Below are 65,000 nucleotides of genomic sequence, written 5' to 3' on the forward strand. Positions count from 1 at the left end.
ATATATGGGCAGAGACCCTTATTTGAACCAGAGCTCACCAATTCAGCCAGCCAAGCTAGGCAGCTTGCTCTGGGGATCTCTTGTCTCTGCCTCCCACATACTGGAGTTACATTTTATGAGAGTTCTGCGGATTCGAACTCCAGTGCTTATGTGACTTTATCCACTCTCTATATGGGTGGATTTTTTTTAAATTATAAGTTTTAATCTCAAAGCAGTAGTCCCCCAGACACCGGAAGATAGTGATTTTAAGACCTGAAAGAATTGGGAATCGGAAAAGATTCCCACACATTTACCTGAAATGCATTTACATTTCAGGTCTCTTCAGCAATATTGTTCCCTGTGCTGAAGGTAACAAGATGAAGGAAGAGAACTCATCAGTAGCTGCAGAACCTGGAGGGGAAGGAACAAGAAGACAACTGGTGATGAAGACACAGGATGCTGCGCGAACGGCTAACCATTGGCTGTATGCTACCTCTGGAGCTCAGGCAAGTCCTTGTTGAGTAAGGATTACTTATCCGAAACATGAAAGTTAAATGGCAATCATACAAGTGAAAGAGTGCAGGGGAGGGAAGGAGGGTGTGAAGAGAACATTCTAGAGAGGGGGGATCATGAGTGAGAGCTTGGCGTGGAGAGAGACTAGAATGGCAGTTTTATGAGTGGCAAGCTGGAGGTGTTGGATCCTAGACGGCAGGGTGGGATGCGGTGGAGACGCAGTCAGAAAGGCAGCAAGCAAGCCTAGACCCAGAGAGCCCAGAGACTTAGATGGAGGATTTGGACCAGGGCCCAGGGACAACTGGAAGCCACTTAGAGGTTTAACACAGTGGAAGAAAATGATGAGTTTGAATGAAGAATAAATCTCTTGGCTGCATCTTGGAAGTGAACTGGAGGAAAAACTGTGGGTTCTGGGAGACAGGAGATGCCTGTCATGCAGATTAAATTCACAAATGTTTGCTTAGGGAAAATACGAGATGAACTAAAAATTAAATTAAAACGGGTAGTTAATCTTGTGCTCTTTTCCAGCCTTAGGTTTGTTTCTTTGAATGAAATAATTTTCTGACAGCTATGGAGACCTAGCCAAGGGCAGGAATCAATCAACAGGTAGTAACCGAACGCTGCTATGTGCCAATCACAATATAAAATGTGGTGCTGGGGCCGGCAAGCTCGCTCAGTAGGATGCCTTGCAGGTTAAGGCACTTGCTGCCAAGCCTAACAACCTGAGATTGATCCTTAGGACCCATGTAGTGGAAGGAAAAATCAGATCATACCAGCTGTCCTCTCAGCTCCACGTGCACCCCATGGTACACACAGACAGGCATACAGTAAATAATACAATAACACCTTGATCTGGATATCCTGGGGGATTCCTGGAAGGCTTGGTCCTTGCACACAAGATACTAATATCTGAGTAATAGAAATATACAAAGCTGCATAGATGTTCACTGAAGATTCAGGGCATCTGTGGTTAATTGTCAGAAAGTAAGAATAGAGTCATAAAGCCTCTACAAGGAGGACTTCCTTTTGGGCACCAGGCAGGCCTTGAGGAGAGTGTTGAGAGACCCTAGGAGCTGAGTAGAGCAGCTCACTTGGGAACACGCTACATTTCAGGAGTGCTGTGACCTGCAGACTTTGTGGTTGCAGCCACATTTGTAGTTTAGTTTCTCTTGGCTTTCAGAGAAAGGTGGCTGGGCCTCACAGATATACAAAAGCACATTTGTTTTTGTTCAAAAATGGGGTACTACACATTGGAGCACTGGACTGAAATCTCAAGGTCCAAATCAGGAGCAGGTGGAGAGAGAGCACGAGCAAGGAACTCAGGACCGCGAGGGGTGCACCCACACACTGAGACAATGGGGATGTTCTATCGGGAACTCACCAAGGCCAGCTGGCCTGGGTCTGAAAAAGCATGGGATAAAACCGGACTCTCTGAACATAGCGGACAATGAGGACTACTGAGACCCCAAGAACAATGGCAATGGGTTTTTGAGCCCACTGCACTTACTGGCTTTGTGGGAGCCTAGGCAGTTTGGATGCTCACCTTACTAGACCTGAATGGAGGTGGGTGGTCCTTGGACTTCCCACAGGGCAGGGAACCCTGATTGCTCTTTGGGCTGATGAGGGAGGGGGACTTGACTGGGGGAGGGGGAGGGAAATGGGAGGCGGTGGCGGGGAGGAGGCAGAAATCTTTAATAAATAAATAAATAAATATAGACAAAAAAAACCACCAAAAATGGGGTACTAGCGTGTGTCTCCTTCTTAGTGAGTGACCATGTTTCTGCTGCATCTGTTGGAATAGGGCGTGTGGACAGGTAGATTGGTTGTACAGGCATGATTGAGAAGAGGTCGGGGAAGGATGGAGATGGACGAGGTATTTCTCAGAAAGCGGAGTGTAGTGGGCTGCTCTCACTCCTCATGCTCTCTCCATAACCAGGTGCTGTACTTTACAGAATATTACCTAGTACTCAAGAAGCTTCAAAACAACATGTATCAGAAGTGGGTCATTCCAAAATCCCCATCCAAAGACTCTCTGTCCCTTAGTATGGAGTCAGCCCTCGAAGGGTATGTTTGACTCTGAATCAGCCTCAAAGTCCTAAGTTTATGCTGCTTCTTGACAGCCACTTGCTACCATCCTGGGCAGAAACTGGGGCGGAGGCTGAGAACGCAGCGCTGAAACTGCCCTACACCAGCATCATCTGATCTGGACCAGACTTGAGAGAAGGCAGGTGAGTGCCAGTGGGGTGGCTTGGGGGGTGACAGTGGATTAGGTTGAGGAGACTGTTTGAAGATGTCAGGTTGCTTACAGGGAAGCCTGTCTGTTTCTCTTCCTGAAGACACTGCAGGATGGTCCAAAGGGGTACTGTGAACGGTAGAATACTACCAACTTGAAGGTTCTTTGTAGATTATTGTGGGGTTAGGGCAGCCAAAGATATAGAGACACCAAAGACAGCTTAGGGAGCCCACCCACACCATATTCATGTGAGTTGGACCTCTTCTTTTTGAGGGAGGATCTCATGAAGCTCAAGCTGGTTTCAAATTCACTATGTAGCCCAGGATGGCCTTGACATCTTTGATCTTCCTCTCTCCATCTCTCAAGTGCTAGGATTAAAAGGAGTTGCCACTGTGCTTATTTTAGGCAGAGCTAGGGATCAAACCCAGTGACTCATGAATGCCGGGAAAAACACCCTACTAACCGAGCCACATACCTGCCCTTGGTCCTATTTTTCATTACATTTTGGGAATTTGCTCAGTAAAGCTCATTTAAATAATACCAAAATTCTGATGATAGACATGAACTGAGCATCTTTATCATTTTAATGGCCTTTTCACAGAATGTGCTTTTGGTCCTTGCTTCCGGTCTTAGAATTATGGCTCTGAGATAGTGGAGGTCCCAACTCTGTGGTACCCAAAGCATTGCAGCTTGGGTCCCAAGACCTGCACAGTGTGCACAGATCAGGCAAATCCCTGGTAGGGTTGCTGTGGGCAAGTGTAATGAGCACTAATCAGAGGGCTGCTGGCAGGAATAAGAACAATGAGCTACTGTGGATTCTGCCAGAGGGGCCTGCGGAGGTGACAGTCCACGGGGCTGTGGAGACATGCTTGTCTAGGCGGAAAGCCATGTGGGACCCCGAGTCAGCATATTCTGGCATACATCCTCACCACACCTGCAGCAGGTCCCCTGGACACATTTAGTGGGGCTGGAGTTGTGGGTGGGTAACCCAACCCCATCCTTCCAGCATTGTTGATTTCTTCTGTTCCCTGGTTGGGATTGAGAACATTTCGCAGCTCCAGGAAAATTCTCTACTGTGTGCAAGCCACTTGGACTTCACGAACTCACTATTTGGGATCCAGGTTCTCTGAGCTAGAGACACTGAATCATGATGAATTGGCAGGGTAGGGAGGAAGGGAGAGGGAGAAGAAAAAGGAAGTGAGGGAGAGGGAGGGAGAGAGGGCTGATAGAACGCCCTGAAGGTCCTTCATTGATATGAACCAGTCAAGGATTCCGAGTGTGCCAGGCTTTTCACTGTGATCATGCTCTTGGCATACCAGAGTCTGATGGTACCTCCACATTTAAGACTAGAGTAAAAAAGCATCCAAGTACTAGTGTTCTTCAGTATCTGTGGTGATTGGTTCCAGGATCTTGCTGGGTACTAAAATCTGTTAATCCCTGAGACCTTCAAAAGAAGGGTTATATATTTATATATAATCTATATACATTTTCCCATATACATCAAATCATCACTAGATACTTACACTGGTTGTCCTATGAATACTTGTTATGTCACAAGGACAAGGAAAGTCTTTAGACACTCATTATAGACTTAATGTTTGGAATGTTTGCATTCTGATTGGCTGAATCCATAGATACGGAGCCCTTGGATATGGAGGTCTGACTGTGATCCTGTCTCAGGTCAGGATAGCTGCATCTGAGGACCCATACTTAGAAGCCATTTGGTTTACTTTGTAGCCCATGGGTATCGATACTGGGCTCACACTCAACTATTGTTGCTGCCCAAGGCTGTTGGCGGTCTGGAGCGGAGCAGATGTTTAAATGTCTGTCATTTGCTCTGGTTTATCTAATCAGTTGGAGATGACATCATAGCCTCTGACAGATGGGAACATATGGCTGGCTGCCTTGGTTAGATTATGCACTTCACTGGAATTTGAAAACCATGAATTACTAACCTGCTGCTGTGACCCTGAGTAACCATGAGAGAGTTCCACGATAAGAGTGGATAGGCCCGGGTAGTAACAGCCCACAGCGCTATCTCCCCTGGTGATCTTTGTACTTGCTGTTGCTGTGTGCACTTGTGAATCTGGGTGTAGGTATGATATACTCTCTCATCATTTTGTTGTATACTCTCCTGCCTTTCAGTAGACCAGGTAGGACTGCCCTCAAGACCCAAGCCCAAACCCATTCATGGGATAATTAATAATAACAACAACAATAATAATAATCTGCTTACTCTTGGTCAGCACTGTTGTTCTGCTTCGTACATGTTAAGTCATCTGACTCTTTAATAAAATTTGGTAATGTAAGTATCCAAAGGAGATAAAATTGATGGGAGCATTTGGTTCACAAATCTATAGGAGTTCTGAGGCTGGAATGTCTCTTGTTCCCTAAGCTCAGAGCCCAGCAGTGAAGCAGAAGTCAGGCTAGGCTTTGCTGTCTGAAAAGGACAGAGAAGTGCTCTAGAGAAAGAGTAAGGTAAGACAGTCTTCTCGAACATGACCTCAGGACCAGGTGTGCTAGCCTTCCTTCCCTTAGAGTTTGTTAAAATACCAACGGTCTGTTCCTGTCGTCTCTGACCGAGTCAGAAATTCCGGGGGTGCATGAAAACATGAAGAAATCACGGTTCTGGGCCCATTTCTATTTGCCTGTAAGTGTTCACAAACGTCCTCTTTCTTCTTTTATTTCACAGAAATAAGTTGTCTAAGCTGCTTCTGGGGTTAACCCAGTGGATTCTGGAATCTTTGTAGAAAGAGGGAGAGCAGAGATAAGCAGAGGCCTATTAAGCGATTACCTTCATGGCCCCAAAACTTCACCCCACATCTTGAGGTATCTGAAAGAATGGAAAACCCACCATCCCTCATTCTCAGTCCTTGAGGACCTGGGTCTCTCTGGGCTCAGTTTCTGCTTTTTCACTGTGAGGAAATCCAAGTGATGTTTGATGGATCTGTTGAACATGGAGTACCTGGCTTAATGTAATGACAGTTCTTTTATCTGTATCTCAGATATAGGATTAAAAAAAGTACTGTTCTACATTTGTGCCTAAGGTGTTGTTTTGAGAGTATATTCTCCCTCCACTGCTTCCCTTGTTGAATTAATATAAGCTCTATAGCGTCGGTGCTGTCTCATTATGTACTACTGCATCCCCAGGGCCACATGCAGCTAGGTGATAATAGGAGGACGTTTAACACAATCCCTGCCGAGTGAGCGGATGGCTAAGTGGAGGGACAGGCCATTTACTGTCGAGGTCTATTTCTGTAGTAGAGCAGCAGTGTGATGTGGTGGTTGAGAGCCGTGACGTCGACTCACGTTAGATCCCAGGCTCTCCTCTTTATGAACAACGTCCACTAGCCAAGTTTATTAGCCCCATTACGTCTGTTTCTAGATGTGTGACATGAGGCTAATGCTTCAAAATTATTAAGAATACTGCATGTCCTAGTATGTGCAGAGCGCATAAGAGTTCCTTCTATGTAGCCAGAGCTTCAGAACTTCTCTGTATTGACTTTGAGAGCGAAAACATGGAATTCTTAGAGTGGTTTGACCTCCACTCTTCCCCTTCACTACTCCTGTCTATGGCATGCTTGTGTCTGTTTGTGGGACATGCACTAAGGGTGATTTAGTCCAGTTTTAGGGGAAAAGGCACTTATGTTAATTTACCGATAGTGTGTGCGTGTGTTTGTGTGTGCGTGCGCGTGTATGTTTTATTTATCACACTCATGGAATTTTCTCTCACTCATACTAAAAGACACATGGCTCAAGTCAAAAGCCTCCATATTTATTATGAGTAAAAATTGTGACAATAGTAATGTCATCTTTTAAGAAGACTTTTCTGTGTGCTCGGCATTGTATACTTCAGTGGCCAAGGAATTGCCTGAGGCAGGGGACATCACAGTCTAGGGAGTGGATGATCTTAGCATGTGGCCTACAGAAGCACGGCTTGGCTTACTTCATTCACTGGTGTCAGCATGGCCAATAAAGACCCATGTGGTCTTTCTGCTTAACTGAATCAACTGCTGTTTTACGAGGCACATTTCTTTTCCCTTTGGAATTTAAGGATGCCTACAATTTTGAGTTTTTTTTTTTTTTTAAAGATCTCTTTCTCATGCTTTTCTTCTTCCTCTCACCTTTCTATTTCTGTCCTTTTCATCTTATCTTATTCATCCATCCATCCATTGGTTCAAGTTCCCATCCTCTCAGACTAAAACAAAACATGCAGCTCCAGCTGCACCTGCGACTAAAAGCTTCTCGGGAGTGGGAGCGGGAGCGGAGTGGGAGGGGGGCTCCTATGCAAATCCACTTATTCTCACACGCTGGAGACTTTGCCTTTTGGTAGTAAGCTGTCCCTTTGTTCACAAGGAAATGGACTTTGACTTTATTGCAACTCCCATTTCCATAGTATTTGGGCACAAATTACAAAATATACCTGGTGACAGTCTTAGTTACTGGAGGGCTCGGCATTCCAGGAAGGAGATAAGGTGTGTTCTTTGTGCATCTTGGGACGGATGGGCGGTTGACAAGCGTTGCTGCAATTACTGGACAAGCTACCTTTGCCTCACTCCTTAAAGCCTTCAACGTTCAGGCAACAGGGCACCAGGCTGGTCAGGCCAACGGTCCGGGGAACTTCTCTTCATTCAAAACCACCTAGAGGTTTCTGAGTGTTGGAGTGGGTGCCAGGTGGAGTCACCAGGTCAGTACTGCTTAGGACAGCTCAAGGAATGAGATTGTTTCTGGGAAGCATTCATGAGCATTCATGGGGCCAAGCTCTCTCCTATACAGGGGAAACAACAGAAGTGAGTTTAGCTAAACAAAGGAATATTTCATGCTATGTTTAAGGCAGAAGATTTTGGTTTTCTCCCTTTTTATATTTTTGTTTATTTTTTTGAGAATTGCATGCAATATATAACCTCCCCAGTCTCCTAATACCTCTCAGGTCCTCCCCACCCACCCAACTTCGTGTACTTTCTCTCTCTTAGAAATCAAAAATCAAAACAAAAGCAACTATAAACCATAAAAAGCCCTTGAAGTCTGATTTTTGCTGGCTAACTATTTCTGAACACGGGGCCCTCCCTGGAGTTGTTGATGTACACAGTGCCACTCCATTGGGAATCAAACAGCAACAACTGATTTTCCCTCTTCCGTCAGCTATCAGTCGCAAATATCTCCCTGGCTAGGGGTGGGATTTTGATCTCACTTCTTCTCCTCTGTGCTGGGGTTTTGCCTGGTCTGAGCTCGTACAGATCTTGAGCTGCTATCATGGCCTCTGTAATGTCATATGTGCACCAATCCTATTGTGTCTGGAAAGCTATGTTTATTTGAAATTGTCCACCACCCCTGACTCTTATAATCTTTCTGCTTCCTTCTTTGCATAGATCCTTGTACCTTGAGGGGAGGGCTGTGATAGAGACATCCCATTTAGGAATGAGTAGTTCAAGGTCTCTCATTGTATTAGTCAGGATTTCTTAAGGAACAGAACTGATAGGATGAGCTAATACGTATAGTATGGTTATATAGTATGTCATACATAATAATATATAGTATATAATGGTATATACATACACACATACATACATACATACACACATATGGGATCTATTCGAGTGGTTTACAGACTGTGGTCTGAGAAGTTCAGCAATGACTGTCTCCTGATGGGAAGGCCAACGGTTCAGGAGTTGTTTAGTACACGAGACTGGATGTCTCAACAATTTTAATCTGGTACTGGCGTGGCATGTAGGTCCTAGAGGGCTGCCAGTTTTCAGTCCATGTTGCAATTCCAAAGGAGTAGATTCTAAAACGAGCAGACGACAGCTCAGGATAGATGAACTTGGCAGTGAGGTCAAGCAGGAAGAAAGCACAAGCCCAAACTTCCTTATTTCATGGCTTTTATATGGACTGCTATCCGACTACATGGGCCCAGGTTTCGGATGGGCCTTCTGACCTCCAGTGGTCTAGATTTAGGGTAGATAGCCCACCTCAAATGATCCAACCAAGAAACTCTCCCACAGTGCTGCAGCTGCTTGAATTTTAGTTACAATGTGTCAAGTTGAGAGCCCAGATTAGCCACTCACTCTCTGCATATTGTCTTTCTGTTCATTACTATTTACCGCAAGAAGAAGCTTCTCTGGTGAGCATTGAGCCATGCACTGATCTGTGGATGTAACAATATGCCATTAGCAATAGCCATTGTTTTATTGCTATGTTCATTTAGCAAGGAAATAGTAGTAGGTTTCCCCCTAAAGTCTATGACCTATCTATCAGGGCTTTTGTGGGTGGGTGGGTGGGTGGGGGGCATTCTAATAAAATGCAGAGGACTTGAAAGAAGATGTATAAAAAAAGATCTTGGAAAAAAAAGGAAGGACTAGTTTGGGGTTGTCTAGGTTAGTGATTCCAAAAGTCAGAGCAATGCCACCTGACATGTTTGTTTAAAAATCAAAGCACACAAACACACAAAGCCATGACCCTCCCAAACCTTTACAACAGAGTCACAGCCTGGTCCACTTCATATCTTACTAAGGTAGATTCTCTCAGTGGAGTGGAGCTCATGCATATCTCTTTATAAAAAATATCCCATGTAATTTGAGTGGGAACTATTGTTAGAAAGATTTCTGCATTTTCTTTTATGTATATGAATGTTTTATCTGCATGTATGGGTGTGTACCACATGTGAACCTGGGGTCCTCAGAGACTAGGAAGGGATAGCAAATCTCTTAGAACTCTACCTACAGATGGTTGTGAGCCACCATGTGGGTGCTGGGAACTGAACAAAGGTCTTCTGAAAGACCAGCAAGTTCTCTTGACCGCTGAGCCATTTCTGCAGCTCATAAAAAAAACAAAACAACACTTTTCACACCAACCTGAACATGGGAACTGTATTTTGCTTATCTCAGCAACCTCAATTTCAAGCTCAATTTCCAGCAAATTTGTACCCAATAAGTATTTGCAAAGCTATCCTGAAAGATGCTTCTTGAAGTTGGCCATTGATTGTACAGAGTTGGAAGAAGTTACTGTTGGTGACATGGCAAAAATATCAAATAAAGCCAACTATTCAGCAGTGTCTGGTAAAACAAAATGCTAAAAATGGGTCTTTCTGAATTAAAAGGACCACATGGTGGGCAGAATAACTTGGAACTTTTCTGTTTGGCGAAGGCATTCCAGTAATACAGCATCAAAGAGAAGAGCTACTAGGCTGTCTTGACTGACTCCAAGATCATTTACGGCATATCTGGGTCATAGCTAACAATCAAAGCCACATGGTCCTTGATTTTCTCATCTGCAAATTGGGACGGGGCATTTACCAGATGTCTGTGCCAATGGAAAATTGTCAGTGTGGCTAGAGGCCATCTGTCTAGTGCCAAAGGCCATTCAAGAAGAGCCATAAAGAAAGTTGGGCACTCTCCAGCTCATCACAGAAGCCAGACTGTTGTACACAATAAAGTCCTTGCTTCGGAACACTGGCGCCCGGCCAGATCACGTGGTCGATCCAATCGCCATTTGGTTAGGGGTATGCGATATCCTTTCCGTAGTACCTGTTGTAAGGTTCAATTATTTGAGGTGTGACCATACAGGAAATCACAACCACTAAATCGACTCGTAGATAAGGACCCGCCATGCAGCTGTCAGCCATATTTGCAGATGATGGCTGGAACCTGGGGAGATGAAATGTGGTCTGAATCTAGCTGCTGTTTTGATAAGGACAGCAGGACCTGTCTTCTTGGAAAAATAGAAATTGGCAAAGCTTGAAGGGCTCCCTGTTGTACTCTAACTTGGGAAACAAAAACGTAAAAGGAAGATCGATTGAAACAGTCTCTTGATTGGAATCCGATGGCCCCGTTAGTGCGGATGAAGACTCTATAGCAAGCTATTGCTCTTATTTGTTACGATGGTTTCTTTGATGACAAACTAAGCTATCTTACTCTACAGGAGCATTTTGCTGTACTGTGCAGCCTTCCCCAGAGGACAACTGTGCAGAAGGATGAAGTCACACTCACTCGCTGGAAACGTGGCCTTAGCCCTTTCGGTATAGAAAGGAATGCAGGTGATTTCTCAGAGACAGCAATGGAGTTTAATATTATTTGTGACCCATTTTGTCTTGGAGTCCATTATCCTAGCTGGATTTAAGTGATTTCATATATTTTAAAATGTAATATCATAGTACTTCTCTTAAATATGCAGTGGTTCTTAACCATAGATTCTCACAAACTCTATTGACTATCTCCGGAGAAACACACACACACACACACACACGTATATATATAATTTTTATATAAGAAATTAATGGACACTCTCTAAAATTATCCTGGCTTACCTACCACTGCTTCAAAGTCAACAAATCTCTCTATATAGATCTAATTTATGAAAATTTCCAGGCCACATGCAATTTTCACAGCCTAGGAATTATTAAACCTGTAGACTACCAGCTTTTGTAATTACTAGTTAGCTAATATTTTCATTGGTGACAAATCTTATATTAAAAGGTCATTAGAATTTTCTGTCTACCTTACATTAATTTTATGCTTATATGATATTGATTATATCTGTTCTTTTTTTAATTTTATCCCTAAATTATGACTATGTGGCGTAGTTTGTATATTTCCTGTATTCAATATTTGTTCCTGAAAATTATAGATAAAAATACTTGGAGATGAATCTCATACTGTAGAACAAATTGTTATTGAAAAGAATTTGTATTTCTCTACTATGTATAACACTATTCTAGATTCTGTTATATGGTTTATTAAGCTAAAAAACCTTTCCTCTAGTCTTAATTTTCTAAGAACTATCTTAAAATTATAAGAAGATATTAGATTTATACAATTTGCTTTATGCATTAGATAATTTTATGAGTTTTCTCTTAGGATTCATCAGTGTGGTGAGTTCCATTGATAAGCCTTCTAAGAGGAAAGCCATCCTAGCATCCCTTAACCATATGAGGTTAAGCCTACATATGGAGATATATGATCCTCATTCTATCATTATTTATCATTACTTCTTAACATACTATAGAATAATGCAAAAATAATATTCAGGAGTTTTGAATGTATGTTTATGAGTTTTCTTAAGTTGACATCACCTAGCTTCAGAATCTAGTTTATATTGGTTTTTATTTGACAACTTCCTGTCAGTCTTTCTTTGGTCACAACTATGATACTGTGTTGTTAGATCTTCTGAAACATTCACATTAATTTAGAAATCTCTTTTAATTAGTGAACCTACTGTTTTCGTATTCATTATAGTTCCTATACTATTAGCACTTACCATCTTCTGTTTTCTGTTTCCTACACTTTAAAAATATCCTTTTCTTATTTTCTATAGAGGAGTTGTCCAAATTTATCTGGCTTAAAGATAAAATATTCTACTTCTATTTTTATATTAAGAATGAAGGCGGTGGCTCCTTTTACTCAGCTCTCAGGTTGTCTTGAGGCTTGTTTTCTGCTATGGAGTTCTTAAGTCTGCCTACCATTCTTCAGGTTGGGAGTTCCTGATATGGAAATCCCCATCCACGATGTCACAAATCACAAACTTTTCCAAGGTTAATATGACACCACAGGTGGACAATTTCATACCTGAACCCCTGTGACAGACTGTAGTATAAATGTGGGTACACTAAAAACATTGCCAAAAATTACCTTCAGAGGGTGTGGAAGACGTATGCGTGCACAAATGAACTTGGGTTTCATATCAAGAAGGTTCATTATATATTTCGGTGTCCCAAAATCTGAAAATAATCTGGAATTTGAAATGCTTCTGGCCCCACACATATCAGATAAACCTTGTTTGGCCTTAGTGTTCCTTTTTGTATAAGAGAATCAGCAGTACAATTAGATGCCCCTGAGTTCCTCTAGGACCATTCATCATGGCATTACATACAAAATATAATTTTACATAATTTATATTTTTGGACTTGTGCAAGTGTGATGATATTTTGTTCTGGAGGAATCTCCTTTTCCTGACTTTAAGAAAATTCCTGTACTGAACTTGATCCAGGTATCTGACGGCCTGCTGTTCTAGCATTTCTTACACTGTCCTCCCAAGTACCACTTTTCAGTTGAACACTTCCTCCAAGAACAATTTTAATGTGGGCCCTAAGATATTTTTGTTATGCTACAATATTTGAATGGCAGTTTGGCTTGCTTTAAAGAGACAGGTTCCGTATTCACACCAATATTTTACAAATATTTCCTCATTGTCTGAATCTACAATTTTGCTGTGAGGAAGTTCTCTGCCATAGTAAGCAGCTATTTATATTGCTCTGAGGAGCTCGTTATACTAGACCCATAGAGTCAAATAGAAAAAAAAACTTTCTTTCATAGCCTCAGAATAAGACAGAGCACCATACTGTGAGCAACAACACAGGAGATGCCCAGCCAGCTCTATGTCCCCCAAGACATCTGGAGAGCCACTTCATTTTATAGACATAGAAACCGAGACAAGAACAGTTATGTGGCATATTTAAGGGGACTCAGACAGTGAGTGTCAGAGCCTTGATGGGACTCCTATCTCCTGGAGCTAAGCCAGGCCTGATGGGTGGAAACTTCTCAGTAAGGCTCAAGGCTCCATGACATTGCCACCTACTAGGTTGTGGTATGTAGTCCCTACAGCATGGTTTCTTCATCATACTGAGCTCAGAGGTCTTTGAGTGGGGACCGTTAATCCATCCAGCAGGGAGTCTTCTCTGTTGAGTTATTTTATTATGTGGCCAGTGTTTCTCCTCGAGAGCTGCCCTCAAGCCAACGACCCATTAGAGGCTGTAATTTATAACTCCATTAGGTGAAGTCCTACTGGGGGTTAGCCTACTCTGGGTGCTATGTAAAGCACAAAGCTAAAGCCTCCTTGAGGTGCCTACGGAGTCCTGTGACAGTTCACCATCATGTAAACAACAGGCATAGTGCTCTAAGAACAGAGAAAGGGGGACTGATCGTTTCTGGGCCAGGAGTTTTGGTGAGTCACAGAATTCTTTCATCTGCTAAGGTGCTATTTGAGTGGGGTCTTGAGGAAAGAAGGGGTGCTCTTCAGATGGGGAAGGCAGTGAGAGAGACTCTGGAGGTGAGGCCAGTAGTTTAAAATGAGCATGCATCTGGACAGGGGAGGGCTCAGTTGTGGGAGGCTTTCTGTGTCTCTGCTCTGTGAGTAAAGGAGAAGCCTTCTTCTAGTGGGACTGGAGGCTGAGCCCAGGCCTTACACAGGCCAGACAAGTGCTTCATCTCTGCCTGATAGGCCTTTAGGCGAAGGCATTGAGATCTGGAGAATGGCAGGGTCAGACCCAGAATGTATTAGATTCTTCTAAGGCACCATGGGAGGCAAAGCAGCAAGGTCTCTGGGCTACCCTTGGGGTCCTAACCATCTGATCTTAACCCCAGAGCGAGGGGGTCACTGGAATGGAGTATATGAGCACGTGGGTTTCAGATACACAGAGGCAGAAGGTAGCCTCCTTCTGTCCACGCTGCAGATGGTGAGTCCGTTATTCTGTCAGTCAGGCTGGGGTCCTAGGAGAGAAGCCCTGGTCCTCCTAAATCTACAAGTCATCTTGGGAAACAGCCCCAGCGTCACTGAAGAAACCAGTGTCTCCTTTTCTTGTTTGAGTGAATTGGCCCCCTTCTCTGTGGATGCATCAGCCATCTGAACCAGTGACCCCTGGATCTAAATAATCTTGCCATTTTGCTGTGGACTGGGGCGAGGGGAGGAGCCGTTAAATTTCAAAGTGGAATAAACAGAAAAGCAACACTGAAAGGATGGGGAGGCTGTGTAGTGGAGCTTGAAGGGAGGACAGGTGTTTCCTCCCACGTTGAGAATAGTGACCCCTGGGAATCGCATTTCCCGTTGAGCGGGCACCCATGGTGAGGCGAGTCCTGTAAATGGCCGGGTAGTGTGGAGCTGTGTGTGAGCGCCAGAGAAAGCCTGCTGTGTTCTAGATGGTCTCTCGGACCCCTAGTCACGTAAGGAGCTCTGAGCCTTGGCCTTATATTCCACTCTTTGTATGCATCCAGACCCTCACACTCTGTAGCTACCCAACACTCCGTGGCTGTGGACAAATGGCAGTGGCTTCATGTCTTGTGCGGTATTTAGTCCCAGCTGGCTGGCTCTGGTGTGTAAAACACTCTTCAGCCAGCGGGGGCCTTTGGGGTGCACACAGTGGGGTGACAGGCAGCGTTGCCGAAGAGAAAGCAAAGCCCTGCCTGGGGTGGGAGGATGTGTGATGACGTGGCCCCACTCAGCGGGAACGCAGGCCTTTAAAAAGCTGAAGAAACAGCCTCAGAGTCAACGGTGGTTCCACGGGAGGAAAGCACACCCAGTCACATTAAAGAAGCCAAACTGTCTGCTTCAAAGAGAAAAGGCAACATCCTGTCGCAGGCCATGCTCTGGCAGAAATGTAAGTGGTTTGGTTGTGGCTGTCAAAGCCAAGCAGGCAGAGGCAGGCTCCAGGACTAGAGAGCTGCTGGCAGGGATGGGAGCACAGGGTTTAGGTTGAGGGCCTGGGGAGCGTAGATGGCTGAGGTGGGCGAGATGGAGCTGGATGGGAAAACCAGTCTGTCGGAGGTGATGCTCATTTTCCAACTTGGGGGAACGAACTAGTCTCCCAAGGTGGGACAGCTCATTGCCTCTCCGGTTCTGGGCATGAATCACTGAGGTGAGGAAAGGGCAGTTTATGATTCATGAGACGGAAACCACAGATGATATGGGTTTGGAGCAGTTCTTCACGTGAGGGCCTTTGCTTTCATGGACACCTGCTCTTCCGCTTGCTCAGTTCTGTGGGTCCGTTTCGATCCGAGTTCTGCCGAAGGTGGTTCCCTCCTGTGGACGTGCTGGGATGGGATGGAAGTCCAATTGTAGGAAGCCTGTCTTCGCTGCTTCTCTCCGGCTTCTTCCTTTTTTATGTAGCATGGCTAGTTCTGTGTTCCGCTGCAAAGGACCTGTGGGTTTATCTTTGACCTTGATTTTTATCCCTGGAGTTGAACGGAACAACTGTGAGCTATATGTTCCGTTCTGTGGATTGAAAAGAATCGTGTGTTATTGATAACGGAACCCACACGGACAGTATCTACAACATCTTTCATGTGGTAAACAAAGTCAACTGAATAATCTCATAGAAGTCGAACTGCACTTCCTCAAGTAAAGCTATTATCAACAAATTTTCCTATCTTTCTTTGTTAGAGGATTAATTCCATAAAATGCCTTTTGTTTAAGTATACCATTCCTCAATCAAATTTATATGATAATCCAGATTAAAATAAAAAGAAATTTTGGAGGGCTTTATTTTAAAAAAGAAAATCTGAAAATATCACTTCATTGATTAAAATGTGACAGGCATTATCACTAACTCATCGTTTTATTTCTCAATCCCAAGTTCTCTGGAATTGATTTTTGTTATTCATAGGTGACTCAGAGAAACAATTTCAACATCTCTCAGTTTACAAAGTCCTATCATTGATATGAGCGAGATTTCTTTTTTAAAAACAAAAAGAAATTAGCCTTAATTTGAATTCAAGAGTTTTAACCACCTCTTCTAGTTCGGGTAGCATGGGACCCGTGCCAGAAGGTGACCAAAGTAAAACGTGGTCCTTCTGGAAGCCGAGTGTCAGTCACACCATTGGAAATGTTGCAAGGACCTAGGCAGATGGATCTGAATGTCTTCTGGAGCCTTTCTTGCTTGAAGTTTTGTGTGAGCACTTTTATTAAAAAAAAACAAACCTTTGAGTTTGCATATTTAAAATGGGGGTAAGAATAATCCCACTGGGTTTAGCTGCTCCTAAGACACGGATGGTGCCACCAGAATGTTGCCAGTTGCCCTGACTTGGCATTAGCTCCTGAGCTGTGGGCTGCTTGCCTACAACGAAGAAGCTGCCATGGTCTCTCAGTGTTGCTACCCACTGTATTTTTCTTCTCCAGTGCCTCTTGGGAGATGAACAGATTTTTTTTTTTTTTGAGAGTTGTTGGAGGGCTTGCTTCCTGCTCATACCATGGGGCCAGCCAGGTAGACCAGAATGCACTAGAACAGTGAGAAGGAAACATTCTCGTAAACTGCCCTTGGGGACCTTGGAGGAAATGAAGAAAGGCCTTGTGCACCAGACCTATCCCTTTACCCTGGACCCAAGGTCATCTGAGTAAGACTTGTGGGAAACCCAGTAAAATCAAGGCAGTGCCATCAGCCCACCTAGAGTCGCAGGCTGAGATCGCAGGGACACCCGGAGTGCTGAAAAGGCACTTTCTTTTTTCAGAAACCACCCTTCAGGCGGGAGCTGAAATGACTGTACCCAGGGTTAGGAAAGAGTTAAGAAAACAATCGTAGTGCACTTGCTGCCTCCTCCCTGCTTGGCCATGAATTCCTATGAGTGGACTCACGGTGAACACAGGCTTTAGTTCAGAAGAGAGAGCAGTGTGCCAAAGCTCAGACCTGTTGACACTGAGATACGGAAGCCTGGAGGTCCCAGGTCTGGGTGTCATCTGGATGGAGAAGTTGGTCCATCTGCAGACTTTCTCCTTCTACCCTGCACTGGCCATCCCTGCCTCATGTAGAGGAACTAGGACAGCATGGTAGGAACATCTTGGAACAGCTTGAGCACTAGACCGAGACAGGGCTGGCACTGACTCTTGGCCTCCGACTGAGTAATCTCACCTCTTCTCACTCTTACCATGGGGATTTGAACACCTGCCTCACCAAGTCTTTGTGAGGATTAAAGTAGAGCCTATACCTGCCTCTGGCCAATATGCCTGTACTTACTGGGGGCATCAGCTTGGGCTTTATGTTAACTGTTGGTTATAGAACATTCTATTTTGTATGCAAGCAGTTTCCACAAAGTTTGCTCTTCCTCTGCTAAGCTAAAAAAAAAGTAAGTTAATATACAGAGTAATGTATTTCATCACGGCGTCATCATAATATGTGTCATTATACTTTGCTCTCATCTGCCCCCACCCACATCCTTTGCTAAACTTATGTTGATGTAATTATTACAACACTCCATTATAAAATGTTAACTGTAACAATTAAATTTCACATGAGTTAGCATGCCAGCTGTCTGGCAACTTTTAAAACCGTAAGTTTGCTCAAAGTGACAAAACCCAGGAAAATGATATAAAATTGCATTGAGCATGCACGAGGTTAGAGGCTGAATTCGGCAAGGCACTAGCTTGCTCAAATGTGAAACACTAACTTCTTTTTTTTTGTACTGTATTTATTTATTTATTAAAGATTTCTGTCTCTTCCTCACCGCCGCCTCCCCTTTCACTCCCCCTCCCCCAATCAAGTCCCCCTCCCTCGTCAGCCCAAAGAGCAATCAGGGTTCCCTGCCCTGTGGGAAGTCCAAGGNAAGGTGAGCATCCAAACTGCCTAGGCTCCCACAAAACCAATAGGTGCAGTAGGATCAAAAACCCATTGCCATTGTTCTTGAGGTCTCAGTAGTCCTCATTGTCCGCTATGTTCAGTGAGACCGGTTTTAACCCAGGCTTTTTCAGACCCAGGCCAGCTGGCCTTGGTGAGTTCCCGATAGAACATCCCCATTGTTTCAGTGTGTGGGTGCACCCCTCACGGTCCTGAGTTCCTTGCTTGTGCTCTCTCTCCTTCTGCTCCTGATTTGGACCTTGAGATTTCAGTCCGGTGCTCCAATGTGGGTCTCTGTCTCTGTCTCCTTTCATCCCCTGATGAAGGTTAATATTCAGGAGGATGCCTATATGTTTTTCTTTGGGTTCTCCTTCTTATTTAGCTTCTCTAAGAACCCCGAATTATAGGCTCAATGTCCTTTATTTATGGCTAGAAACCAAATATGAGTGAGTACATCCCATGTTCCTCTTTTTGGGTCTGGCTTACCTCACTCAGGATAGTGTTTTCTATTTCCATCCATTTGCCTGCAAACTTTAAGAAGTCCTTGGTGAAACACTAACTTCTAAAGCAATTTGATTTACACATTTTCAAATGGAAGTCACCAATATTACATGAGTGGAAAAATGGGTTTTTCAGTTCAAGGTCATATTTTAAACTCTTATTAAAGTTTCAAGAATCTGGAGATTATTTTATTTAGATGTTAATTTTTTATTGAAAAGTTGAACATAGAAAAAAAAAGAATGTAGGTAAAGTGGACCTCATGTGCCCAATAAGCAGCCACAGTGGTCAGTTAATGCCTCCCTTCTTCTAACGTGCCATAAGCCTATATCTGGCCCATCAGGCTGTGCCGACATCCCTGTTATATATCTTTTCCTAACCTCCAAAGAGTTCTGCCCAAATATTTTTGAGTGATCGAATCTAGCTGCGTTCTCCAAAGGTCTACAACACAAGTCTTCTAATATGGCTTATTGTCTATCTTTATAATAAAGTTTTATTGGAACACATTTGTGTTTCTTGATTGGAATGTTTTGCAGGACTGCTTTTGCTATATCAGCAGAGTTGTAGAGCTGTAATGTTAGTGTGTGAGCTATCTGGCTTTTTAGAGAAGGAGTTTGCTCACCTCTCCACTTAGATGCTTGGTTGGTACTTGAGGCATTCATTTCCCCAGGTTACTTGGCATCTTGGTCTTGTATAGTTTTAGCATTAATGGTAGGCAAAGCATGTGATCAATTCATTCAGTAGTTTGTTAATGACAAAAAAAATCTAATTGATTAAAAATCTTCCCGAGAAGTGATGAGACAATATGTAATAAATTGAGTATCATTTGTTGGAAATGGGAAAAAAATGAGATTTTTATCATTATTTCTTGTATTAGGGAAAGATCTGTGAGAGTGAAAGGCAGGATTAGCTGATTTTTCTTCATCCTGACTGCTTGCCTCAGGTCCCGTGGCGTTGGCCATGTTGTCACTGTAGTTAAGGCAAGGGGCACCTTAGACACAGGGACTAGTTACTACCAAACCATTACATCCATGTGCCTTTGTTAGACATCTGGATCAGATAAGAGAGGTTTAACAGACAAACTAGGGACTCATAACTCCCACTATTAATGAATTCTACTTTTAGGATTTATCTTAGGGTTTCATGAACTTGGAAATATATTGTTAAGGGCAGTTAAAGACTAAGAGCTATAGCCTTAGTATACATGTGAATTTTGGAACCTTGAAACTATCTCATGCATAAATTCAGATATATTTAGAGCAGGAAGTAATTTAAACTATGTGGACAACCTCTAACTTTTCCGTTCTAAGACGCAGCCTTTGTTTAATGAGCTCAGTAAAGACCTTCCCTTACCGAGCTTGTGTGCTGAGTTCTTACTGCTAACAAGAGGGATCCGAAGGAAAGATGTAAATTCATAGGCTCTTTATGTGGAGAGGTAGACTGGGGAAGACACACATCTCTGAGGGAGAGATGAACAGATCTCTAATAAGTCCAGGCAGAGAACCAACGACAGACCAAAGTCATAATTCTACCCAAGAGCAGGTTGGTAAAATTATGGGTTTATATGGCTTATTTATAGAAACATGGGTGACTCCCAAATATCTGTATCACCAAAACTTCCTACTCTAGCATGGGTAATGACTCCCCTAAATCTGTGCAAATGGAGCCCCTTTATTCAGTCCTTTCTTTCCTAGTTTAGTCTAGCACCTCCTGAGACTAGTTCTCACTGGGAAAAAAATGACATACAACTGGAGGGTAGGGGCCCGAAATTAGTGAGTGAGGGGCCTGATCAGGTGGTGTCTAATGGCTTTTCCTCCCCTTGGCTTCTGTGGTAGAATGCGAAAAAGCTCAGTCTTGTGAAGGTCTTATGGGTTCCTACTGAGATGGGAATGTGGTACCCAGAAAACAGTGCTCCACAACACAAGAAAACAGTTTTATTGGTAAAAGAGTAAATGATTTCCATGGTGAACATTTTCCTTGTCTTCCTATTTTACTGAAGAAAGATGTCAAATATGCATCCCTAATTCTCAATGTTTACCAGCTCAGGAGTACTGAAGAACCAGCTCAGAAGTACCAGCTCATACATGCAAATCTGTTCTTTTATGAAGAGTTAAGGAGAAAAAAAAATCAAGGTTGTCTGCACTTGTCTACTGAGTCTGGTTTGATTCATTAGGAAGTTCTGTAAACATTTGCTTTTGGCTTTCTCAGTACCAAGTAGGTACATCAGGATCCCCGTCCCCTCCTCCGACTTTCCTACAGTAGTTTAGTTTATAGTTAAATGAAGATGTTCACTAATTTCTCTTGTTAGCTAGCTACCCAAACCAAAGTTGGGTAATTGATTATGATTGTTTGGATAACTCTTCCCTTATGGCACCCTTAGTAACGACTCTAGTTTTCTCGTTTTTAGGAAGAACGTCTTGGTAAGAGTGGGAATGCCTTGGGTGAAAGAACCTTCTCTGAAGTCCCTGTGCCTTGGTTGTCTGAGGTCCTGTGAACAGAGGCATTATTCTTGCACTCATGATACATGGATTATACTTCCAAATCTACAGATAAAAGGGCTTGGGTTCTTTCAGCCAGCTATATAACCACTGTGGAATTAGTCTTTTCCTAGCCCAGACACTGAACTTGGGCTCTAATTGCTGAGTTTTCTTATGTCCCTATTTAAAAAAAAAAAACTTTTTAAAACAGCAGTTCTTAAATTAGTAGAAAGGAGTCTTATATGTGCCCAGAGCATTTCTTTTCAACATTAGTTATATACTGGGATGTTTAGGGGCAGGGGAGATTTCAGTAATATTGATGCTTCGATCCCATCCCAGGAACAGAAACTGTGTGTATATCAAGATTCAGTTTTCCCTTCATGGGTTATGGTTGGTGTTTACTATTGTGCTTAGCAGAAGGTAATACTAAATTCATAGCACAACTTGAACTAGAAAAAGATATGAGAATAAATATTGTTTAAGCTTTTGAGGCCTGGGAAATGTTGAGACAGAAAAGAGAGGAGAAGCCAGGCGGTGGTGGCGCACGCCTTTATCCCTGCACTCGGGAGGCAGAGGCAGGTGGATCTCAGTGAGTTCGATGCCAGCCTGGTCTACAGAGCGCGTTTCAGGACTGTTATATAGAGAAACCCTGCCTTGAAAAAAAGCAAACCAAACCAAAACAAAAAACAAAAAAAAAAAAAAAAACAGAGAGAGAGAGAGAGAGAGAGAGAGAGAGAGAGAGAGAGAGAGAGAGAGAGAGAGAGGCAAAAGAGTTAGAAATAGAAGCACATTTTAATCATTTTTTCATTATTCCATGCTTGCATAGCTTCGTATATACTGTACTTCGATCCAATAAGGGAACTTCTAGAGGTTAAGGAATTATGAGTAAACCTTCTTCCTGGATGATTTTAATGTGAACTATTGCTGGTAGTTGAAATTGATGGCCTCTTATATATTGTTGATCTTTGTGGTCGTATTAACAGAAAGTGCTCAGGTCTTCTGATAGTGTTAAATGGCAGCTGTGGGGTGGGGTGCAGAGTACTTACTTGGTGCCCCTCAGAATATGAATTCTCTGTTGGATCAGTTTGGGTGACATTTGGTTGCTAACATAGAGAAGTGACATAATAGGAATTTAAGTGAGATTCTGGACTGTACTTCTTGTTACTTAAAAGAAGTTCATAGTAGATTTCCCAGGACCCCGTGGGGTCTCTGTACTACCAACAAGATTCTGGCTTATTTTGTCTTTCTATTCTGATGTCTTCAGCATATGACTTTTGTCTTCAAAATTTCCTGATTGTCACTAACTCGGGCCACCACATTGGTGATCATCAAGCCATGAAAGAACTGGGAAAATGTATATAAATACATACATGCATACATACATACATACATACATACATATCTAATTCATTACTGTCCCTTCGCCTAACAGACAACCTCTTTTGACATCTCATGGCTACTCCATCTACAAGGGGGAAGATGGACATGTTGCCAGTGCAAGGGCTGCTAAAAAAGAAGGAACAAGCGGCATTGGATGTGACAACTGTCAATCTTTGCCACACTTTGTACTCTTTCATCTGCTTCTCATAAAAAGGCCATGACATGGGTCCCGTTATAAGATGCTCTTAAATATTATATTAGTAACTCACCTATGAGATAAAATTCATCTAAAACAGACCCAAAATATTGATGTGCTAAGCTGCCCTGTTCCCTGCCACCAAGTTGGGCTACCTCCTAGGGCTTAGGACATGTGTTTGGTGAAAGCCAAGGCTTTCTATGTTAGATAAAGGACAACAGCGAGATAAAATACAGTAGCCCATAGATGACTGCTCAGACCTCCAGGATTCTTTCATAATGTGTTTACTTATTGGAGAGAAAGCTATTGTGAGTGGGGTTTTATTTAGAGCTGTAAAGGAATATTGCTGCTCTTTGTTTGCTTTTAGGAGTTTAAAGATCAGCTTTGGGGTCAAGCAGATACAAGTTTCAGATCTATGTCTTACTGGTTGCGGTTCTGGGACATCTCTTCTCTTTCTGTATACACACCAAGGATGTGGTTCTTCCTTCATGGGTTGTGGTGGGTGTTTACTACCTTGCTTGACAGTAAACAAACACCCAGTAAAGTAGCTGTTACTATTATTATTTTCCCTCACTAAGGGCAGAGTTTATGCAGGCTAACTATAGATTATAATCTGTGAGCTTGATATTATTTGCAAAGCTGCAGGGTGTCTATTCCTGGTCCTGGAATTAACAACAAGACTAGGGATCAGGATCAGTGCTGATGTCTAAGCTGATCAGTTTGAGACCCGTTTGTCCATGACTTCCTTACCACCCTCATCAGGTAGCGTGGGGCTTATAACTTGTGTTTGTTTTTTAATTTACAAGTTTGGACTGAGGTATTTATAAGTAGGTTATGAGGGGAACAGCACTTGAAATGGCCAAGAAATAGCGTTAATGATACCGAAAACCGAAACAGCAATGTGTTGCCTCCTTTTTTTTAGTAATGGTTTCATTAGCAGTACTTGCCGGGAAAAAAGGGCAGCTAAAGTCTTATAAGCCAGAATCATTCTAAGACTAGGTGCCGGTGCCCGAAAGGAGTCGACCACCATCCAGGAAAACTCTATTATCATTTAATCCATTAGAAAGAATCAAGCTTTTACAGAGAAGGGAGACGATAATAAATATTCTTAAAACCTCCTAGGAGTGGCAAATGTTGAGGAGCTGGGAAAGAACGGACAGAGGAAAAGTGTTGAAAATAATGAGTTTTAGTACTGGATGAGAGGTTTATCCACTCAGGAAAGAAAAGTGTGGGGAAAAGGCAGCCATATTATCACTATGCTGTGCTTGTGTGTGCTGGGCATCCGGTCTAGTGATGTAACTCACAGATAAATGAAGCAATGAAACAAATTATCTTCAGCAAATGGGAAGATGGGATCAGTGATGATGCCATGGGACATGTGTAGGTCATGAAGAACACATGATGATTATCAGGTTCACAGATTAGGTTCTGGGAAATACTGTGGCATTTTAACAACGGAATAAAAAATCCAAGGATGTCTAGGCTCATAAATGCCCATAAATGCTGTTGATATTCTCTCTTCAAATCAAATGTCTTGTGGGATCCTAACATGAACGTCAAGATGAAGCATCTCTAGGGTGGGGATGCTCAGAGCTTGCCTTGTTTGTTCATGTCCTGATTTCCTTGCCTCTTAGGCACTTGCTGGCATCTTAATCTTTTCCTAGGGGTCTTAAGGGCTCTAGCCAGCCCCTCTTCCTTTGACCAAGAGTCCTGAGAGCTAATCACAGGTTCTAGGCTTACAGAGTAAGTCACTGTGAAGCATGTTGGTTTTCATGAAGCTTTGCAGCTGCGAAGGTCATGCCTTCAGTCATGTGGGTTTCTGGAGAATACGGAAGGAGGCAATTTCTTAAAAACATGATCTAGTGACATGTCTCTCAGACTTGATATTATAATAACCACTCCTCCAGTGCCCGTTATAAGGGAGCCTCCCATATTATTAGGGCCTCTGGTGAGTTAGTAAACCCGAGAACTGTCACAAAATCCCATCTCGACGACAAGTTACGTTTTCCTTCATGAGGCAATCACCAGGGCAATTTACAAACCCTACACCACTCATGAGCCTTGCGACTGGGCACTTGGACCTGATCCTTAAATACAACCCCTGATACATCCTTGAAGAGAGTAGTCCTTACCCAAGAACCTCAGGATAAAAACTAATTTCTTTTATATGACTCTCTTTAGCCTTGGAAAACTACAACTAGGTATTAGGCAAGAAACTAACCACTGCGCATCCACCTGCCTCTTCAAGCTGCCCAACCACAGGTTTTTCTTCCTGACCTATATTGGATCAAGTTAATAATTCTAGATTCAGATCTTTATTTAATAAATGAAGATGAATTCCTCTCATTTGCTCTATCTCTCCTGATGGAGTTGCTTTCTTCTAGAATTTAGGTTAGCAGTAGGTTGAGTAGTTTTAATGTGGGGCTTATGGTCATGAGTTCTCAGGTTAGGCCATTACACACACACACACAGACACAGACACACAGACACACACACAGACACACACACACAGACACACACAGACACACACACACACATACCTTGCTTTGAGGCTGCTGCTCCTGTGAAGTGGAGGTAATGTCCAATGTGTGAGCCAGGAATCTGCTTTGTTCTAACAGGTGACACAACCCTTACACCCCCTGAGGACTACATTCTATAACTGTATTCCTTGTATACATAACCGCATATACACTTCCCATGCAATATGTGTTTCTAGTTATCCAGACCCACTGAAGGAATATCTACAACCCAGCCTCAGCTGTGGCTATGTCCCTGTTTTTTTAGAGACTCTTATGGATCCCTTAAGGAGTAGCTAGCATCTGAGGTCAGGACGAGGGCATGGCATCACACTTTGTCTTTCACCATTTAATTACTAGCACTCAAACCTATCCAAGGTATTTCCTCTCAGAGGCAGCTTTAAAAAGTTTTAAATATGCTACAAGCCCAATTGTCTAGTGGCTTTTAAAGACAGAAATATGCTTTGCTTATGTAATGTTTACAAAAGCTGATGCCAGGCTTTCATCTCCTGATCAGGGCTGTTGTCTTTCAGTGAGGTCTTTGGTCAATCCCTTGCTATCCTTGGCTTCTCTGTTTCCTCAATAAGGCTTTCTTTGGGGGCTTTAGGCCCAGGTACTTGAAGATGACTTCCAGGAGCATGATAAAGACAAAGTGAGACAGGCTTTGCAGGTAGCAGGGTTCTGGGTATGCTCAGACATTTAGTCTCAGTAGGCAACAAGGTAAGGCAGGTGACAGTGACTTTTTGCTTGGCACCTGTTATACACCACACATGTCAGTGCGTATATAATCTTCACAGCTCTTTTAGACAGACAATATTGTCCTCATTTGTACAGGTGGAGAAACTGGGGCTTACACAACTAAGTTACTTGTGAGGGTCACACAGGTAATAAACCACGGTAGCAAGCTTCCACGCTAGGCCTTCCAGGTTTTAATCAGTACCACATTGTATCTCAGTGCAAAGGAACTTTGCATGACACCGGACTTTTCTTCCTCTTTCAATTGAAATAGGCCCACCCTAGATGGGGTGGGCAATGATTTGGTCAAGGGTAGCTCTGCATTGACTCAAAACAAAAAACAAAAAAAAAAACAAGCAAACAAACAAACAAAAAAAAACAATCACTGTAAATTTGAGTCTCAGAAAGCGACATGCAACGGCTGGGGAGATAGTTTGGTTGTCAATGCTCTTGCCATGCCAGTATCAGTACTGACTTTGATCCCCAGAGCTGGCATGGTGGCATGGACCTCTCATCCCAGTGCTAGGAAGGTTGAAGCAAGAAGGGATGCTCTGGCTAGTCAGTCTAGCTGGATCAATAAGTTCTAGGCCAGTGAGAGATCCTGCCTCAAAAGGAAAAGAAAAACAACTCCAGTAGATGACATGTATGTTGAACTCTAGGCTTCATGTGTACCTATATACACATATGAATCCCCTGGATCCTTCACAGACATACACACACAAGAAAAATGAAAAGAAACTAGCATCTGAGACTGAATCTAGATGGGGCTCTTCTTCTCTCAGGCTAATCACCCAAGGGAAGACAGCAGTTGGGGAAACATCCCGAGGGCCTATCACTTTGAGTATCTTGGCTGAGACTCATTCTCTTACTCATACTCATGATAAGGCCCAAGCCACTGACCCCGGGTCAGTCTCTGCACTGGAGAGAGAACTGCCTGTCATGCCTCTTGCCTCTCTTCTCTTCATACCGTCCCCAGAGACAGCTTGCTGCCCATTCAAGCCTTACTGAATCAGGTGGAAGCAGAAGTCAGAACTCGATAGTTCTGAAACGGATATAGCTTCATCACAGTTTGCAATTCGAGATTTGCTTGTGTGATTGTTTCATTAAAGTCTGCATATCCCACCTGAGTAGACGGCAAGTTCCGGGACCTAGTCTGATCTGCTCAACAAGTATTTGCCAGATAAATGGTTTATCAGATGTCTCTTGGTCTTGACCCCGGATCAGAGACGTGGTATATCTGAGATAGGAACCCTTTCTGCTCTGATGACCCTAGTTTCTATAAAAGGCAGGCAGATGCAGCTGGTTTCTCAGGTGGACCTATCTGCTGTCATTTCAGTAGAAAAATACCCAAAATAAAACCTTGCCAGGAATTGAGTCTCTCAGTTCTTGTCACTCCTCATGTGAGCAGACTTTTTGACAAGTTTCTTGTGGAGGGCTCTATCACCTGGAAACCACCATTTTTTTTTTTGAAAGACTTGGTCATCAAGAGAGACAGGTCACATGGTCCAAGCCAGTATTCCAACTAGAGGAAGGAGAGCTAGGATTGGCTCAGGGACCTTTAAATGACTGAACTTCAATGCTACATAGAGAGAAAAATGGGGCAGTTAGAGGCAAGTGGAGGGTGTGTGGTGGGGGAAAAATGGGCTATGTTGGAATCAGGTCTTGATTTGCTTGATGACGCTGCTCCTGATGAATGCAGCCATTGGCCAATCCATTGAACACATCGAAGGCGTCACCCTCTTCATCAGTGGAAGAAGGGGAGGAGAGTATCAACTATATCTCTTGTTTGTTTCAGAGGTTGTAGTGCAGTCTCCCCCTCCCCCCATAATATTGTTTCTGTCAGAGGCACTGAGAACCACACTACAGAAATTCATGAAAACGTAGGTGAGGATTTCAGGGTTTCCGGGAGTTCAGATTATGACCTGGAAACACACGGACTACCGCCACCCATTCATTCAGCATTAAGTAGGTGCGCATACCAAGATGTCTGCGGCAGCTTTCTGCACCCGCTGTTCCACAGTGGGTTTGGAAAGAGGGTGGACAGGTGGCATGTAACGCACAGTGGGCACCAAGTGGGCGGTGGTGTTTGTGAAGAGAGATTCAAGGAACCTCGCCACCCAGAAGACTCCATGCCAGAGACCCATGGCTGGCTTTGCCTGAGGCCATGGGGTGGGCTACCTGTAATTCAAAGCCTCCATGAAGAAGGGTTTTCTTTTTCCATCTAATGCAATGAGAGAAACGCCTGTCGGGATCACACTTAGTGTCCATGCTGTGGTCTCTATGACTTTCTTGAGACAGCATGTTGTCCTTATTGGATAACTTTGGTCCAAGGTCTGGCGCCCTATGCGGTCACCATAGATAGCATCAGACAACACCAGGTGGCTACTCATCACCTGTGTTGTTTCCCAGGGCCCTCTTTTCCCTCTCCGAGTTTGAGGGCTTTCTTAGTGACTCCTCGCCCTTTCCCCAGTGGGTTCACCTGTGGTTGATGAGTAAACACGGCAGGACCAATGGGGAAGGAACGTGGTTTCTTGGTGGGGGGTCGTCTCAGGGAGTGCAAGCAAACCACTGATTCCTTCCTCTTCTCTGACTGAGCCAGACCCAAACACCATTTTGGGGATCTCATGATAGAGACCTCTCATTGTTTGCTCCTTGGCTGCACACTAGCAGTCTTACAAGCAATATCATATCATAACGCAAGTATAGATCTCTCTCTCTTCTCTCAGATCTGCTAGATAACTTTTATACAGTCATGTCCCCGGCCCTTGCCCCTTTCCACACACTCTATTTTCCTTTCTGTCTTGAGTATTATATAGATTGCTGGAATGTATAAATGGAATGTTTATTGTTCCCCTCTGTGGACTCTCCTGCTTCAAGCATTAGTGACTAGAAAGCCCACATTTACAGATACACAGTAACGTTTTGTTGGCTTACATTTTTTTTTAAAAAAGGAAATTTTGTGTAAATTAGGAGGGAAAAATCTTTCTGTAGTATGTCAAGTACCTCTGACCAAAGAACAAAGTCTTTCTTCCTCTTAAAAAAGAAAAAAAAAACCAACCACTGTCCATAAATGAAAACAGCAACTTTGAAAACTTTGGTCGTGAAGTTCACGCTAAGAAAAGCACCTGCAGTAGCGATTCAGCAGGGGATGTGAGCGAGCCTGTGGCCTACCCGATCTCATGCTTCCCAGAAGACCTCAGCTGTCTCAGGCCACTAAGACAAACAAGGCTCTTCACGTTAAAGTGTCAGCAACATTTCAGAGTTTGTTTTCGGTAGAAGCTAGGGTAAGTTCGTTAGTCCCGGGCTTGCAATTCTATTGTTGAATTATTTGTTTTGGTTTTGCTACAAGCACAGAGAGCATTAGTTGTCCTTCACCTCAATGAGTTCTCTTTTCTTTTGGATGACATTGAACACCAGCAGTGAAAGAAAACATTCACAGTGGTTGTCGGGAGTGATTCAGACAGCGTCTTAAGTGATAGTGTGTCTTCTGTGACTTTCTCATCTAGGTGGCTTTTATGGTTCAAAGTGGCCCATGTGGCTGTAGCCTTGAGGTTCAACTCATTTGGGACTGAAGCTTGAACAGCCTGTCAAGATGGGACAGAAACGTTCCTAGAGCTGTGAGGACGCCTGTTCTATGGCTCCCTGGTGGTGTAAATTCGTGTTTAACCTATATGTTACACAGTTTTTAGGGCAGAGCTCTTAATGGTTGTCCGGTCTGCTGGCAACCCAAGGGGAATCTCAATGGCGGAGACAAGGATCTTCTCTCAGGAAACACCTATCCGACATGGGTTCTTTTAAAGCTATACTGAAAGACCAGTTACTGATGACCAGGACCTGGCGACTGGCTCTTTAGTTGAGTAGTATGCACGCTGTGGTTTGTTTGCATAGGGTTATTAAATAAATAGGTGCTGAGGATTTTGCATATTTCCTTAGTGAGATTTTATTGTGATGTCATTGAGAAAACCAGAGTACCATGCTTACTTAACTCAGTAGAAACCTGTGTTCTCTCAGCTTGGTGGAGCTTGAGCATTGATGCCAGTGTGCATCCAGGGACTGTGGCATGTAACTTGTTGGCTTCAAACTACTGTGCTATGTACCTTCGGGTGGAATGGCAGCCGCAGGACTCTTCTTTTTGTGATGTGTAATGGTCTGTGTGTGTGTGTGTGTGTGTGTGTGTGGTAGGGGAAGCACAATGCCCCCTGCTGACTGTTCACACCTCTGGATCTTTTTTTGGAAAAAAAAAAAAAGGAAGCTCTCTCTGTGACCAAATGTGTGGGTTTCCTGTCCACTAGACTTTTAAAAACTCTTTTTTTTTTTCCTCCCTGGAATACCATGGGCAACCGGTGGCCAATGGTAAAGAAAGGCAGTGTGGTGAACTCCTGTGCAAAGAGACTCCCAGAGGTTCATGTTCAGCTAGACTGGTTTTCAGTTGTGATGGATTCTTTCAAGCCCACAAAAGCTTCAGGGGTCTTCACACCTCAAGAGGAATGCCAAGAAAGTTTCAGGCTTCCCTAGTGTGCTACCCAGAGCTGCAGTTTGATTGGCGAATTGTTAAACTCTCTAGTTAGCGCCAGTCCGGGCTTTCCTCGTCTCTGCTGATATGGTATTATTTCAATTTCTACTTTATTTTCTTCAGATACTATTTTTAAAGATTGTCATTTTAGATTATGTTAATATTTTGTTGAAAAAGTCATGAGCTATTTCAGCGCAGTCATTGGAAAGGTAGATCAGTTCAAGGACTCAGCAGCCCCAAGCCAAGGCAGCTGTGACTTTGGACAAAGTCTTTTCTTCTTCCGAATTTCCATAGTGAGCTCAGCTCTGGTGCTGGCGACAGCTGAGATCACAGGGTTTGCTGGGGGATTATACCCATGGTTACTTTCTGTAGATTAGTGTGAAAGGCCCCAACTACAGCTTGTCAACTTACAAGTATCCTAGTCTATGGAGCTTCCTGGGGGGGGCATCTTGATGCTTTGGCTTCCGATGTCCCACGGAGCTCGGATCTCGGCAGAGACACCTCAGAAACAACCCCACTCTTGCCTGCTCAGATGGCGTCAGTTACCAGATCCCTTATCCGCTGGCTGCAGACCCAGGGCTGTGGGAGCACCCCAGCTGTACTAGACTAGGACTTTTACGGTCCACCAGGACACATCTGTTAATTCTGCGCGCCCCAGAGATGATGAGACATTAGAAGGCAGTACACTGTCTTCGCAGCATCTCCCCCAAAGCTTTCTTAGATTTTAAAGCAACAGGGGCCAGGAAATCCTGACTTCACAAGATCTGGGAGTGCCTGGCCAGTCCTTTTCTAGCCAAGCACATGGCATGCCCAGTTTCAAAGATGAAGTAGAACCAGAGAAGGAATGGGACCTGGAGGCCTCTAAGCCCTTCCCCAGAACTGTACATGCAAATCAGAGGTACCTGGAACACATTCCTGTCTCTGATTTGGGCTGAGCTGTTATGTGTAGTGCTCCTAGAATAAATAATGAGGTTTGGGTTGCAGGTGGGAGAAGGTCTAAGTATTTGTTCTGGGAGCACAGCAGCTCAGGCCAGGCTCTGTGCCTGAGGAATGGAAGGGAACCCGAGAGGAGGCACGCAGAAATTGGGTGTCATGTCTGCGAGGAAAGCTGATGTGGAGAAGAATGATCCTGAGGAGGTAGCAGAATGAAGCAAAGGCGCCAGTCCTGTCTCTCCTGGAAGTCATGCACACTTCCGTCTGTGGGGAACGCTCAGCAGGACTCTGCAGACGAGGTGTGCAAGCAGCACTCATGGAGGAGAAATGCAGCCAGAAGGAAGATTGGGGCTAAAGGCATGTCACTGGGAAGTTAAAAACATCTCTCCGTCTTACAGATAAGGAAATGGAGGCCTAGAGGAGTCATTACATAAATCTGGGAATTTTCTACTAATAAGTGACAGCCTATATTTGAATGCAGCTATTTTGGGCTCTTAAGTCTGTTGTCATTGCTGTTTTGAACAAAGATGGCGGCGGTCTTGGGGGCACAAATGCTATGCTGGCTCTTCATGGTAAGCACTCTTACCTCAGCCCAAACCTCTCATCTCATTGGTAGGTGTTTCATTGCTTACTTTCTCTGCTACACACACACACACACACACACACACACACACACACACACACACCATTTTCTAGTTGATTCTGCACCATGATCAGGCAGAAACCACACCATAGATAGGTCTGACGCCTAGTCTGAGGAGCGGGGTTCTCTTACTCTCTGCTTCTGAAGCTCTTGTTTCGACTCCACTGCTGACTATGTATGACTTCTTTGCCTTCTGGTCTTCAAGACCAGACCATGCTGGTTCTGAGCGCCTAAGAGCCTTGTGGGAAGTCTTGGGCAGATTTGTTATCAGTATCAGCTGGGTGTTTACTGAACAAAGTTCAGTTAAGGCAGCCCAGTGGATCCGGGTTGAACAGATACCCAGGCTTCCGGGCCTTTGATACAAAGCCTGGGTCCCTGGGCCCTTATCTTTGGAGGATAATGGGCTCCTTGTGTGAGTCCCAGAGACCATTGCTTCTTGATCTTGGATGACCTAGATCTTGGTCTGCCTTCCATGGGCCTTTCCATCTGCATGCATAGGTTGTCTCTGATCTCCCAGGCAAGGGAAAAACCCTATGCCCTGACTTGGGTTTTGTTGATGCTTTGGATTCTTGGATATTTTGACAAAAGGAAAAGGAAGCATTCTCCCAGAAGCAAGGTGGACACCCCTTCTAGAACACATGAATCAGCATTGTCTCATGCTCTGAGGATCACCAAGGACCTGGCAGACACACACTTTTTTTCAGTTCATTAAGTCTAAATGTCTAGGAGAGGTAAGAGGATAATAAAAAGAAGGATATTTGAAGCATCGCTCAGATGATTAGTTAGCAAATAGCCAGGACTAAGATTATAAAGAGCTTAGGCATGTCTGCCACTCGGGGAGGCAGAAACGATGAGGCACAATATCTTGAGAAGTTTATAATCATGTTGGAAGCATTTTAAACTCATACAGACAAGAATAACTAATTATTACCTAGCAGGCTGTAAATTTATTGAATTTGGAAGGAAGATGGTATAGCTCAGTGGTAGAACACTTGCCTAGCATGTCCAAGGCTCTGGCTTGTATCCACAGCACCAACAACCCAAAGAGAAAGAAAACAAGTGAAATTCTGTTTGTTAAATGACTGTTCTGTAATTGATTTTATATGACACATACACCTTATTTTTTATGTACCACACCACATTACTCTGACCAACATTCATCTGATAAGATACTACAGGTTAAGAGGCTGGGAGAAATTGAATTACTTTATAGGACCACACTGCTAGATTGTGATTGAGATGGGATCTGAATCCAGCTATACCTGACTCAAGAGTTCTTGATCTGCTTGTCATTCTTTACTGCCACTTATGTGAGTGCCAGTCAGTTCTAGATGTGTTGAAGGTGGGGGTGCAGGAACTTCATGGTCTACATAGGTCAGAGAAGTAGCCCCAGAATCCGAATTCTGGTTATCAGAAGCAGCAACGAAGATAGGGAGGTGAAACCTCCCTGGAGATGCTGAGGAGTGTAACCAGGCCTTCTTGTTGGAGCCAGTTCATTTATCGTGCAAAAGGGTGAGAAAAATGGGGTTCTGTGGGAAGCCCTGTCACTTTTAGACAAAGGGGACAGGGCTTAAGTATTTGAATATAATAGAGCCCCAGGAAGTATGGGGGCAGAAGGAGTCTTGGAAGAAATATTCTAGGAAGCATCACAGAGATTTGCCATGTTAAGTACAACTTAGAGAGTTGGGCACTAGAGGAAATGGGCACTTGTGGTTGGGAGCATCTGAGAAGGGCCGGGGGTTCCAGTGATCTTCCTCTTTACAGCCACAGCTCCAGAGCAAGCTCCTGCCCCACCACGGCCATACCAGGGTGTTCGAGTGAAGGAGCCAGTGAAGGAGCTACTGAGGAGAAAGCGTGGCCATGCCAGCAGTGGGGCAGCTGCCCCACCTACTGCGGTGAGGGGCTGTTGTGGGGGTAGTGCATCCGCAGGTGTGTGTGTGTGTGTGTGTGTGTGTGTGTGTGTGTGCGTGTGTGCATGCAGTTGGACTTGTCAGAGTGGCCAGAGAGATAAGACGAGAGTGTTCTTCCGTGATTCATGCAACATCCACGGGACATGAACACAGCGGATTACACGGAGAAGCTAGACCCTGGATGAGCTAAGCTGGTGGTTCCTGAGGGTGGTGAGGGGAATAGTGGTGCTTCTTGCTTTTACCGATTTGGGGGGGAAATACCTGTTGAGGAGGCTTGAGGGAGCCGATGGTGCTCACCATGATACGAGGTGGGGATTCAGGAAGTTTCTCTAATTCTATAGCCTTCTTGCTAAATCGAAACATAAATCCCTCAAAAAAATTCAGGTGGTGATGGTTGGGGTGTGGGGTGGGAGATTTCCCCCTATGAGTCTCCTACTCTGGGCCTCTGGGAGTCCCTGCAGAGGAATTGTTAGAGATAAATCAATACCCATTCTGGTCTTCTTCTCCCTTTCCAGGTGGTGCTGCCCCATCAGCCCCTGGCAACCTACAGCACAGTGGGTAAGAGCTCTTCTCTGAAGCCTTGGTGTCTGTGGGGGCCCTCTGCGGTGGAGCCCGCAGTTCTATAATTTCCTTCTTCCCGACAGGTCCTTCCTGCCTTGACATGGAGGTTTCTGCTTCCACAGTGACAGAGGAGGGGACATTGTGTGCTGGCTGGCTCTCCCAACCTGCCCCGGCCACCCTCCAGCCCTTGACTCCATGGACACCATACACGGAGTATGTGTCCCATGAAGCTGTCAGCTGCCCTTACTCAGCTGACATGTATGTGCAGCCGGTTTGCCCCAGTTACACAGTGGTGGGGCCCTCCTCGGTGCTGACCTATGCTTCCCCGCCACTCATTACTAATGTCACGGTACGTCACACAAACGCAGAACCCTGTCTATCCATGCTAATGTCACCCTTTGAGAAAAACTCTTGATTTTCTTGGCTATCAATTCCCATGATAGGGAACAAAGTTCACTGCATTTCCCAGGATTACTTGCTCCTGCTCCTATTGACTGGAACTATCTATCCCCCGCAAAGACATCGTAGGCTTGTATTGTCAGGTCTTGTCTTTTACTCCTACGGGTTAGGACCATCTCTTGCTTCCAGTCCAAACCTCCCCAGCTACTCTGAAAGCACTGGGTCTCGGTGAGTGAAGATTTTAGCAGGTGGTGCAGTAGGTGAGACCTGTGTAGAAAGGGTCTGGGTTCCTGTCAGTACAGAGAACCTAGGGAGTGGTTGTACACTTAGTAATGGAAACTATTATAAGGCTTCCAGCCTGAGCCCAAGTTGATACTATTCATCAAGGGAACTACTTTTGGGTCAGACCCTCCTGTAGGTTTTTGTTTGTTTGTTTCGTGCCGTAATGCCCATTACCTGTGTTCAACACCCTTCGCCTTTTACTTAGTACCTCTGTGTGTAGAACTTTGACCTCTCTCAATGCACTGCCCTCATCTCTAAGATGGGAAAAAATGGGAGTTACTAGTAAGATGCTGAGTATTGGGACCATTCTTAGCATGCAGAGAGCACTACATAATCCTAGTTATTAGTCTCGTGGCCATAGTCTGCCATCCCTGCCAACAAATGACTGCCTTCTAGTGCCTGATAGGATAGGACGCCTCCCCCATCCTTGGAGAGTGGAGGCAGGGAGTTATACTTTTATATGCTTGGTCCCCGTGTGTCCAAAAGAATGGGAATCCCTTAAGTGCTTGTGAAGAGAAAAGGTCTAGGAAGCCAGCGAGCTAGTTGACCTACTGGCGACCACCTCTGCTCTGGTACTGTGGGTAGGAGAGCTGGATGGTCTCAGAGCCCACCCTTGGTGGTAGAGCTTTCCTTAGCTTCCCATGGTCCCTCTGTTTGCCTCCAGGGTCCAGTGTTATTCCAGGGTCCCTGATCTCTGTTTAAAAACACTTTCCTGGCAAGGTTTGTGGGAGTCCTTTTATGCCCCGCCCACCTGGCTATCCCACAAACTGATCTGGGGGTGGAGCTTGATGAGAGTGAATAGGAAAGAGTTAATTCAACACCTTCCCCAGGCAGCTTGTTTCCATAGCAACTGGCCTGAGGTGGGAGAGTGATTCCAAGCCATCTCAGTCCTGAGGATTCTTTTCATTAGTTATCCTCTTTCATCATCTCTGTCTTCCACTTCGAGAGGTTCTGTGTATCAAACAAGCTGAATTTATTAAGAAATCATTGTTTGGTCATTTTTTAATTAGCTCATCAAAGCTGGCTTGAGCTACCACTCAGCATCCCTGGTCAGCAGAGATAAGAGCCACAGTTCTATCCCCTGGCAAGGAACCAGAGGTTACAGTTGACCTGTATAGGTAGAGTCGAAAGGGAAGGATTTTTATTTGGATATTTGAAATAATGGAAGTAGTAAGGGTTTCCCAGGTCCTACCTGGTTTTAAGAAGCTGAGTTAGGGAGCGTGTGCTCACATTGAGAGAGAAGAAACTCTGCATGCACTAGATATACACACCAGCTCAGGTGCTGGGGGTCACGGATCATTGTTCAATAATGAAACTTCCTGAAGCTTTGCTACTCAAACTGCAGTCCCTACACCAGCCACGTTAGCGTCCTCTGAGGTCTGACTGAGCTGAGAGGATCCCAGGCGCTACTCCGGACCTCTGGGATCGAGGATCCATGTTGTAACAAACCCCTCAGGAAGCTGAGGGAAAGTCTTCCCCAAATGTTTTTTGCAGTTTGCTCTTAAGATGCAGTGGCAGCTGGGGAGATGATGGGGAGGGGGGGCGGGGCGGGGAGAAGAGTGAGGCTAGAAAGGGGAGGTTTAGGTCATCTGTCTTGCATCTGTCTATGCGATGAATTTCCTTATCCATCTTCTTTTCTCAGCTGTGGATGAAACCTCTAAAATCTCTAATTTATTGAGTGGCAATACCTCATTATTTTTTGTATCCCCTTTCATAGAAAAGTGAAGCTTTCAAATTGGGAAGTTGCTTGAGCGTACTGTTGGAAGAGGGAGGGACAAGGTTGAATCTTGTCAGGTTCTTCCTTCTAGGAGACTGAGCAGGAGAAAACAAAGCCCCAGTCAGTGAAACATCAGTACCGGGAAGGCGGGGTACAATGGGAGGTCGCACTGGGGCAAGAATGCAGGTGTGCACCCCAGAGTTGCTAACCCCTGGTCCTTCCTGTGTTTCCCCATCACAGCCAAGAAGCACTGCTACACCTGCCGTGGGGCCCCAGCTGGAGGGTCCGGAGCACCAGGCACCCCTCACCTATTTCCCGTGGCCTCAGCCCCTTTCCACGCTGCCTGCCTCCAGTCTGCAGTACCAACCTCCAGCCCCAGCCCTGCCTGGGCCCCAGTTTGTCCAGCTTCCCATCTCTATCTCAGAGCCAGTCCTTCAGGACATGGATGACCCCAGAAGGGCTATCAGCTCCCTGACCATTGACAAGCTGCTTCTGGAGGAAGAGCAGAGCAATACCTACGAGCTCAACCACACCCTCTCTGTGGAGGGCTTTTAGGGCTGCCCTGTGGCTCACAGCCCTCTCCCTAGAAACTGAGATTTCAGATGAGTTCAGAAGGAGCCTAGCCACTTATCTGTTTGAAGTGGCTCTTCCCTAGGTATCCCTTCTGCCTAAAGCTGAGTTGTGTTCCTTCTTTCCTCCTCTCTTCCCTTCTTGTTTCCCTTGCTCCCTCCCCAGTCCACCTCCCTCCTTATTTCTTCTTCCAGTTTTCTTTCTCTGGAGGGGTAAATTATAGTGGTGTTCTGAGCAGAATCCTATACTGAATGTCACCAAGTCCGCAGCTCAGAGTTTCCCCTTGATGTCACGTCATTAGAGAAGTTTTCTGGTAGCCGTAGCATTATAGATCTACCTTAAGACGGCTTAGCCTGTCTGCCATTCTGAAACGCACAGGATCCCACATGGAGACTGAAGCCACCAGCACCTCCCTGTTGAGTCAGGCATGAACAAGACACTCTCCCATGCCACAGTTTTGTATTGCTCCTCTCAGCCTTGGCTAATCTAAGCAGATGTCTCTGGGCTGGTTGGAGGGGGTGGGACAGGACTATCAGGGTGGCTAGGGACAGTCAGTGAGCAATGAGAGACAGGGCTGAGGGGGAGTGCACATACATGTGGTGTGTCTGTGGTTAGAAGGGCGCGAGGAAGGGGAGGCTGAGAAGTGATCCAACTACTTGCAACCAACTTTGAAAAAAAAATCACTTTAACGTGGTTCAGCTGATCTTCTCCACAGTAACTGTGAGCAGAGCTGGGGGTGGTTAGCTGGATAATGATGGGCCTGTTTCTGCCCTTCTGCAGGCCCCCTAACAGGACACCAGCCCTTAAATTGCCTTTGTCAAGGCATTGCTAGAGCAACAGGAAAAGACCCTGATGCCCAACAGTGAGGAGAGGTGCTGTTTAGTCCTTCCATATGGGCTTTTTGTTTTCATGTCAAGAATCATCCATCAGCCACCATGAAGTGGCACCGAGGGTGCTTTTGTGCAAGGACCACCCTTCTTGGGCTTCCACAGTCCCGGTAGGCAGCCCATTAGGTTTCATTTCAGTTTTTATTTTATTTTTTGCTGGAGAAGCCAAGCATTTACTATGGAGTGTTTTTGCTGTTTCCGGGGCACTCTGCTCCTGAGGCCGATGTGTCTTTGGAAGCTGGCAGGCTGTTTGCTAACGGTACCATCATCCTACGGGCACACCTTAGTCTGTAGATTCCACGTAGAAGCAATAGACATTTCTGGAAAATGACAGTTTCTTTGATACTCCACTCCCTTTTTTTTGTTTGTTTCTATTTTCAAGGAAAACTCTGAGGAAGACACCTGTCATTTTTTTTATGCTTTGTGCTTATTTTGATTCAGATTTCTCAATCAATATCTACCTAAAATCCTGGTATGCTTATCCTGTATTATTCGTATTCCACTTTAATATTTGGATAAATGTTAGAGTGTAGAAGATAAGTTTACACTCGCGTTGGTAGTTACCGTGAACAGGAAGCGGGGGGGACGTCCCAGCCTATTTAATTAAGGGCCTGTTGTACATAAAACACTATTCAAGATTTTCCAGCTAACTGAGGATTTGAGAAGATGCAGGAGTGGCATCCACGGAGGAGTTAACACTGGGAAAATGAAACAGCAAGGGAAGTAGTGTGAGCTTTTGCTAGGGTTGAATTGGTGTCTTTCCCCTTCTTATCTTGAGACCCCAAGTCTTGGCTGCAGGCGTCCATCCAGATTTCCTTCCAAGTTATTGTATTCATAGGCAACATTTTCAATAAAGATTTGCAGATGACTTCTCTGGGCCTGTGTGTTTTATTTCTTATCTAATGAATCACTCTTATCTCTCAGTCCTGTCCTGAGCCCCCTCCTCCGAACCCCCCCTTCAGACAGTGTCTTTAGAGGAAGAAGCTTGCTGTAGCCTTGTTGCTCTTGCAAACTGGTCTGTTCCAGAAGCCGGTAAAAAGCTGTCCCCAGGGTGCCTGTTGGGCAATTCTCACAGGATAACATGCACATGGTTGGTGGAGTTGTTCTCCAGGGCCTATTGCCCTTCCTGTTGCGTGTGTTATATAAATAACGTCTCTTGATGCTTGCTTGCCATCTTGGGTTCTGCCACAGGCATTCTCTGTGAAGCCATCAGTCAGGACCCTGGAACGTGTGACCCAAAGAGACAACCTGAGAAGCCAGTCACCTTTCCCCCATCCTTGCAGTGAGTAACACTTTTGGAGGGTTCTCTTTCGGTGATTTGTAAAAAAAAAAAAAAAAATGTAATCTTAATTTCTTATTCATTTACCTATTTTTAGTTTCTGAGTTCACTGCCGTCATTGTTAATCCATATTGGAATCACTGTTGTAAGTTATCCACATTATTTCCACATTATTTTCCTGTGTAACTCTTTCCAGATCCCAGAACCACTTGAACAATCAGCACCATTATTCTTTCTGCCTACTTAGAAAGCAAAAAAAAAAAAAAAAAAAAAAAGACAGGGAATGAAAGAGATTTGATGGGAAGAGAGAGGCCGGCTTGGTATAGATTGGTATTTTACAGGATTCTCGTCTGAACCTTTGCACTTCAGCCTGAAAGTAGCCAGAGGCAGACAAGTATGTGGTCAGAGTTGGCCACATAGAAAGGATCAAAGTTACGATAAAATGACCCCAATTATTTTGGGTATCAGTCTACACTGGCCTTTAAGGGGCAGTTTGAAGATAAACAGTCTCTCTCTTTACCCTCCTGTGTGTGTGTGCGCGTGTGCGCACACACAGGTACCTGTCAAGTGTCTTCCGTAATTGCTATCCACTTTATTATTTGTGGAAGTTTTCACTGAAGCTGGAGTTCACTGATCCAGCCAGAGTAGTTGGCCAGAACGCCTGAGCCATCCTCTTGCCTCTGCTAGAATTATAGGGGCACGCAGCCTGACCCGGCCTTTTCTGAGGGCACTGGGGATATGAATTGGGATCCTTACTCAGCCTTGCAGTAAGTACTTGCTGACTGAATTATCTCCTCAGCTTCTAATACTGAACGTGAGAGTTTTTGTTTGTTTGTGACAATAGAAAGCATAGACCCCTTCTAACTTTTTTTAAATTCATTTTCTTAATCTGTAAGAATCTCAGTGATTCTTTGTTGAAATGGGAACTAATTAAGGAGGTTCTCTGTTAGCTGTTCATAAACACTGACACATATGTTTGTGAACTGATTGTTCGGGCATCTTTTTAATTGAATCATAGACACGGAATACTGCTCAAATGTCTCTTCATGCCTGGAGAGAAAGATCCATAACCTGGTGTCCTTATCCAGCTCACCAGTTCTTCAGCCTTGCATGCTGGGGGAAAAAGTTTTCTTTTCTTTTCTTTTTTTCTTTCTTTTTTGATTTTTTTCTCCAATTGCTATTTCTTTTTTATTAATTAAATTTTATTCATTTATTTTACATCCCAACTACAATTTTCCCCCTCTTCTCCTCCCATTTCCTCTTCCCCCACCCCTGACCCCTCTCCTAATCCGCTCTTCCTCTGTTTCTGTTCAGAAAGGGCCCGGCCTTTCATGGGTGTCAACAGAGCATGGTGTATCAAGTCGAGGTAGGACTAAGCTCCTCCTCTTGTGTTAAGATTGGTGAGGCAACCCAGTGTGAGAAGTTTTATTCATTCATTCAACCCACTAAATTAAAAAATTTTTATAGTAAGTTAACAATTTATCATTATATGCATTAATGATGTGCAGTGTTGTGATATATTAGTTCTATATGGAATGATTAAATTAAGTTAATTAACATCTGTCACCTCGTTTCCTCTTTTGTGGTGAGGATAGTTGAAATTTTCAGTCATGTTGAAATGCAGAGTTAATTCCCTATAATTGATGATGCTTAGCACATTCTCAAATAGATCTCAGCACCCATTCCTCCCATCTGAGGCCAGCATATTCTACCTTCTGACTTTATAAGTTTGGTTATTTTTCCCCAATAGATTTCACTGACAAAGGAGAAATAGTGGCTCTGCCTCTCTGTGCTGGCTGTTCTCACTTAGCTTAATCTTTCCCAGCCTTTTTCATGGTGTTGCAAATGACTCGTTTTCCTTGTCTTTACAGCCTGAATGGTACCCTCATGCACAGATCCCTCACATCTGCTCCCCATTTATCTGTGGATGGATGCTCAGTGTGCTGCTGCAGCTTGGCCACAGCGGATCATGGTGCAGTGAGCGCAGGGCCTGTAACCATCTAAGAAATATTCATTTGTATGATTCTGGTTTTCCTCTTTGAAGGAGCTCTATTCAAATTCCCAGCATGCCCTTTGCAGTTTGGACCGCCGTCCATGGTGTACAGGACTTCCTTCCTCCGCATTTTGCCAACACCGTCTTTCTTTTAGGTAGTAGCCTCTATGAGTGGTGTGAACCGGTATTTCACTGCGGTTTCAATATGCATTTCACTAGTAATCAGTAAAGCAAACACGTTTCATGAATCTGTAATCTATGGATACATAGTTACTTACTAAGTTAATTCTGTGATAGACAAGCATAGTGAATTCCATAGCTGTCTACTTGTAGTATTTTTCTTTTAAAAAATGTTTGTTACATTTACTCTTGTGTGTGTGTCTGTGTGTCTGTCTGTCTATCTGTATGTATGTGCTCTTAGGCCATCATATGTCATACATGTATGGAGATCAGAGAACAGTTCTCCAGAATCAGTTCTCTCCTTCCATCATGTGGGTCCTGGGAATTGAACTCAGGTCATCAGGCTTGACAGTAGGTGCCTTTAGCCATGGAGTCCTCTCTCTGGCCCTTGAAGTCATTTTCTAGCTACATTTTGGGGTGCAGGTCTGTGATCTAATTACTCAGGAGGCTGAAATAAGACCACAAGTTCAAGACATAATGGGTGAGTTCAAAGGCAGCTACAGTAAATTTGTGAGACTTTGTTTCAAAATTAAAAAGGGTGGATTAGTTCAGTGATACAGCACTTGCTTGGTGTGTGCTAGGCCCTGGGTTCAATCTCCAGAGATGCTAAAAACAAACAAAAGTTTACTAACTCAGTCTTCAACTTCCGGTAAAATTATTTTTACATATGTATACTTAATAATTTATAAATTATATCTTTGAATTATGATTATTTTATAAATGCAATAACAGCATTTTAAAGGAGAAAATATTAAATAAGTAATATTTAAACATTTATTTCTGTACAAAATTCATTTTACCTCATCAACTCTAAGCAATATTTAATAGTTATAATTGCTTTTAAAAGTCTTTGTGGTCTGGGGAGGCAGCTCTGTTGGTAGGATGCTTGCCTGGCATTCATAAAGTCCTGGGTTTGTTCTTAGGTACCACATAAACTGGGTGTGGTGCAAAGCCCTGTTATTCCAGCACTTGGGAGCAGAGGCTGGAGGATAGGCAATGAATGCAAGGTCATCTTCAGCTACACAGCCAGCTCTAGTCTAGGCTAGGTTACCGGAACCCCGCCCTCCCTCTCTCACATGTACGCACACACAATTTTGAAATGTCTTAGGAGCAGTGGATCTTGCCTGTAGTCTTAACACTTGAGTGGCTGAGGCAGAAGGACTGCCTTGAGTTAGAGGGTAACCTGGGTTACATAGTGAATTCTAAGCCAAACTGGGCTATAGAGTGAGATTCTGTTTTGAAACCAAAAGATCTTTGTAATTTGCCCATTTGAATATTTGGGTTCAACCTCATTTGATTTGGGTACTTTGAACAGATGCCATAACTGGAAATGATGCCATGGGATGATATTTATTTCCAAATGGCAATAGTGTATCATTGACTCTGTTAGGTAATTAAGAAAATCCATTAAGAAATCCTTTCCATCAGTTCCATGCAAATGCTTTATTTTGAAATTGACTAGTGAGTCCCCTTTTTATTAGTGTCAACCAGGCTTGAAAACTCTTTGAAGATGTTATATCTATCCATCCATCCAGACAGGTTTTCAGTATGTGTGTACATGTGTACACTGTGTGTAAGTTTGTGACTGGGATGGGGACAAGTCTTTTGAGACATCAAAATGCTGCTCCAGGACACACCTCCTCCACCACAGTCACACTTCCCAGTCCTTCCCAAACAGTCCCACCAGCTGGGGACCAAGTATTCAAACTTAAGAGCCTATGGGAGCATTTTCATCCAAACAGCCATAACTTCCTTCCTTTTGGATCTCTTTTAAAATTGGAAATAGATTTCTTTTTCATACAATGTGTTCTGATCATCATTTAATTCTCCTCCAACTCCTCCCAATTCTTCCCACCTCCTTACCCACCCAAATCCACACCATTTTTTTCTGCACAGGACCCACATAGGTCTTAGCTTTTTTTTTTTTTATCTTTTTGAATAATAAAGAATTGGTATTAGTTCCTTAAGTATTCAGTAAAACTCAGTAATGAGGCTGTATGATCTTGGAAGACTCAGTTTTGTGATTGATGATTGGTCTATTTGGTTCTCTACTTATTCATTTCTAGGAATTTGACAGTTTCTGTTAAGCTATCAAAGTTTTTGGCATACCCTTTCCTAGACTGAAGAACAAATGAGAAAGGACTTCTGGTTAGCTCCTGAAGGTGTGGAGACCTTGTCAAGGCTAGGAAGTGAGGAATCACCGAGCTCATTACAGGAGAGCCTCATTGATCCATTACATACACCTACAAAGCACCAGCAGCTCATCCTCGTTGTGCTGTGTATGTTGTGGCTCTGCCTTGAGGTACAGGGATGATGGGTAACGTGATCCCTAGTTGACTGCCTACCCCAATCTTCCACAGCCCTTCTCATGTGAGTCTTAAGAGATCTGCTCTTTCCAGATTCATTCCTTGGAGGAGCCCCTCCGTGTTGTTCTCCTGGGATTCTAAGTCTTAGGTAGATAAGCTGTAGGTCCCCTGGGGCTTATCTTGCAGCTGGACCCAGAAGATCAGTTATGGAAGTAGCAATTGAGTTTTATATTTTATTTTTTCTTTGGTTGAAAATACATTTTTCATGCAATATATTCTTATTACGGTTTTCCTTCCCCCAAGTCTTTTGAGATTCTCCTTACATCCCCTTCTACCCATTTGTCTCTTGTTAGAAAGTAAACAGGCATCTAAAGAACAATGATAAAACAAAATAAAACAAAGCAAACAAACCAGAATAGTACAAACTAAACCAAACAAACAGAAGAAAAAGTCATAGAAAAAGCATGAAAAATACATATAGACACAGAGACACACATTCATGCACACAGGAATCCTATAAAAACACAAAACTGAAAGCCATAGTATATATGCAAAGGAACTTCAAGGTAAAACAAACAAACACAAACAAAATTAAAAAAACAAAAATGCTCTGACAAAATATTTATGAGATGAAGAATCTCCAAAGATGCCATTGAGTTCATTTTGTGTTGGCCATCTCCTGCTGAGCATGGGACCTGCCCTTAAGAGTGGTGTGTATCCCCAGTGAGATCTGTTGGAAAGAATTGATTTTTCATTTATTAGTGGTTGTCAAGTGGAGACAACTTGTGGGTTAGGTATGGGGGCTGTGTCCACTTCTCTCAGTGCTGGGAGACCTGTATGGTCCTCTCATCTGGCACAGACCTGTGCAGGCCCTGTACAAGCTGACACATCTCTGAGTTCATATGTGTGTGTCTGTAGTAAGAGGAAGCATCCTTTGGGTAGATAGCCACGAGTACTACAGCTGGGTCTTGAGGAAGATCTATTCCCAGAGTCCCAAGAAACTGTCACACTGGTTTCCATAGTGGCCATACAAATGGGCACTCCCACTAGCAATGGATGGGTGTCCCCTTTACCCTGTATTCTCCCTACATGAGCTGTCATTTGTTTTTATTGATCTTGGCTATTTAGACTGGCGTAAGATAAAAATCTCAAAGTAGTTTTGTTTTGCATTTCCCTGATGACTAAGGATGTTGAACATTTTTAAAAGTGTTTCTCAGGCATCTGAGTTTCCTCTTTTGAGAATTCTGTTTAGATCTGTATCCCATTTTTTGGTTTGGTTATTTGTTTTCTTGAGGTGAAGTTTTAAAAATTTATTTTGAAAATTTAAATATTAACTTTCTATCAGATGTGTTGTTAGTAAAAAATCTTTCCCCATTCTGTAGCCTGCTGTTTTGTCTGGATGACGGTTCCTTTGTTTTTCAGTTTCCTGAAGTGCCATTTACTAATTGTTGTTCTTAGTTCTGGAGTCAGTGGTTTTCTGTTCAGAATGTGTCAATGAACTCAAGACTGTTGCCCACTTCCTCTTCTATCAGATTCAGTGTATTTGTCTCCTGTTGAAGTCTGATCCATTTGGAGCTGAGTTTTGTGCAGACTGATAAGTATAGATTGATTTGGATTATTCCACAGGCAGCCATCCAGTTTGACCAGCACCATTTGCTGAAGATGCTGTCCTTTTTTTCCAATATGAGTTTCTGGCATTCTTATCAAAAAAGGTGTCCATAGGTATGTGGTTTAGGTCTTGAATTCAATTCCATTGATCAACATGTTGGTTTGGGGCCAATGTCATGCTATTTCTAGTACTATAGTTCTGTACTACAACTTGAGATTGGAAATACTGACATCTCCAGAACTTAGTTATTATTTAGGATTTTTGCTATCCTGGGAGTTTTATGTTTTTCTACTAGAAGCTGAAATTGTCCTTTCATTTGCTTTGAAGAATTGTGTTGAAATTTTGATGGGGTTGCATTGAGTCTGTAGTTTGCTTTTGATAGGACAGCCATTTTTGCTGTATTAGTCCTTCTGGTCCATGAGCAGGAAAGAGTTTTCCATCTTCTGATCTCTTCTTTATGCTTTAAGGTTTTTAACATAAAAATCTTTCACAAGCTTTGTTAGAGATATCCCAAGATATTTTATATTATTTTAGGCAATGGCCAAAGGTATCCTAATTTCTTTTTTAGCCTGTCATTTGTATACAGGAAGGGCATTGATATTTGTAAATTAGCAACTGAGATTTTATTTATGTAAATTTCATCTCTGGATCTTAAATGTTCTTTGTATACCAGAAAGGGAATTTGGCTAGGCAACAGAATAGCTTAGTAGCTTTTTGTCTGTTTTCTGTTTTCTTGTTCAAATATCGAGTTTTATAATGTCCATACATAAACTTGTGATTTTATTAAATATTCCCAGTTTTGTCACTATTTTTTCTCATAAAAATGTATGTTGTCATCCATCTTAAACTTCTTATCTTCACTTTAACTGCTTGGTGTCCTTAAAATAACTCCACACCCTATGTCTTTCATGTAGCCTTGCTTTGTGGTGATTCATCTCCAATGTCCAGTTCAAAGACCACTTTCCCAAAATATTCTCTATTATTTGGTCAGTCTGAGTTAATAACTGAATTCCCAAGGCCCTGGAAGAGGTCATTTCATTTCTAGAGAGTTCCAGGGATAACCCAGGTGAAATTCAACACCCTCGTCAGAAGGTATGGAGTAGGCATTGGCTTCTACACCCTGTGGGCAAGGATAGCCTGCTACTCCCTCAGCTTTCTCTGAGTGGTCACTTTTCTTTCAGCAGGCTCTCAGGGAGTAAGAAAACTCTGTATCACCCTGCAATGCCAACTTTTGCTTTGTAGATGGATAAAAAAACGTTAAATAGTTCAGCGCTTTCCAACTTGCCTGGCTTGGTAGTTTATGAAGAATGTGGGCACGGATAATTTGCATATGTAACCTACCTCCTGGAAGATGCAGTTCCAGAAATACCAATGCAGATCAACTCCAGCTGTATTAGCTGTTAAGGCTAGGGGTGCTGGTTGGTACATCCTGGGGGGGCTTTTAGGAGAATGCCTTTTCTGTCTTCCCCAGAGGCCCCCAAAGTTCTCACTGTTCTTATATCTACTGTGAGACTCACCGTGGAGATTACTCTTGTCTTCTTCTTACCAGACAGGACTAGGGCTAAGGCCAGGAGCTGGGCGGGCTATAGAAGGTGAACAGACTCTTCAGCCTCACTCTGTGCTACTGCTTCTTTCTAGGTTCCGCTCCGACAGCGTAAATGCACAAGGTCATCTTCTATGATCCTACAAAGCACCTTATTATTTAACAAACACTTGTATCGTGTGCTTACTGTGGGTGAGGGTCTCTCATAGATATTCAACAGATATGAACTATTTCACCCTGCAGCACCCTCGAAAGTCTATCTTTGGTGGCTAACTTGGCCATGACCATGAGCTATGCAGCCATAGAGATAGCAAGTCAAACCTATCATTTGGATACCTATGCATGTTTTTTTCTCTTTTATCTACAATAAAAGCCTTTCCTTTAACCCTACCATGGAGCACTCATGTTGGCCATCTCTTTACCACACCCCGTCTGTATACATTTGGTGCTAACCCCTCCCCCCCCACCAGGTAGAATCCTTATGCTCAAGTCTTTCCTTCTATAAAGTGCATCCTCAAAGGATTGACATAAAATAGATTAGTAATATATGCAGAACATGGAGTATAGGGCCCAGTTCTGACAATGATGAAGAAAGCTTGTTTTCTGACTGAGTTATCTCTGGAGCTTGTGGAATCTGATCAATGAGCAGAAGACTGCCTTGGGAAATATGTTTCCTCCTAAACTTTGGGGTGTCCACATGTCTATCCATATGGAATCTCCATGATCTCAGAAACACAGAAGTATCACTGTCTGAAGGAGTTAAAAGGGCCAACACTCAGCATTCTTCTGAATAGTTTTTCCTCCTTAACTGTCTCACTTCCTGACATTAATTAATACCTTCTTTATGAGGAGGAGCCCAACATCTCTTTTTTATTGATCTTATTAATTAATTAATCTTTGACAAGTTCATGTGTGTATATGTATACTAGTTACTCTTGCCCAAATCGTCTTACTTCCCTCCCACCCCTCTCCTACAAATGTCTTTCTTACATTCATATCTATTATGCGGGCTATTTTTGTGACCACGAGTCTGGAGCTAGTCATTGGAGTCTTGGACTCAGCAGCGGATCCAGAACTGAAGACAATGACTGACCTTCCCAGAATCTATAGCCAACATTTTTTCAGAAAATTGTATGGCCCTACAGACTCCGTGAGTGACTGTTGACAGAAACAGTCTTCTGCAGGCCCAGCGCCCATGACAGTAGCTGAGCTGCTGTGAACACATGATCGCAAAGACTGTCATGCCCAGATGATTCTTCTCAGTCCTCTCCTCCTCTTCCAGCTCTTATATTTTTGTTATCTCATTTTCTACATTGTTTCCTGAGCCTCAGAGGGGGTGGTGGAGATGCCTTGTTTAGGGCTGAACCCTCACCTGCCATTTATTCTGAGTCTTGGGCAGCTATGAGTATTTACCTTCACTGCAAATTAGTCTTCTCTAATTAAGGTTTAGAGTAGCTTGTGTCGGTGGGTATAAGTCAACATTTAGAAGGCCATTCAATGCTATGTCAATTTTGCTAAACAGCAGGAAGAAATTCCCTGCTGGGCCTTTGACCTGCCCAGGCATGGACTGTTAACCTGGCTTACAGTACCAGGTTTGGATTCTGTTCTGTGGAACAGTCCTCAGTTTAATCAGAGAGAGTTTGGTTGCCCCCCCCCCCATAACAGCTGTAGAAGTGTTACCCAGGTGGATACATCTTGCCTAGAAGGTTGCTTTCGTAGTTCATAAGGTTGACAGCTATCGAAGACTGTGGATGCTTTCTCTCTACTAGAAGTCTGTGTTAGCCCCTGCTAGCGCCTTAAGGAATTGGGGTGGAAGTTTGCAGGTGAGTCCCAGCTGTTTTCTCAGAGACATGTGGTGTTTTCAGTCATAGGATGTTATTCTCTAGACCCGTAAGACTGTATGATTTTAGGGACCTTCCTGACCACAGTTCCTACAGAAGACATACCTCTCCCAGCCCTGGGGATTTTGTTCAGTGATCCTTGTTTCTAAGAGTAGCATTATTTAGCCATGCGGAGTATCCCCCTGCAACATCTCATGTGTACACTTCAACTGAGTTAGAGGACAGTAGGCAGCCATATGAGGTCTTCACACATTTCATTTTTGGTTAACAGAAAGGGGTAAGGCCTTGTCTCCCCAGTTCCCTTCCCTCTCTCCCTGTTTAATCTTTACAGCTCCAGTATTATCCCTCTCTGGTTACCTAGAACAGTAGTCACCACCTCCTCATTTTCAGGGAGAAGACAACATTTCAAACCTGTTTCCTTGGTGGATATGAAGACTGGAATCTGGAGTAGGGACCTACCATGTTCCCTGGAAAACCCCAGTGAAGAGGCTAGAGTCCAAGATGACACAGAAGAGCCTGAAAAGCAGTCAGCCCCCTTCGGTGCTGAGACTTCACTGTAGGCTGATCCTTTCTTTGAGGTCTGGGACTCTTGGTCATCCTCGCACTTGAGCAGGATCCCTTATCTCTGGTCCAGAAGGCATGCATTTGTGAAAGGATTCAGGCACCAGGAAACCTCCTCAAGCCCTCTTCCCTACCTCTGAGTTAACTTACTGATGGGGAGTTAATGAGTGATGGATTAAACTCCACAGGTGATAGATATGACTCCTTTCACCCTAGACCTCAAATATTTGAAGGGAACTTGTTGGGGGGGGGGTGGCGTCTAGAAATTCATAAAGCTGATTTTGTTGAGCAGCGTGGCTTTAGACTTTTATAGGTTTCAGAGTAGTGTATGCTAAGCGGGGCTGTGACAGCATTGATAGCTGTGATGTGGGGATAAATTTTATTCATATAACTCTTTGGAGACTGGCTTTTCATTGAATCTAGATAAGGCATGGAGAGCTATTGTCAATATTTAATCAGGATACATGGGATTCAACTCTGCAAAGCCGACTTAGGACTTGTGTTTGCAGACTCTTGCTGGGAGCCAAGGAAAGTCAGTCATGTTAGTCCCTGGCGTGCACGAGCTTTACAGGTAGATCACATATCTAGCTTCCCGGGGTCAGTCACAGGGATTCAGATGAGAATGTTGGGCTGTGCAATACTGCAGATCCCTATGTCTTTAATAGCAATGCTGGCAGTTTGGATCTGTGCTAGGCTAAGAAGGACCACAACTGGACACTTCAGCTCTTACTTTCTACTCCTGCTTTTGGAACTTGACCTTCCTGGGCCCTTCTTATTATACCCATTGCTCTGTCTGTCTGCTGGATCTCAGAAAGTCAGCCAAGTGAGGACCTCACAGGAAAGGGATAAATGTGGTTGAGTTCTTTTATTTTTGCCTTCTACCTTCAAATGATTCTAGGGATCTGCTTTCCCTGGGGTAGGGACGGGGGTGGCGTGGGGGTGGATCCCCTGATTTCAAAGCTAAGAGGATTCCTGTGTTCTGCCAAACTAGGGCAGAACTAGATACCATGTTGCTGAAACATGGCTTCATGATGTGTGAGTCCTCTGATCTCAACATACAAGTGTATATTCTTGTTTCCTATCCAAATTGTCTCAAGAACACCATCTGCATTCTGCATATACGCACACAGACTCATGTGCATTTATTTGTCTTGGCTGGTATGTACATAAGCTCTCATTATCCCTCTGCTAGAACCCTTGGAGCTTTGATGATCGATCCTCCATCCTCCACAACAGCTTTTTGCCATGCTGGATCTCAAGACACACTTCCTCACAGGACTTAAGTAATCAATGGTGCCAATAATTATTGATCGCTTATGTGCTGAGCAAAGGCTTTCACACTTTATCCATTATTTCATTTAATTACTTAGCATAGTTTTCAGAGATGTTATTATTTGGTTGACTTAATTTGATGGGTGAAGGTCAAGAGACACACAGAAGCCCTCTAACTCCCGTAAGATCATACAGTTACCGAGTGACCAAGTTGAGATGAAAGCAAAAGTTGCCTGAATCTGAATTGTTTCCTCGACTGTGCTGTGCTGCCATTTCTCCAGTGGAAAGAACTAAAACAACTTCATTTCAAAATTATTTTTGAATATTTTAATTATTCATTATTTTTATGTGTATGAGTCTTTTGCCTGAATAGACTACTGTGCACCTCAGATATGCAGTGCCCATGGAAGTCAGAAAGAAGCTGCGGATTCCCCTGGGATTGCTGTGACAGACAATTGTGAGTCCCCATGTGGGTTCTGGGAATCCGACCTAGGTCCTTTGGAAAAGCAGCCAGGGCTCTTAACTGCTCTCCAGCTCCAATGACATTTTTTTTTTTAATATTCGCGACAACCACAATAGAAGTGCATAAACACATTATTCTTTTGAAAAGATGGTACTCAGATAACGCTGCAATCCCCTCTGAGCAATAATCCTTGTTTCCTGTTGTTTTCCCCCATCCAGAGGATAATTGTGATCATTGGAGCTTGTCTAATTCCTTTCCCTCTACTTCGACACACACGTACATGTGCACAGAAAACACTAGCCTGTCTTGCTGCTCTCTGATAAATGGAATCCCACTTGTGGGTGCTATTTGGGCATTAGTTTTGCTTCGCAATCCATCCTGACCCTCCCCTCACGTCTGTAAGCATTTTCATTCGCTGTTCTAGAGCATTGCTTCACACTTCATGTAAGAAAAGTGTGCTCTGGTTCCCTGTGTAGTCTTCTGGTTTCCGTTTCCGGCCATTCCCTGGTTGGTGAACGCTTGGGTTGCAACCAATTGTCTGTGATCCTTATGCTTCAGTGAAGGTCCTTGGACAGAGTCCCTGTATACTTTGATGAATATTTTTGAAGGGCAGTGGAAGAGCTGTGTGACAGAGCTCACAAATTTAAAGTTTTAGTAGACACTGGCAAATTCTCTTTCAGATTGGCTTTAAAAGTGGATAACTTTTAGCTGGACAGTGGTGGTGCACGACTTTAATCTCGGCCCTTGGGAGGCAGAGATAGGCAGATCTCTGTGGTTTTGAGGCCAGCCTGGTCTACGGAGTGAGGTCCAGGAAGTTGATAACTTTTAAAAAATAGTTATACCCATATTTGGGGGCAATCAGGGTCTCTTGAAGGAGAATAGCCTATAAAAAATGAGCTTTATGAATATAAAAAGCTCACCCAATTGAGATTTTTATATGCATATTTATAAAGCTAACTTTTAGTTCATTTTTAGTTTTCATGTAGCTGTATTTACTGTTATCAGTGAATTATTAGAAGTGAAGAATACTTTTTATTCACTGATTTTGATTTATTATTCATAATAGGCTTTGTCATCGTTGACCTTTTCAAACCAAATGGATCACTCATTTACATTACCGCTGCTACAGTCCTTTTGGACATGATAAACATGATCAATACCGACAGAAGAGCCCACCTGCTAGTCTCTATGACTATTCATCTCTCCCATTCTACTGAGATTTATTCATACCAATTGTTATTCCCACGACAGCATGGAAGAATTGTAGTTTTATGAATTCACAGTCATCAATTCTTGGCCTATGTTCCCTGGAAAATGGAATCCTGTTTGGAAAGTCCTGTCATATACATAGATTCATCTAGCATTTCTAGAGTTTCAGGATTCAGGTTGATGTCTTTGATCCACTTTTATCTAATTTTTTTGTGAAAGTTAATAGATTGGTCCAATGTCATTGTACAGATACTAGACATACAGTTTTCTCAGCAGCATTCTTTGAAGATGCTGTTTTTTCTCTATAGGTGTTTTGCATTTTGCTAAGGTTAACATGGCCATAGGATTGAAGACTTCTTCTACTTGATTCCATTGGTCTGTATGTCTCTAGTACTTATATTGGGTTGCGAGTTATTATGCTGTCTATATTTTAAGAATATGATAGAATTACATCATTTTCCCTTCTCTTTTCTCCATGAATGTGGCTTCTGATATGACAGGGATAGGGTCTCATAAGGATCTGGAGTTCATCATACTGAGCTCTGAGTTGCCAGGGAGCTCAGTGAGAGGCAACTGGACTGGAATAGTTGCTTCTTCCTCTCTGCCCCCTGGAGTCACTCCTGAGACTACCCTCCCTTAAGATTTGCTTGGACTTCTTGGAATCTAGAAGCATCAGGAAGGTCATGGAGCAGCGAGCAGTCTGCCCTGGGCTTGGGGCTAGGGCTTAGTGGTGCTGACTGAGCCAGGCCAGGCTCCTTTCCAGAAGCCTGGGTAGCAGAGGCCAGCCTGAGCCAAGACCAGAACTCAGGCACAGTTTGCAGAGAAAATGCCTACAACCGCAGAGGTGAATTCAGGTAAACTCCAGTTGCACCTTCCAGGAGCAAGTCTGGACTGGTTTCCCTGTTATTCCCTGCCCCCATCACCCTTGGCTTTCAAGTTATAAAAGATAGATTTCGGAATTTAAAAACCCTTTAGCAAATATGCAAATGGTTTTAATTTGCAGTGTAACAGACAGGTGGAATCAATACTCCAAAGCCAGCATTTTCTTCTTCACTTATAATTAAGAGCATAAAATCAAGGTTATTATTATTTTCCTACATAGAAATGGAGCCTTCTGCATCTGGGGCCATTGTTGGCTGTTGAAGAAGGAAGTATTCATGAGAAAATCCTAATAAGAAACTTTTGCTTGTTTGCTTTGCTTTTGAGTCTCACCCCAGTCCCTGTGTGTTTACCAGAAATGAACCGACGGCAGCTAGGAGGAGAGATGGGTTAGTCCTAAGCAAGAGAAGGAGACTGCATGCAGTCCTGGCTCTTCCGGGGTCTGTTTGGGTGCCTCCTTGTCTATTCATCCTTCTTTCTATTTGGAGGCACACTCTGTTCTGCCAGGGGAACAGACCCTGACCATTTTGCTGGCAAGACGCTAACAAAAGGTTAAAGCATGAGTTTCAGAGTTGGGCGGATGTGGATTTAGACTCTGGTTTTCTTCATGCTTATGCTGTACCTTTGAGGGCTATACCTACCTAAGACTCAATTACCTTCCGAGTGAACATAAACAGAACCTGCATCATCTTGCCAGGATGAAAAGCATAAAATGATGTACACTGGGCCGTGTACATGTACACAGTTTAAGACTCTACTGCAGAATGTTGAACGGGATTGCTAATACATTCATAAGCGCTCGCCCACCAGCAATAGGTGGGTCACCTTAGGGTCCCTCATGTGTCTGGGGAAGTTATGCAGAATTAAGAGAAAACCCAACCTTTATTCTTAGCTCTGAGGAGCTGTAGAAGAAAAGACAACTTTTCCTTTGATTGGAAAGTGGTGGGTTAAATAGAATCAAATGAGGTCTTTAAGAAAGTGCTGACTGAGCCAGGTGATGGTGCACACCTATAATCCCAGGCAGAGGCAGGCATATCTCTATGAGTTGGAGGCCAACCTGGTCTACAAGAGCGAGTTCCTGTACAGCTAGGACTGTAACACAAAGAAACCCTGTCTCGGAAAACCAAGGGGGGGGGGGGGGGGAAGAAAAAGCTGACTGGGTGAGATAGACGATCAGAACAAAAATGAAATTCAGGGACAAGAGCATTCCTGTCTCGGGTTATCCAGGAACGGCCCCTCAGTCCTTCACATCCCTGGGAGGTGGACAATTTTGCCTTTGTTTTATTTTGAGAAAGGTGCTAAGAGGTTCAGAAGCTTGAAGTGAGTCATTTAAGGTCACACAGTTAGAGGTGGCTAGGACTTACCTTGGAAACTCTTGCCCTGAGAGCAGGTATGAGCTAACCTTGACCTAAGGGTGGGCTTTGAGACAGGGATGTGACTCTGTCTGTTGCTTTGTGGTGTTGAGAAACTCAGTCAACAGAGAAGACGCCAGGAATACTGCTGGGGTAACAGGAAACTCCCTGGGCATTTTGCTGGCTTCTCCTGGACGGCAGACTGTGAGCTGCAGTACCAGTCAGTCCTTGGCTTCTCCTGCATGCCAGACTGTGGGCGTCAGTGCCAGCCAGTCCTCGAAAGTGAAGACCTCGTAGGACTCTGCCTTGATGGCTCAGTAATGAAATTTGATACTTGCCTGATCCCACAAGGTGTCAGGAATTTGCCTTCTTATCAGGCTGGGCACATTCCAAGGCCGAGTGGCCACCTGGTCTACCCCTCTCAGGAAGACGAGCATTTGCATTGCTGCCTACCCGGCACACTTGGCATTTTTTGAGAGCCTAGTCTGGCTCAAAGGGGGCTGATGTGATGATGTGTTACTGGGGACTGAGGGCATCCTGGGCATACTGGTTTTTATGGAAGAACACTTGGGTTTGAATCCTACCCTCACCTCCCCATTTTTTTAAGCCTGTGACCTTGGCCAGGTCACTTTACTCTTTTAGGTCTCAGGAAAGCTGAGTTGGTCCATGTTTTCTTTCTCTGTTACAGCCCTAGGAGATAGATTGGGCTTCTATGTCAGATGCTCCTTACCTTTTCTCTCTCTGGCCATTTGTAATGTCCCCAAGAGACTGGTGATATTCTATTCATGACGACGAGCAAGCCCACTTATTTGTGTAAGTTGCTTGCTCAAGACCACTCATGTGAGTCTCAGAATGAAGTGTCCTCCAGGATCAAGACACACCATTTGAAGAGCTCAGCCAGGTCCCACTGGGGTCCTTTGGAGAATGCCTGCACCAGAGGTCTAGCTTGAGACACTGAACCCTTCTTCTGGGTCCTCAATGGTTCTGTTTTCCTCAACTTAAATTCATGGGCTCTGCTGATACCGACTGGATATTTGCATAGCATATCTCTGAGAACAATCTGAGGTCTAAGCTTCACATTTATGAGAAGTTGGCTGATTGCATGAGACATTGCTGGTTGATTTCCAAGGATCAGATCAGGCAGATAGGCTTTTTTAAGGTATTGTAAAAATTCTCTAGGCAGCTATTATAAAAAAACAAAACAAAAACACCAAAAAAAAAAAACCCTTTAAAACAGACTGCTACATGTTTCTATGGAGACCTTTCGGGTGGGGAGGGTCTGACTCTACTGAGTCACCCGAGAAGCATCAGATTTTAATTTTGAACAGTTCAGCCCCAAACTATTTTATTCTCAAAGAGTGGCCAACCGGCCATCAGTTCTGAAGCCCGCCCCCAGTCATAGCTCAGAGTTGGGTGGGGAGGTGTAGGGAAGTAATGGTTAATTCAGTGCTGTTCTCTGAGATGCTGAAAGCTGGGTGATCCCTAAGAGATGGTGGACCTGTGGATCAAGTTGGAACTTTTTTCTATTGGGAAATGTGAGGGAAATTGACAGGGGATGGAAGAACCATTATAGCTTTTGCCGAATTTCTTTGCTTGGCCTTGCCTTTATTAGCAGGAACGGGTGGATACCGCTTGCTATTAGTTCCAAGGAGGAAGAAAAACAGGCTTCGGGACTCCATAGTTATACACACTAGGCCAGGAAGAACAAACTCTTCCTAGCAGATGGTTTGTGAACTTGAGACCTCTGCTGGATCTTAGCTTGCTCAGCTCTAAACTTGAGTGTTCAGGTACAATTCTTATTCCACTTGGAGAGCGGGGCAAGAAGTGGATGCGTGGCCTAGGCCGTGGGATGCTTTGATTGGCAGCTTTGTGGAGGGTGGTGGGGTGGTGTCTGGAATTCAGGTCTACGAGCTGGTTGCAGCCTTCATTTAAGTCCCCCTTCCAGGAGTCTGCTATTTCTCCAGCTTCATGGACTGTCAGGAGAAGGAAGAAAAGGCAGAAAGTTCTATCCCAGGATGTTGGTGCTCCTGTAGCAGAACACCCCAAACTGGGTAATTTGTACAGAATAGAAATTTACTCAGTTCTCCAGGTTAAGTTCAAAGCACTGGTAGGCTCTCTCTGTTCCATGACCCTGAACCCTCTGGAGAGGGCAAAAAGCAGAAGGATTCTACCAAGGCCATTTCCAGAGAACCTAATCCACGTCATGATCTCTTGTCTCTTAAGGGTCCTACATCTTTATATCACATTGGCAACAACTGGGTTTTGGAAGAGATAAGTTAAACAATAGGGTACCCGTTCTGCCATCTCCACAGACAAACTGCCAAGGCCTATTGGATTTCTCTGGAGAGCCATTTTCTTATCTTGGGGAGTGAAGATGAATTCATTAACATGGTCCTGTTTTTCCTCTTTAGTTAGCTGATATGATGCATTTATGACCCTCACCCCCTGATTTCTCTCTTTCTCAGGCTCCAGTGTTTCCCTTTTCTTTATAATCTACTGATTCAGGTCTTTACCCATGATCATCTTGCCTCCTTAACAGAGCTCTGAGCTCCCTGAGCCATGTCTGAGCTCACACTGGCCTGGCACCTGTGATGACTTTCCAGAAACTTTGGCCAGTCAGATTTGACCTTCCTGACCTGACCATCTATTGTAAAGATGAGGCAAACTCACTCCCCTGCTCATGAGCCCTCCTGAGATCCGCTCTGAGCTGGCTGTTGCTTGGGCAGCGTAGGGAGCTGCTGGCTGCCTTGTCTCTTGGGAACATCTGGTTCCTGTCCTTTAGCCCCATGTTGTCAACCACAGCCGCTTGTTTTGGCCACGTAGGCTCTTTCTCAGAGGGAAGGAGTGGTTTGGGGGTACAGAATAGACCTGTCTCAGGTTTCCCTTTCTCAGTATTTCCCTAGTCGTCTGCTGACAACAGAGTGTGTAGTGGCTGAAAAGCTAGGCTTGTCTCAGAGCTCCCAGTTGCTGACTCAGTCCATCCGAATGAAGAACAGCGGAAGATTAGCACGGGGGCGTGCTCCTGCCATCCTGGGACTCAGGAGGAGATCCCAGGGGGATCAGGAGTTCCAGGCTAGCGTGGGCTTCATAGGAAGATCCTGTCACAAAGCAAATAAGGTAAAGCAAAAGCCAAACAACCAAACAGGCAAAATGCTAATTATCTAACATGAATTATGAGATATTTCAGCATCATTGAGACTCGAGCCTGAAATCTTGATTTGTCATCGCTATAAATTATGGTCATGATACAGAGAGGTATGAGAGTAGGGGAAAAAAATCTCCATGGAAACTTGGAATTGAAATCTTAACGTTACATAGCTTTGCCCTTTCTGGGCTTGCTTCACACTAGACATAGGGCTGAGCTCTTCATGGCTCTTCTCTGTAGACCATAGGGGGCAAAGCAGTGCCGTCTCGATGCCCATCTCCATCCAGGTAAACCGAGGCTCGGCAAGGTTGTTGACTCAAGCGTACGTCCTCAAGGGATTCAAACATGGGAGTGACTTGTGTAGTTTTGCTTTTCTTCCCTTGATTTTTTTTTTTTTTTGTACCTCTAAAAGGAAGCTACAGTTTCAAAGTTTTAGGATGATTTTGGGAGTCGGAGAGTGGAGGGAGGCGATCCAACCTATAGTGAGCTGTCAGGTGGATAAATGATGTTTGCTACACTTAGTGCACCAGGGCCCATGTGAGGTGAGGCCTTCAGAAGTATTCGATTTTCTTCCCAGCACCATGGCTATAGTCTGAGTTGCCATCACCACACAAAAGGGCGTGTTTGCAGGGAAACAGCATCAGACTCAATTGGAAGTGTGTCAGAAGTGTGGGATCTAGGGCCAGCCCTACTAAATTAGAATCTCCGCCTGAACAAGATCCCCAGGGGGCTCCTGGGCATGTAGACAAATTCTCATGGCTGAGAATGGCGCCTACATATTGGGGGTTTGTTCAAAGAAGAAATAATTGAAAGGAGAGAGAACTCATTCACAGGAAAAATGCTTCTTTTGTACACAAGTATAACTTTTTATTATTAAAACAAATTGTCCACTCACGATATGTCTGATGGCAAGCATCAACTCTCACCAACATTTTGTTTAAAACAGTTTTTTCACATATTTTCTCAATTAATGTTCACAACAAACTTATGAAGTAGATATTCTTCTTTATCCTCAATTCTTACAAAGGGAAGAATAGCATAGATGCTAAGTAAATTATCCAAGGTCGCTACAAGAAAAAGTTTTTTTTTTTTAAACAGTAAAGTTTCCCTGACACCAAATCCTTGGGTATACTTAAGTATTGTGCCCATGGAACACCACCTGCCTTCAAGCCAACACTTAGCAACTTTCCAATTTACCCCACAAGATAAGGCCTGGACCACAGCTCGGCAAAGCGTATAGACACCTGTGTGCACATTAGAGATGAAAGCAAAATAGCAAACACTTATTAACTACTTAGACTTGATAGCTCTCTGCTTATATTCTAATCTTTCCATATTTTGGTTTTTATATCTTTTCTGATTTGGTAGAAAGAATTTCATATAGGAATGTGAAAGCAAACCTTTGTCAAGAGGGATTAAATGGGTCCTGACCACCTTTCTACCTGCAGAGAACTTGGCACAGAATTTTGCCTATAGTAGCAACACAATAAATGCCTTTTGAGTATCTAACAGCCTGGAGACTTCAACCCTTTTCTAAGACTGTTCCCTTCTATTTTTCTTCAGGACTTTCAGCTGATAGCTCAGGGGTTGGTGAAGTGACTCATTTGGTGATAATTAGTTTTGTTAGTACAAGAACCTGAATTCAATCCTTAGAACTTATGTTTTTTTTTTAAAAGACAGAAAGCAAACAAACAAAAAATTAAACAGCAAAAAAGAAAAAAAAACAAACAAAAAACGTAACAGGCAGACATAGTGTACTTGTAATCTCAACAATGAAGAGGCAGAGACAGGTGGATTCCTGCAGCTTATTGCCCAGCCAGCACAAGGTATTTGGTGAGTTCCTGACAGACCTTGTCTTAAAGATCAAATAAGCACAAAAGAGAAAAGAACCCTAGGAATGGCACCCAAAGTGTAGTCAGAGGCTGCTTGTTCATTCCCAGCTGCTCAGTCCCGAAATAATTATACAAAACTGTATTAATTAAAACACCGCTTGGCCAATACTTAAGTATATTGCTATGTAGCTCTTCTATCTTAAATTAACCCATTTCTATTATTTTATATTTTACCATGAGGCTTGTGGTTTACCGGTGAAGTTCTGGGGCACATCTATCTCCTATGGTGGCTACAGGGCATCTCACTGACTCTGCCTTCTTTCTCCTAGCATTCATTTTAGCTTTCCCACCTACCTCTATTCTGCCCTGGCATAGGCCCAAGCAGCTTCTTGTAACATGAGTGCCTGCTTGTTGGGGTTTCTGTCCTGCCCAGTTCCCACAGCTGGTAAACCCCAAAGAAAATCACACAGAGGTCTACATAAGTTATAAACTGATTGGCCCAATAGCTCAGGCTTCTTATTAACTCTTATAACTTATATTAACCCATTATTCTTATCTGTGTTAGCCACATGGCTCAGTACCTTTTTCAGTGGGGGTAGGTCACATCCTGCTTCTTAGGTGTCTGGACAAGACTGGGGAGGAATGGGCTTCCTCTTTCTCAGAATTCTCCTGTTCTCTTTGACCTGCCTCTACTTCCTGTCTGGTTGTCCAGTCTATACTTTCTGCCTGGCTACTGACCAAACAGCATTTATTTAAAATATAATTGACAGAATACAGAATTGTCTCACATCAGCTTCTTTATTCATAAACAAATAAAAGCAACACATATACAGAAGGACTTCTCACAACATTTCCTTTTTTCTGTCTAAGTGAAAAGGAAGGTTTTAACTTTAACATAGTAAGATTACATATCACAAAACAGGTATCAAGCAAGAATTACAGTTACAATATTTATGTCTACTTTATATTTTATCATAACTAAGGAAAATTTTAACCATCTGCTCTTCAACTCCATCAAAGACTCCAGAAAGATATAATATAACTTAAGTAAACAGGAAGTGCATTGTAGGCAACTTCCAAAACTCTAGAATTGACAAAGGCATCTTGCTGCCTGGACAATCACCCAATGTTTTTCTGTAATATTGAAGGCACCCAGTCTTCAGCCTACAGGTCCATAGTATTCAGCAGACTTTTCCATGAAGCAGGAAATTTGGAGATCTGTTCTGCCTTGTATTGGCAAAGTCCATCAGTTGCTTTCATCTGTGTCCTGAAGAGGGTCTGGCAGATTCTTTCATGAAGCAGGAACCTTGAAGGACCATCTCACCTTTAGGCAAATTCAGCAATCATTTTTCTGTGGGTCCTTCATGTCCAGTTCTAACAGCATAACATCAAGCAGTCCAGGCAAGAGCAGTTTCTTGCCCAAATGACTAGAAAACTCCATAAGGAACCTCTTCAATACCCATCTTCCTACATCACCAAAGTTGTGCTCTGGCTTACACACATGTACGTGTATGTGTATACACACACACACACACACACACACACACACACGAGGCACTATTTGAAACAGGAAGGTATTGGAGCAGTTTCCTCACAGGGACAATGATAATACCCTATCAGATTTCTTAGGTTCTTTCTATTTTCACCACATTTTACTACAGAGACGTTCACACCAGCATTCAATGGTCAGAGTGAGCAATCCCTTATTCTACTGCAATCCTGAACAGGATGAAGAGTGGGCCAGTTGTTTGTATTACCTGCTTCAGGAGAATTCCATCCCAAAGAGTGACCCTTCTTAGGGGAGGAAAGGCAGAGATGGTGGAGTCCTATGGGTTTATGTTGGAATTGTGGTCATGTAGTTCACTGACTTAGGCCTTTGGTTCTCGCGGAATCTGGTTTCTCATCTGGAAGTGGGATAACAGCACCTATCTTATTGGCTTGTGTTCTGTGTGCTGTAATGAAGATCGTGAGCAAAAGGAACTTGGGGAGGGAAGGATTTACTCCCTTTGCAGATTGCAGTCCATCAGTGAAGGAAGTCAGGGGAGGAACTCGAGGCAGGAAACTGGAGGCAGGAACTGAAGCAGAGCCCACAGAGGGACACTGCTCACTGGCTTGTTGCTCATAGCTTGCTCAGTCTGCTTTCTTATACAAACCAGGACCACCTGCCCACGAGTGACTGGCACTGCCCGCAGAGGGCTGGGCCCTCCTACATCAACCACCTGCCTATAGGCCAGTCTGTGGAAGGCATTTTCTCAGCTGAAGCTCCTTATTCCCAGATGACCAGAGCTTGTGTCAAGTTGAAATAAAACTAACCAGCACAACTGGGTGTGGGGAACAAATGAAATGGAGGACGTTTGCAGTCGCACAGGGGATCGGCAGAGGCGAACAGCTGACGCCTTTTTCAGGCTTTTGTGCCATTGATGAGACTCCTCTTCCACATGGAAGTTTCGTGTCTCAGCATCTCAGAGAATTTGGGAAGCTTTTGGGTGTTCTGGGCTGTGGGAAGGGGCTTGTCTCTCTGACATGATATCAGCTGTGATCTCATGATTGGTGCAAGGAAAACAGAATTATATGTATGGTTACTGGGGTGAAACCCATGTTCTGAATTTTGAGGTTTTTATTCTTTTGGTCTGTGTGCTTTTGGTGTCTAGATTGTGTCCCAGAAAGAGCATCTGCCCAGTATCACGAAGTAAGTGGTCAAACTCAGGTTGGCCTGGCACTAGAGTGCAGGTCTAGACTATATTGCTTTATGTGGAAGTAGACCTGGTGCTTGGGAAGATGAAGCCCCGCTCTCCTCTACCTAGGCCTTGCAAGAAGGGCGGAAATGAAGGGAGTGGGAGGGGATGCCACAGTGCGGACACTTATGGCTAACCACATTGCCAGGCTTCCTGAGTCTTCCACAGATGGCTTCCTCCAGTTAATCATTGAACTCCTGTTCCTCAGCCAAGAGTGGCCACGGGCCAGGCCCTGGGGGCGGCAGTAAATGGCTGTCCTTCAGGCAGAATGGTGGGTCTCATCTTGTTCCATCAGGAGGGGAGATGTAGGTTTCGAGAAGAACATCCAAGTCCATTGCAGCTTTGAGTCTTGTTTGTTTTCTAATGAAAGCAGGAACAGAAAGAATGCTTTAGCTTTTAAGTTTGGCTCTTAGTGAAATGCTTAAAACTCCCCAGAAAGAAGTTTAAAGGAGCCGCCTGGAGATTCTATCTGTCTGTGTCTGATTTGGCTTTAGTAAAGTTGGTGGCACAAAGAACAAGGTGCTCCTGAGAGTCTGGCTCCTCACACACTGACATTGGAAGTTGGCCTGTGAGCCCAAAGCAGGTTCTGGGAGCAGAATGAAGAAGAGAAGTCTGGTGAGGCTGGGAGCTCAGAGTACTAATCTGCCACGGCCATTTCCAGAAGGGGACCTCCCCCCAAACCACATCTGCAGCTCTTCAAGGTCCAGACTTTTGTGCAGGTTCAGAGGAATGAATGTCCTAGCTGCATTTTTTTTTCCAATTTCAGTCAAAGGGTGGCATACAAAAGGATGGGCCAAGAAAAGTTTGGGATGGTGCCATCCTGTCCTTCCTCAGGCTATTTCCAGTGTGCTATGACCAAGGTTCAAGGTGTGAGGGAAAGGCCAGTGGAGCAGGAATAAGTTTACGTGGCTTATTCAATGCAGGAGGATACTGACCACAAAGACCCTGGATAACACAGAGTGAGTGATGTCTCTCACTTGCCTGGCTAAGGGCTGCAAGTGGAAACTGAAGGGATATTTTTGAGAGAGCTGGGTGGGAGGTCATACTGATGAGCCTTACTTTGTGCTCCCAGCCACTGGAAATCTCTTTGCAACACAGAGAAAGCGGAAGAATGTCTACAGCGCTTCAGAACCCCACCCTCAAGTCCCCCCAAGCCAATAGTCTTTAGGGAACGACAACACAGGAAGAACATGCTTATAACTCGCCAAGGCTCATGCGTCTTTGAGAGTCCCTTAGCAAGGTTTTGGAAGGTGGGGATGTAACTTAGTTGGTAGAGGGATTACCTAGGATGCACAAAGCCCTGGGTTCAATTGTAACAGCTATACTTCTTGAGAGATGGAGGCAAGAGGACCAGAAGTTCAAAACCATCTTCGGCTTCATAGATTGAAGACAGCCCAAGACAAACCACACCCCCAATTAAAAAAAAAAAACACACTTTGAGGTTGGGATGCTGAAAGATGTGTTTGTTTCTGAGGATGACTTAAGTTAGAAATACTCTTCTTTTTGTCCCCATGCCAGGAAATCAACGTTTATTGTGCTTTAATCCACAAAGGAGTAGAGGCGAGTCCATGCCCGTGTATGGCACAGAGCACCGTAGCGGGATGGCCATCTGCCTTCTGCCTTCACTACCTTCACGTGCTCTTCTTTGAATAAGCCATTCTGCCTTTTGAATCAGTTTCCTCACTTGTAAAATGAGGTTTGGCTTGACTCAACTCCAAGTTCTCTGCCCTGTGAGTTAAAATCTTTACATATAACTTTAAAAAAAATACAATGAAATTTTATTCAGCCATGAAGAGAATTGAAATCTGTAGGAAAGTAAACAGAACTGGAAAATATCTTAAACGAGGCAATTCAAGCTCAGAAGGACAAATAGAACATGTTCTGACATGTGGCAGTCCTCGTCTCTGTTACATGTATGTATCCAGGTGGGACTAAACACCGAGAGAGCCCAGGAAGCTGGAAAGGGGTTCATATGGTTAGAGGTGGGTTTGACGGTAGAGCAAAGAGGAGGGGGGTGCGCTGAGGGCTAAGACATACAGCAGGGAAAGCGGGACAGGGGGATGGAAGGGAGCAGTGGGGGTGGGGTGTTAACCAAACTGAAGTATATGTAAAATCCCCACATGGAAACATGTAGCTTTGTGATCTAAAACTTAAAAATTTAATTTTAAAATTAATAAAAATAGCAGTTCTACTTGCTTGTAAAAACTGGTGAAAATGGAATAATGTCTGTAGTCCCTTGTACAGCACAGGACCAATGTTGGCTTCCTGAGTTTGCTATTGCCTTATAGTTATGTAAGGTGACGCTTGTCACCTGAGGCAGTTGGGCATGGAGTGCATAAGGCTTTTTAAAATATTGTTTTCTCAGCTTCCTGTAATTTTAAAATAAAGACTTAAAAAGCATTCCTAATGACAAGATCCTACACCAGAGATTACAATGCATTATTTTGGGTTTCCGATTTTAATTTTTAATTCGTGTGTGTGTGTGTGTGTGTCTGTGTATGTGTGCCAGAAGACAAACTTGGAGTTGTTCCTCAGACACCATCCACCTT

At 43.8% G+C, this 65,000-nt stretch overlaps 1 protein-coding gene across 1 annotated transcript; it reads left to right on the forward strand.

Annotated features, from left to right (window-relative positions):
• Nucleotides 1-14,981: 14,981 nt before the first annotated feature.
• On the forward strand, nt 14,982-39,089 carry Pou2af1 (POU class 2 homeobox associating factor 1). Its single transcript, XM_050156306.1, has 5 exons — nt 14,982-15,089; nt 33,691-33,821; nt 34,352-34,394; nt 34,481-34,746; nt 37,036-39,089. Exons 1-5 carry the CDS (start codon nt 15,074-15,076, stop codon nt 37,348-37,350), a joined length of 771 nt encoding a protein of 256 aa, XP_050012263.1. The 5' UTR covers nt 14,982-15,073; the 3' UTR covers nt 37,351-39,089.
• The last annotated feature ends 25,911 nt before the right edge of the window (nt 39,090-65,000 follow it).

Source organism: Alexandromys fortis, unplaced genomic scaffold (genome assembly GCF_014885135.2).
Source record: "Alexandromys fortis isolate MF-2015 unplaced genomic scaffold, M_Fortis_MF-2015_v1.1 scaffold_89, whole genome shotgun sequence".
Taxonomy (NCBI): Eukaryota; Metazoa; Chordata; class Mammalia; order Rodentia; family Cricetidae; genus Alexandromys; species Alexandromys fortis.

What these genes read in the sequence shown, in the direction of transcription:
- Pou2af1 (XM_050156306.1), top strand. An exon ending in GGCAACCTACAGCACAGTGG is followed by an intron (nt 34,395 to 34,480) that starts GTAAGAGCTCTT and finishes TCTTCCCGACAG; the next exon opens with GTCCTTCCTGCCTTGACATG. An exon ending in CACTCATTACTAATGTCACG is followed by an intron (nt 34,747 to 37,035) that starts GTACGTCACACA and finishes TCCCCATCACAG; the next exon opens with CCAAGAAGCACTGCTACACC.